Below are 72,089 nucleotides of genomic sequence, written 5' to 3'. Positions count from 1 at the left end.
CGCGATAAACATTCTCGGTGGCTGAGCGGCTGCATTGGTGCAGACCTGCATTTCGTTTGTGGTTGGGATCAGGCCGGGGTCTCCGGCGCTGCAGGCGCTGTTGAGTTGCTGCTGGGCCGTCCCCGTCGCTGTCCGGGGTGGCCCTGGGCTGGTGGGGCGCCAGCCCATTGCAGTGGCTGCCCGGGCTTGAATGCCGGCGCTGGATCTGGCTCGGCTCTGCCTGTCCCGCCGGGTTGACCGGCGGCCCTGGGCTGGCAGGGCAATGGCCAGTTGTGATTACGCCCGGCGCGGAGAGGAAGCACTGCTCCGGGCCAGTGTTCCGTCGGTCCAGGGCTGTCGGTTGGCCTGACAGGATGGGTGGAGTTGGGCTGGAGTTGGCGCTTCTTCTTCGCTGCGGCGGGCCGGTGTCCCATCGGTCCGGGGTCACCCCGGGCATCTCTGGCCGCCCCCGGACGGGGATGGGGAGCTCGGGGGGTGGGGACTACGGTCCTGTGGCGGATCAGTCGCGCTTCCAGCGTCGGAGGCTCGGGTCCGACCCTGGCTGCGGATGAGGCGCGGGTCTGTGCGCAGGCGGCGGCACGGTTGCCGGGGGTGTTTATCGTGAGTGATCTTTAACAAATCCCATGATTCATTGCGTTTATCGGAATACCAAACTCGCTTAGTCACTGTAAGGATAGTTCACCACCTCTGAGCAGCAATTAGGGATGGCTGGTAAACGCTGACCTGGCTAGTAACTCCCAACTACTGTGGGTGAATAAAAAAAGGGGGTCATTGTAAAAGTGTCGATGCCACTGTATCTGTAGGTGGCATTGCAATGAGAGTATTCAATGACACATAATGTTATGTGTAAAAACAGCAGCTGCAATATTGCATGCTGAGAGTTAATTCCAAAACAAGACACAATTGTGCCTGCATGTAGTTGCATGCTCTTGACATTTCTATTATGGTGATGTAGCCTCATTTTTTTTCAACCTTGGTTTCTTTAGCTGGAAGCTACGTTGAAATAGATAAGGAAGGAAGCTCTATATTAAGTTATACAAACAAATTAAAAATCCTTTGTAAGGTTTTAATCTACGATATCCGGTTGCCGGACTTCCTCCTACCTCCTTCCAAGTAGTCTAATCCAGATGATTTTTTAAAATTCATTGGCACTCCAATTTAGCACCCCAGAGATTGCCCTTCAGAATCTCCCCAGTCAATCTCCCTCATACTTTTCTGGTCCTCATTCATGAGCCTCAGCATTTCTGCTTCTGAGGGCCCTCACGCCTCATCTGCTCTTGCAGCCTAACTGTCGAGGCTCGTTCTCAGCAGCAGAACATTTCCCCAACAGGTGGCTCATTGTACGTGTGTGTGTGTGTACCTGGTATTTTTCACTGAGATGTGCAACCTGAACTGCATTGGTGTTCCTCTCATCCACAGCCCAGCCTCTTCTCCAAACCAAGCAGCAGCTTTTCCACCATTACAATAAGCAAACTAGGTGCACCAGCTTTAATTCCTTCCCACTTGCCTTGCCTTCTGACCCACGCCATCCCCAGCATCTTTGCTCTTGCCCCTCACCACTGTGGTCACATTTTGTATGCACCTCTACTACATTAACATCTCCCCAACTAACCATTCAACCCCACCTTTCTGCTCTTTCACTATGGAGCCATGCTCCAGTCTGAAGAAGGGTCTCGACCCGAAACGTCACCTATTCCTATTCTCCAGAGATGCTGTCTGACCCGCTGAGTAACTCCAGCTTTTTGTGCCATGCTCCAAGTAATTTTCGTTCCCATTTTCAGATCTTCACTGCAGCATTCATATAAAAGGCCTGTCCCACTGCGGCGACCTAATCCACGAGTTCTGGCGAGTTTGCCCTCGACTCGTACTCGCAGCATGGTCGACACGAGGTCCTAGGAGGTCTTTCTAACTCTCATTCATGTTCTAGGGTAGTCCCCGCGTACTCGAGGCCTCAGCTAGGTCGCGGCATATTTTTCAACATGTTGAAAAATGCCCGTGAATAAAAAAAGGTCGCCATGGACTGTGGATGTTGGTTTGTAGTTTTAGTCAAAGTAGGTCAGCATGTTATTCGTAGGTAATCGAGGATAGTCAAAAGTAATCGAAAGTAGTCGTAGATAGTCTTCAACATAATCGAAGGAGGTTGAAGGAGGTCTTCTACATAGTCGAAGGAGGTCTTCAACATGACATTTTTTTCAAACTCTCCTAAACTCTTCTAAACTTGCGAATTAGGTCGCCGCAGTGGGACAGCCCCTTAGCTCACTGAGCAGTTCTTTCTACCTTTTTGGCTTTTGCATTCTCAGAATTGTCATCATTGTTAACATTGTTGGCTCAGTATAGAATAATCCAATATTTGCCAGACTCTTCACCTGATCTGATTGTGAGCTGTAATATCCCATTTCGCACTAAAGAAAAATAGAAGATCCATCACTTCATAACCAGTGCAAAATAAAAACAAATCAGCGGTAGAATAGTAAGATTAAACGAGAACTTACCAGTTTGAAGTTTGATCTGTATTTTATGAGGAGGAACGTTGAGGGAATACATGAAGAAGCCCGCCCACAGCGCATGCGTGTCATCCTTCAAAGCAGTGGTGTGAGGTCACAGATACCCAATATTGACCTAAAATAGCAAGATTACAAAGAGATACCAGCTCCAGATTTGACCCAACGAGGGTGGGAGCGGAGGGCATGTATTCCCTCAACGTTCCTCCTCATAAAATACAGATCAAACTTCAAACTGGTAAGTTCTCGTTTAATCTTACTATTTTACTTCGGAGTCACGTGAGGGACTCCATGAAGATTTCAAAGCTCTGTGACCTCACGCCCTGGAAATCCGAGTCCATGCTTCACAACTGCCTTGGTAGTTTGGGAGAAATTGTTAATGATTTCAAAAACCAGAAACTTAATGCAAATTGTATAACGTAACAATAAATCATATTTATTAAATCAAATCATAACCCTTATTCCTCAGGGATAAATTATAACACGGAACTTAAAAGTTTCCCCGAAAACGACTCTATACCACTAAGTGGTTTATTATAGAATCTTTCAAATGTCCTCTCCGACGACCATCCTGCCGTCCTGAGGATTTGGTCCATGGAGACCTCAAGGCGTTTTGCTGCGGATGTAGCTGCCGCCCTGGTGGAGTGAGATTTAAAAACATTAGTGTCCACTCCTGCCTTGTGTAAACCATATTTTATCCATCTAGAAATAGTCTGAGTAGACACTCTTTTATAAGGTTTCCTATAGCTGATTAACAGCCCCATTTCTTTGCCTCTAACGGCCTTAGTCCGTTCAATATACAATAAAATATGTGTCATTACACAGAGACGTTCGTCCTGAGGGTAAGCCAGAAATTCAAGGACTTGTCCTGCTGATCCTGGTCTGTTCTGTTTAACCAACTCCTGTATAACAAAGACCAACCGTCCTGCCATCTTAGAGAAACTATCCAGTCTCAACTTTTGCAGTGACTGGACCCTCTGTGCCGTAACCAACGCCATCAGCATAACCATTTTCCGAGTTAACATGTCCAGCGTCAATGCTGTGGCCGGCGACCAAGTTCTAAGCAAGTTGAGGACCACTCCTGCATCCCAGATCTGGGTATACCTAGGTTTCGGAGGTCTGGTGTTAAAGATTCCTCTCAACAATTTTATTACCAGTGGATGAGACCCCACTGACAGGTGATCTGATCCTTGCCACAAAAAGGTAGATAAAGCACTTCTCGCGCTATTAATGGTGCTATACCCAAGTCCTTCGTAGTGCAGACTAGTGAGGAACTCTAGCACTGCTGGCACATTCTTATCCCTGTGGTCCAGATGATTATAACAACAGTAATTAATCCATTTTTTAATGTGAGATAAGTATTGTTTCTGAGTTGACTTTCTTTGGGATGCAGTAATCATATCCACCGTTCTACTGGATAGCCCCATGTCTCGTAGAGGTTCCTTCAAAGTCTACAAGCCAACAAATTAATATATTTATAACACGGATGGCTATCGTAGGTTACTGGATGCACCAGCAACTTATTACTATGTTTCAAGTGCATACATGGTTCCAAAACCATATCCTGTATCACCGAGAACCATGGTTGAGTAGGCCAATCAGGTACTATGAGAATCCCAGATGCCGAATCCTGTTGAATTTTCCTTAGTACCCGATTGATGAGGCAGAAAGGAGGAAATGCATATATGAACCATTTCCCCCAGTGCAGAGAAAAAGCGTCTGTAGCTTCTGCCCCAGGATCTGGTTCCCATGATACATACCTTGATAACTGGTGGTTTAACCTGGATGCAAAAAGATCAATATCCGGTCTTCCATACTTTTCTATGATTACCCCGAAGACCTTTTTATTCAACATCCATTCTGTATTTTCATTAAACTTTCGTGACCTGGCGTCCGCCACTGAATTTAGTACCCCTGGTAGGTACGTAGCCGATAACCAAATATCTCTTTGGATACACCATTGCCAAATTAAATTAGCCAACTTGTCACAAGATATTGATATATTTCCACCCATATGATTTATATATGCCACCACCGTGGTATTGTCTATCTGCAACCTAACATGCTGCTGGCTCATTCGTGAGCAAAAAGACTTAAGCCCATGAAATGCACTCAGCATTTCCAAATAATTTATACCCATGGTGTTTAGTAAGTTAGCTTCTTGAATATTCCATCTCCCTCCACAGCTGGAGATGGTATCCGTAGCACCCCAACCAATTGCACTGGCATCTGTTTGTAATACCATAGACGGGTTATCAATAACTATTGGTTTGGAGCCAGACTTAACATTGTGTTCCCACCATTGTAGTTCTTTTATAGCGTCAATTGTTAGCTCCATTGGCCTATCAAAATGGCCTCTATTCTTTTTAAGTGCTCTAATCTTGTCTCTCTGTAAGTTTTGGTAATGTAATGGTCCAAATTGTATGGCAGGAAAAGTAGCCACAATCTTCCCAATCATCCTGGCTACCCGTCTAATGGATGGCTTAACAGTATTAATAAGCTCTAAACAATCACTTTGTATTTCTGTGGCTTTCCCTAGAGGTAAAGTCACTAGCATATCAATTGAGTTAATGGTGAACCCCAGGTAATCCATATTAGTTGATGGTGTTAAATTGGACTTAATTGGATGGATAATGAACCCCAGGTGTTGAAACAATTGCTTGGTGGCCTCCACTGCCTGACATGCCAATTCATAAGTTTTACCCACTATAAGGATATCATCCAAATATGCCATTACTCTATGATTTTGTTGTCGCAGCAGTGCCAAGGCTGGTTTTAGAATTGTTGTAAACAACCTGGGCGCAGACGTAAGTCCATTTGGCAAAGCCTTATACTGCCAAAGCTGTCCCATCCAATTAAATTTCAAAAACCTCCTGTGTCTATATCTAATGGGTATTGTATAATAAGCATCCTTAAGGTCAATACTTGCCATAAAATAGCCTTTAGACACTAATTCTATAGCAGTGCTAAACGTATCCATTTTAAAATGAACATATTGCACAAAATCATTAAGTGTTGACAAATCAATAATAACTCGACAACCCCCATCTTTCTTATTCCTAATGAATATGTTGGATACAAACTCCTGTTTTTCAGGTTTGGTTTGTTCAATGACTCCTTGATTAAATAACCTTATTATTTCTATGTGAGCTTTCGCTTGTTCTAATTTAGTAAGTATATATTTCCTGACCGGTGTATGTTGTACTGGAGGGTTATGTTCATGTATAAACTCTATGAGATATCCCTTAATACTGCTAAGGATAAATCTGTCCTGAGTTATACTGCACCAATGCTTGCAAATGAAATTGCAATACCCCTCCAACCTCTGTGCTCCCTACAACGTTCGGAGCCGCAGATTCACCTACCTCCATGGTTATCGGTGATAATTTATTTATTTTCTTGGTTTGGTGCGCTGATGTGGAGGCCCTTGCTGTTGGGTATACGATGGCTGCTGATGTACTGGCTTCCTCATTTTCCACTGCGGACGTCCCGGGCCAAACCCTAAAAAAGGACGCTGTTGCCGCTGTGGGCTCCTCTCTTTCCAATTCCTGGTGGTATTAAATTGGCCACCCTTTCTAGGACGCCCATAGGGTTGATACCTTCTACCTAGGTACCCCTTCGCTGCCCTTATCAGCCCCAAAGTCCTGGCCTCCTCATCCAACTCTTTGACCTGCTTAGATAAGTCTCCACCAAACAGAAGCGTTTGAGGTTTAATATCCCTCTCCTTGCACAAGACCGCAAATTTAGGGTCAAGTACGGGCTGAATAGCTTCCTTCCTTAAGTTATTCAATACAAACTGCACATTACACAGTAATGCTAATGCATCCTTTTGGTCGCTATTCATTTCTACATTCTCAAAGGAACGGGCCAGAGCTGTGAGCCCCGCCGTGAGACTCTTGAGGGCGCTTTGGACCTTAAGATCCTGATTTCTGATGCCGCCCCCCACATGCTTCCAAATACACTTGTTAACACTGGCTACATGCAGTGCATTACAATTCTTAGGTGGTAAATGCCTTGCCAATACTTCTGCCATGGTATTAGCCTGCAACTGGTGTGTGGACATGTATTCGATACTTGCAGCCATTCTTTCCTCGAGCTCCTTTCCGGTCTGCTGCTGCTGAAAATAGTGTCCCACCATATCCAGTAAATTATGCTCCCTCCCTTCAATGGGAGAAGCCGAATCCACCTCTTGCTCCGATTGTGAGCTCATCAGACTTTCAATATCCCCCTCAGAGGAGTCTGAGATATCTGGCAGCCCTTTAAGGGAACCTGCTGTGGGGCTTACATAGTGCCCACTGTGGCTATCGTGCCTCTCACGGAGCCTGCCACTCAGGACTATTTCGTCCAGCAGCCGCTCCAGCCGACTTTCGCGCTCTCGGGTGCTGGTTGATCGCGGGTGCTTCCCGGGCCGCTCCAACCGACTTCCGTGCTCTCGGGCACTAGTCGCTCGCGGTACCCGTTGCCGGTCCCCATGCCTTCCTGCACTGCCGCGCTTCCCGACCCCGGTACTCACGAGCACCTGTCTCCGGCGGCTGGCCATCAATCCACTGATAGCAGCTTTCCAGCTCCGCAGGGCTGGCCGCTCCCGGCTGCTCCATATCCCGCAGCTGGTCCTCAGTTCTCCTGAACTGGTAAGGACTGTCTCCACCACCCGAATTAAGGTGGTGGGACTTTCGTTTTGCCTTCCCGCCCGGTCTAGCAATCGATGTAGCCGGCGCGGGGCTCAAGTCGGGCATCACAGGTTCCTCCATGGAACACACCTGTGGCAACGGCTGCTGCTGCTGCTGCCGGTCCCCGGCTCCTTCCCGACTCATTTGCTTCCTCACCGACTTTCTTGTAGGCACTCTGTCCATTCCTAAAACAAGTTAGAAATGCAGAGTCACTTACCTGCCGTTCGTCGGCTTTTATTCTCCCATTCACGGGGACGTCCTCCCCAGGTGCGACTCGTTCATGCGTTGTTTGCGATATGACACGCATGCGCTGTGGGCGGGCTTCTTCATGGAGTCCCTCACGTGACTCCGAAGTAAAATTTAGCTCGATGCCTCACTCACTTTTCAGAATCGATGTCAAGGTCTTGGAGACAGTGTAGTAAAGATGACCTTGAGTGGTACCAGGAGCAAGAAGGAAGATTGTTCCCGATGTTAGGGAAGTCCAGGACAAGGGGTCACAGCTTAAGGATAAGGGGGAAATCCTTTAAAACCGAGATGAGAAGAACTTTTTTCACACAGAGAGTGGTGAATCTCTGGAACTCTCTGCCACAGAGGGTAGTTGAGGCCAGTTCATTGGCTATATTTAAGAGAGAGTTAGATGTGGCCCTTGTGGCTAAGGGGATCAGGGGGTATGGAGAGAAGGCAGGTACGGGATACTGAGTTGGATGATCAGCCATGATCATATTGAATGGCGGTGCAGGCTCGAAGGGCCGAATGGCCTACTCCTGCACCTAATTTCTATGTTTCTATGTTTCTAAGCTGGCAGAGGTGACAGAAGCAGGAAGATATAGTGTCATAGAGTCGTATAGCACGAACAAAGGCTCTTCAGCCCGACGTGTCTATGCCAACTAAGATGTCCAATCCAAGCTAGTCCCATTTGTCCATGCCTGGCCGACATCTCTCTAAACCGTTTTTATCCATGTACCTATACACAAGTCTTTTAAATGTTGTTATTGTACCTCCCTGAACTACCACATCTGACAGCTCATTCCACATACCCACCACTGCGAATAAATTACCCTTCAGGTTCCCACTAATTATTTTCCCTCTTGGCTTAATCCTTTGGCCTCTAGTTCTTGACTCTCATCTCCTGGTAAAAAGACTGTGTGCATTCACCATATATATATTCCCCTCGTGATTTTAAACACCGCTATAAGATCATCCTCAGCATCCTGCACTCTAAGGAATAAAGCCCTAGCCTGTGCAACCTTTCCCTATAGCTCAGGCCCTTGAGTCCTGGCTACATCCTCTTAAATCTTCTCTGTACACTTTCCAGATAAATGGCATCTTTCCTATAGCAAGGCGACCAAAACTGAACACAACACACCAAGTACAATCTAACCAATGTCTTGCACAGCTGTTACAAAAGTCCCAACTTCTATACTCTTCCCTGACGGATGAAGGCAATCACGCCAAAAGTCTTCTTCATCCCCTTATCTAACTTAATCCACTTTCAGGGAACAATTTACTAATACTTCTAGATCCTTCTGCTCTACAACACACGCCTGGGTCCTACCATTCATAGGAAGGTCCTGACCTGGTTTGACATCCCAAAATACAACGCCGCATACTTATCCAAATTAAACTCCATTATCTGTTCCATTAACTCAGCTCATTAAGATCCGCCTGCAATTTTGAATAATTGTGAGTAATCTTCACTGTCTACCATGCCATTGGTTTTAGTTTTATCTGCAAACTGATAATACCTTGTACGTTTCCATCAAAACCATTGCTATAGATGATGAATAGCACCGATCCCTAAGGCACACCGCAAGTCACAGGTCTACACTGGAAAACAACCTGCCACAACTACCCTCTGGTTCCTACCATTCAGCCAATTCCGTAACCACTTAGCAAGCTATCACTAGATCACATGCAATCTAACTTTCCAGATATGCCTAACATGCAAAAATTAATCAAATGCCTAGCCGAAGTCCATATATACTATATCTACGAATCTGTCTTCTTCAACCTTCGGGTTCAAAAAATGTAATCAAATTCATGAGATACAATCTCCCAGGCACAAGACCATGCTGACTGTCCCCAATCAACCCCCATCTTTTCAAATGCATGTGAATTTTATCCCTCACCGTCCACTCCAGTAACTTTCCTATCACAAAGGTTAGGCTAACTGGTCTTTAAAGTTTCACTGATCTAAAGTTGCACTGATCTTTGCAGTCGTTCTTAAATAGAGGAACAACATTAGCCATCCTCCAGTGCTCTGGCACCTCATCCATGTCTAGCAATGATTCATATTTCTCAGCCAGCGCATCTGTAGTTTCAACTCTAGTTTCACACAGTATTCTTATTAGTATTGTTACTGGTTTACTATTGGCATGTTTACTGAGGTTGCAGTGAAAATATTTTCTTTGTATGCTATCCAATCAAATCAGATAATACTGTTGGGGGTAGAGTGTTGACATGGATAGAAAATTGGTTGGCAGACAGGAAACAAAGAGTAGGGATTAACGGGTCCCTTTCAGAATGGCAGGCAGCGACTAGTGGGGTACCGCAAGGCTCGGTGCTGGGACCGCAGCTATTTACAATATACATCAATGATTTATATGAAGGGATTCAAAGTAACATTAGCAAATTTGCAGATGACACAAAGCTGGGTGGCAGTGTGAACTGTGAGGAGGATGCTATGAGGATGCAGGGTGACTTGGATAGGTTGGGTGAGTGGGCAGATACATGGCAGATGCAATTTAATGTGGATAAATGTGAGGTTATCCACTTCGGTGGCAAACTCAGGAAGGCAGATTATTATCTGAATGGTGTCAGGTTGGGAAAAGAGGAATAAAATGAGATCTGGGAGTCCTGTTCATCACTCATTGAAAGTAAGCATGCAGGTACAGCAGGCAGTGACGAAAGTGAATGGCATGTTGGCCTTCATAACAAGAGGAGTTGAGTATAGGAGCAAAGAGGTCCTTCTGCAGTTGTACAAAGCTCTGGTGAGACCACACCTAGAGTATTGTGTGCACTTTTGGTCTCCAAATTTGAGGAAGGACATTCTTGCTGTTGAGGGAGTGCAGCGTAGGTTTCCAATGTTGGGGGAGTCCAGAACCAGGGACCACAGTTTAAGAATAAGGGGTAGGCCATTTTGAATGCAGACGAGGAAAAATATTTTCACCCAAAGAGTTGTGAATCTGTGGAATTTGTTGCCTCAGAAGGCAGTGGAGGCCAATTCTCTGGATGCTTTCAAGAGAGAGTTAGATAGAGCTCTTAAAGATAGCTGAGTCAAGGGATATGGGGAGAAGGCAGGAACGGGGACTGATGGTGGATGATCAGTCATGATCACAGTGAATGCGGTGCTGGCTCGAATGGCCGAATGGCCTACTCCTGTACCTATCGTCTATTGTCTATTGAATACAATCAAGGTATATATGATCAGGTCCAGTAGAATTATATTGTATATTTTTACATGCAAACCAACCCAAAGTGATTTGTATATGATCAAAACACGATGCTAAGTTTCATTGAGGCCAAAAGAGAGATCACCAAAGATTTGGCAAAAGAGATTTTAAGTAAAGAAAAAGAGAATAAGGAAGAAACAAATGATTAGGGTCTTGATAGTTGATGGCAGGAACCGGCAATAATGAGACAATTACGGTTCGGGTTGATCCAGAGAAGAGAATTTGAGTTACTTAGATTAGAGTAAGTTCCCAGAGTTTACAGAGATAGTGTGGGATGGATAATTTTGAAAATGAAATTTAAGTTTTAAAAATGTAACAGTATTTAATGAGGGGTCCTTAAGGTCAGAAAGAATAGACAATGGGTAAATCGGGTAAGTCGGGTTAGGAGCATGTTCGGATAAGGCAGTGGAGTTTTGGAATATATAATTTGCAAAGAGTAAACAAAGCTTAGCCAATAGTGGATACAAGGAACTGTAGATGCTGGTATACAAAAAAAAGATGCAAAGTGCTGGAGTAACTCAGCGGGTCAGGCAACATCTCCGGAGAACATGGATAGGTGACATTTTGGGTTGGGATCCTTCTTCAGACTGATTGTAAGGGGAGGTGGGAGCAGAGAAAGATGGCAGAACCAGAGATGTCCCGTAGTTCCGCTCTCACTCTCCCTCCCACCAGACGCAACAATTATAGAGTTCCATTGGTCCTCAACATTCACCCCACCAGCCTCCGCATCCAACACAGCATCCTCATCTCCAATGTGATCCCACCATCAGGCACATCTTCCCATCCCTATGCCTTTCCACCTTTCACAGAAACCATTCTCTCCACAACTCCTTGGTTCACTCACCCCCTCCCCAAGTACTTCCCCTGTAACCGCAGGAGATGCAACACCTGTCCCCCATATCTCTTCCCTCAACTCCATCCAGCCATCTTAGCAGTCTTTCGAGATGAGCCAGAAGTTTGCATGCACTTTCTCTAACCTCACCTACTGCATCCGATGTTCCCGATACGGCCTCCTTTGCATCAACGAGGCCAAATGTAGACTCAGTGAAGGTTTTGCCAAGCATGTGTGCTTGGTCTGCGAAGGCCTACTGGATCTCCCAGTTGCTAACCATTTAACTTCCCATCCCTACACTGACCCTTCTGTCCTGGGCCTCCTCCATTGCCAGAGTAAAGGGCCTGTACCAATTGGGCGTCATTTGCGCATGATGCCGGTGAGAGCAGAGAAAGATGGCAGAACCAGAGATGTCCCATAGGAATCCCAAAATCCCGGGGTGCCGCGCGTGACCGTGTGTCACTGCCTACGCCACCACGTCTCACCACGCGCCATGCGCGAGTAATGCACGCCATGCGCGTGTGACGTGTAAATGATGTCGCGTCATGTGTCGTGACGTGTAAATGATGTCGCATAATGACATGCATATAACGCCCATGTGGGGCAGGCCCTTAAGGTCACATGCAAACTGGAGGAACAGCACCTCATATTCTGCTATCTTCCAACCTAACAGTATGAATATGAATATTTTAGGTAGCTAAATTACAAACAATTCCCCTTTCTGCATTTCCCTGTCCCCCATTTGGATATGCCCATATCTCCCATTGTCCTTCCCCTCATCTCCGTCCACTTCCACCGGATCAACATCTTGCACCTCTTCTATCCTTTGTCTCACGCCTTCTATTTTTTCACCTCTGGCCTTTGTCCATCATCTGCACGCCCATATCCACCTATTACCTGCTGGGCTTTGTCCTGCTCCTCCTTTCTTCCAGCTTTCTCCTCCACCCCACTACAACCTATCTGAAGAAAGGTCCCGACCGCAAACATCAACGATCCATGTTCTCCAGAGGAACTACCCGAGCCACTGTGCTACTCCAGCAATTTGTGACTTTTGTTGGCCAGTAGTGTACTGGAATAATCAAGTCTAGTGGCGCTGAGGTCAAGGTGAGGGTTTCAAGAGGTTGGGGTCGAGCGGGGATCGAGAGGTGATAACAGTTTTCGTGCAGATATGCATTAGAAACATAGAAACTTAGAAAATAGGTGCAGCAGGAGGCCATTCGGCCCTCCGAGCCAGCACCGCCATTCATTGTGATCATGGCTGATCGTCCCCAATTAATAACCCATTGTATGAAGTTCATCTTGATATGATAGTAAAGTTGTGAAGCTTATGAATTGAAATTATTGAGAAAAAAACAAAGTGCTTGAACAATCCAGAGGCTCAGGCAGCATCTGCGGAGGGATAGCGATTGATTGAATTAGTGATTAAATTGTATGACTGACCTGGCCTGTGAAAATTGTTGTATGTGACAATAAATGAACCTGATGAACCTTAGATTGGGTTGAGATCATCGTCTGGACTCAAGTCACTTGATGGAAATCATTTGCAACTCCATTGGACTTGATTGGATTGCTCTGGCAATAAAGCAATGCAGATGTCGGGGGTTATGGGGAGAAGGCAGGAGAATGGGGTTAGGAGGGAGAAATAGATCAGCCGTGATTGAATGGCAGTGTAGACTTGATGGGCCGAATGGCCTAATTCTGGTCCAATGACTTATGACCTTATGCAATGGCCCGAGTGGCTGCATTCTGTGCAGTAGCATCCTGTGAATCATTCTTGGGGCTGTGAATTACACTACCTTGTACAAAGACATCAAAACAGCATAAACTTTTGAACTTGTTCTGGAGAAACACTAGAAAGGCAAAATAGTAATTATATTCAATAGATTGTTTATTATGCAACTATAGCAGCTATTTTAACCACGGGATTGGATGGGAATACGTGTATTTCTTTATTTGCCAACCAACAGTGAATAGAAGAAATGCCATTAACTTTGCAGAATCTAATCATGTAACACATACCCCTTACTTACAACCTTATATCTGTGACTCACCAAGAGACGCACAATGGAGGAAGTGCTCGAAATGGTTTGCATACTAAGTCAATTGGAATTATCATCACTGTTTTTAGGTGAAGATAGTAGCTTTCATAGTTTTAGGAAGGATTTGCACTGAGTGGAATCTAGTCAACAGGTAACTATGGTTTCAAAAGCAAAAATGGGTGAGAGGTGTAAGGAATTATGCTTCTGGTCTGAAGAAGGGTCTCAACCTGAAATGTCAACCATTCCTTCTCTCCGGAGATGCTACCTGTCCCAGTGAGTTACTCCAGCATTTTGAGTATCTTCAGCGTAAACTAGCATCTACAGTTCCCTCCTAAACCTTTCTCTACCTCTGGCTATGCAGAATTTTCTGAGTATAGTGCTGGGATATCAGTCCACATCCGAACGTTCCAAACTGCTGTATGCATATTCCAAGGGGTATGCTAGACTGCTTTTTGGGACACAGGAGAGATGGTGCCATTACAAAGGCTGCAAATCCTTGCCCTGTTTTGATACTAGCCTATACTGACCTGCTTTCAGTCTTGGATGTGAGAGGGCGGCACAGTGGATTATTGGTAGAACTACTCCCTTACAGCGCCAGAGACCTGGGATCCATCCTGACCACGGCTTGCCTGGAAGGAGTTTGCATGTTCTCCCTGTGTCCTGCATGGCTTTTCTCCAAGATCTCCGGTTTCCTCCCACACTCGATAGACGTACTATTGGTTTGGTATAAATGTAATTTGTCCCTAGTGGGTGTAGGATAGTGTTAGTGTGTGGGGAACGCTGGTCGGTGTGGACTCGGTGGGCCGAAGAGTCTGTTCCCATGCTGTATCTCTAAACTAAACTAAAAACAAGCTGCTGGAGTAAGTTGAATTAGACAACTTCATCTAGGTAATGAACTCAAACTTGTGACAGTGCCTCATCCTTACTGGTCCCGGCATGTGATGTGAAGCAGATGAGCAGTTTTAGAAAAAGTTTCCATTGAGTGCAATCGAGTCAGCAGGAAATATGCTTTCCAAAAGCTAGGCCAAAAATGGGCGAGTGTTTCAAGGAATGATGTTTCTGGTCAGTTAGGTCGATGTTTGGGGCTGAGGTTCGTAAGCCAGTGCAGCCTGCACATGCAGCAAAGGCAGGGACTAACTATATACATTTGTGTTATTAGATGATAGTGAGCCAGTATGGGAGTGTTGGATGGGGAAGACTATAAGCGGTAGGGTGTTGGATGAATTAAAGTTCATGAATAGTCCATCTTAGTAATTCTCCCAAAGACTCAGCCCTTGTTATATCTGTAGGCATCATTGGCTAACATTGTTCAACATCAAATAAAGCAAAGCAAACAAATAATATTCTTCCTTGTCACCCACCCACCCCCCGGCTAACAATGGACCATTCTACATTTCCTTGTCACCGTTTACTTGGATCTGTCATTTTCACACCTTACCCTTCCATATCACAAGTCTCCCGCTCCCCTGACTCTCAGTCTGAAGAAGGGTCGCGACCCGAAACATCACCCATTCCTTCCCTCCAGAGATGCTGCCTGTCCTGCTGAGTTACTCCAGCATTTTGTATCTATCCAAATAATAAATTAGGTATGAAATGTAAAGTAATGAAAGAAGTAATGAGACGTTGCTTTTATTGAATATAGTTTTTATTTTGCAATGCTATTTGATTTAAATGAATGATAATAATAATATAATATGGGGGGGAGCGGGGGGGGGGGGCGATTTATCGGGGGGGGGGGGGGGGGGGTGGGGGCAGGGGGGGTGGGGGGGGGTGGGGGGAGCACACAAAGGCATAGAAAAAATATTGTCATCTAAGCTGTGAGGGTTAAGACATCTAAACCCAGATTGTTTGTAACAGTTTAATAAAAAGATTCCGTTAAAAAGTACTTTTTACTTATTTATTTTTTTATATTTTTATTTTATTAGAAGCGATTGTACAAGAATAAAGCAATCGGCATAACAATTATACAATTTTCGTACAGCTTCTTTTGTAACATTTCATAAATTGATAAGTGAATCGGGGGGAAAAAAAAAAGTAAAAAGGAAAGAATGAAGAGAAAGAAAAAAAAAAAAAAAAAAAAAAAAAAAGAAGAAAAAGACCCCTGAACTGCCGAAGAAGTGAGAGACAAAAAATAATGCTCCATTACTCCCCCCCCCCCCCCCCCCCCCCCCCCCCCCCCCCCCCCCCCCCCCACTCACCCATCCCAAGCATCGGTTTAAAAATACTTTTATAGAAGAAATGAATCATTGAAAATCACAAACTTCTCACATTTAAAATTTCACAAGGCATGAACATTCTATTTTGTGGTGTACTCTCATCATCTGGATGTACTCATGTAATTAAACAGTGATTTCAGGTTTCTTGAAATCAGTTGGCTACCCCTGCTCATTCCCCCCTCTCCCACTATGATTCATCTTACCTTTACGCCACACCATGCTTACAACCCAGCGGTATTGATTTCTCTAACTTCAAGTAACCCTTGCTTTCCCTCTCTCTGTCACTCCCCCACCCTAGTTCTCTAAGTAGTTTCACTGTCCTCCTGATAAATCTAACTGATTGCATGCCTTGTTGTCACCTTCCCCTCAGCTACCAATAAACCATTGGTATTCCTTGATCACTGTCTGCTTTGATCAGTCATTTTCACGCCTTACCCTTCCATACCTCTAGTCTCCCTCTCCCTTGACTCTCTGTCTGAAGAAGGGTCTCGACCCAAAACGTCACCCATTCCTTCTCTCCTAAGATGCTGCCTGTTCTGCTGAGTTGCTCCCAGAATTTTGTGATTACCTTTGAGGCAGCCAGGTCCTTCCTTATCAGTGAAGTCTTTCTTAGATCGTCAGGAACGAAAACCATATCATGAGGCGGTCCTCAATACTGCTGAGGTAGATCGACATCTGAGTAAGCCACAACTCCATGCATATCTGGCAGTCCAAACTCTCAAATATTACGACTGTTTTCAAATGTCACCCTTCATCAAAAAAAACATTTCCAAACATCTACAGTCTATTAAAACAATATTCAAATTATAGACATTTATACATTTTTTAAAATGTACAAAAAGATGAAAATGTGCAATAGCACAATTGTTATTTTATTGGACTAATAACCACAGACTTGGATGCATTTTCTAAAACTCTGAGTTTGAAATCAGCCACAAGTTGATATAATTAAATAAATCATGAATGGTACCAGAAATAAGCTCTATGAAGGGCTTGGCTTGTTCTGAGAACCCTATCTGGTTCACTACTATACTCTGGTTCAATAGACATAGATATAGAACAGTACAGCACAGGAACGAGCCCTTCAGCCACAATGTTTGTGTCAAACACGATGCCGTTAAACTGGTCTCATCTGCCTGTACATGATCCATACCCTTCTATTCCCTGCATTTCCATGGGCCTATCGAAAAGCTGACTGTCCACATTATCTGTGCTTCCCATCATTGTATCTACTTCTATCAAGTCTCCCCTCAACCTCTGATGTTCCTAACTAAAGATGGACACCAAATGCTGGAGTAACTCAATGGGTCAGGCAGCATCTCTGGAGAAGATGGATAGGTGACGTTTCAGGTCGGGACCTATCTTCAGACTGATTGTAAGGGGGAAGGGGGCTTTCAGGGCCAGCATCAGATGACCTCGGGCAAGGAGCTTCCCTGATGGGCCAATTGTTGGTTAGAGACAGTGTGAGCCCAAGGGGGATAAATAGTTGCAAACTGTGAAACTGGTTCATGGACTTTTAGTGCAAGAAGATGGGGAAAGTGGGGGAAGAGTGAGGGGGAGGTAGAAGGGGCAGGGAGCCACCCTGTAGCTGAACCTCTCCAATCCAGGCAGCTTTCTGGTAAACCAGAAGTCCTATTGAACTGCATCATAACTTTCTCTTATATTCTATGCCCCTAGCAATGAAGGGAAGCGGAATGCAGTGGAGGCCAATTCACTGGATGTTTTCAAGGGAGAGTTACATATAGCTCTTAGGGCTAAAGGAATCAAGGGATATGGGAGGAAAGTGGGAAAGTGGTGCGGATTTTGGATAAGCAAGAAGAAGAAGAAGTTTTAAGCTCTGAACTTTTTGACACTCACACGGAGAAATCTCAGCATTACAGAATGGTGATTACAGAAATGTACATTGGTGAAAATGCCTGATTCTGCGTGTGTCAGAGTCTGTATGGCTCAGAGCCATGTGCAAGGTGCAGAGAGGAAGGGATAGTTATTGTTACATTGTGCTGCTCTTGATTTAGCCTGTAATGTACAGCCACAGTCTTGCCACTATCTGTTATCAATTGATCCTTGTAAATGAGTTTCTCCAGCGCTTATGTCCTCGCCCCGCCTTACCTCTCTGAGCTGCTCCACCCATACGCTCCTGCCCGGTCCCTCGGGTCAGCTGGTCAGCTGCTCCTGGAGGTACCGAGGTCTAGTCGGAGGCTCAGAGGGGATAGAGCCTTCTCTGTTGCTGCTCCGGCACACTGGAACACCCTGCCGTTGCACATCAGACAGGCCCCCTCACTGTCCATCTTCAAATCCAGTGTTAAAACACATTTGTACTCCCTGGCTTTTGACCATGCCTGAGACTTTGCTTCTGTTTTTATTGTTTTTAATGTTTCTTTATTTTACATGTCTTTTCCTACTATTTCTTTTGATTGTTATTATTGGTGTGTATTAACTTTTTTGTCAATGATTAGTGATGTACAGCATTTTGTTGCAACTATGATTGTTTTTAAAGTACTCTGTAAATAAAATTATTATTATTATTATTATTACATGTGAGTTAATTTATTAACTGGCCAAGAGTGCTCCTAACCATGTATTTTGGGCAAGAAGGAACTGCAGATGCTGGAAAATCGAAGGTAGACAAAATTGCTGGAGAAACTCAGCGGGTGCAGCAGCATCTATGGGGCGAAGGAAATAGGCAACGTTTCGGGCCGAAACGTTGCCTATTTCCTTCGCTCCATAGATGCTGCCGCACCCGTAGAGTTTCTCCAGCAATTTTGTCTACCATGTATTTTGGGCATCTATATTCCTCTCCTTTCTACAAAAAATTGAAGGGAAAATACATCTTCGGTTGGCCCAAAACATCACCTATCCATGTTCCCCACAGATGCTGCCTGGCCCACTGAGTTACTCCGACATTCTGTGTCTTTTTCTTTGTAAACCAGCATCTGCAGTTCCTCGTTTCGAAGTAGAATTCCAACTATCCGATTAAAATGATTCCTGGCAAGCAAGTGGGGACCGTTTCATCATGTAATTAAAGATGAAAGGAGGGGGATGATTTAAAAACGAGGAAGTGGTCACTGTCACCTGTTATGCTAAATGTATTGGTGAGCGATGGACATAGGGCATTTAATGCCCCAATGTTTTCCCTGTGATGTTAAGTCCCAGTTAATAGCGTGCCAAAATAAATCCCTATTGTAATCTGATCATGTCAGTTATTTTATAGTTATGAAATTCATGACCACATTTCTAACCCTTCATGTAAGACGGATTAAGCCAATGACCCGAACAAGTGCCATTTGGTGAACCACTGAATATTTAATAAGTCTCTTCTCAGCCTGGCAATTGCTGAACGTTTCAGTATAATTGGACCTCCAGGATTAGTGTAGACGACTGAAAAGGATGCTGATACGTGTTCAACAAAGCAAGAGGGAACTTGGGCAGATGTACTGCAAGCTGTAACATAAAGGTCTCTATTTCAACTGTCATTGAGGCTTCCAACTGCCGGGCCCGCAACTCTTTAAACCAGGTTAATTCCCGGGATGGCGGGACTGACATATGATGAAAGAATGGGTCGACTGGGCTTGTATTCACTGCAAGTTAGGAGGGTGAGAGGGGATCTTATAGAAACATATAAAATTCTTAAGGGATTGGACACGCTAGATGCAGGAAAAATGTTCGCAATGTTGGGGGAGTCCAGAACCAGGGTGCAAGGGGTAGACCATTTAGGACTGAGATGAGGAGACACTTTTTCACCCAGAGAGTTGTGAATCTGTGGAAGTACAGGAGAAGGAGAAGGCCATTCGGTCCTTCGAGCCAGCACCCGCCATTCAATATGATCATGGCTGATCATCCACAATCAGTACCCAATTCCTGCTTTTTCCCCCATATCCCTTGATTCCTTTGGCCCTGAGAACTAAATCTAACTCTCTCTTGAAAACATCCAGTGAATTGGCCTCCACTGCCTTCCGTGGCAGAGAATTCCACAGATTCACAACTCTCTGGGTGAAAAAATGTTTCCTCATCTCAATCCTAAATGGCCTACCCCTTAGCCTTAAACTGTGACCCCTGGTCCCAGACTCCCCCAACATCAGGAACATTCTGCATCTAACCTGTTCAATCCTTTAAGAATTTTATATGTTTCGATAAGATACCCTCTCATCCTTCTAAATTCCAGTGACTACAAGCCCAGTCAACCCATTCTTTCATCACATGTCAGTCCTGCCATCCTGGGAATTAACTTGGTGAACATACACTGCACTCCCTTAATAGCAATAAGGTCCTTCCTCAAATTAGGAGACCAAAATCATACCGAATATTTCAGGTGTGGTCTCACCAGGGCCCTGTACAATTGCAGTAGGACCTCCTTGCTCCTAAACTAAAACCCTCTCACCATGAAGGCCAACATGCCATTAGTTTTCTTCACTGCCTGCTGTACCTGCATGCTTACTTTCAGTGACTGATGTACAAGCACACCCAGGTCTTGTTGCACCTACCCTTTTCCTAATCTGATTCCATTTAGATAATAATCTGCCTTCCTGTTCTTGCCGCCAGTGGATAACCTCATATTTATCCACATTATACTGCATCTGCCCACTCACCCAACCTATCCAAGTTACCCTGCAGCCTCATAGCATCCTCCTCGCAGCTTACACTGCCACCCAGCTTTGTGTCAGCCGCAAACTTGGGGATGTTACATTTAGTTCCCTCGTCTAAATTGTTAATTTATATTGTAAATAACTAGGGTCCCGGCACTAAGCCTTGTGGCACCCCACTAGTCACTGCCTAGTTTTAAAATAAGGGGTAAGCCATTGAGAATGGAGATGAGGAAACACTTTTTCACACAGAGAGTTGTGAGTCTGTGGAATTCTCTGCTTCAGAGGGCAGTGGAGGCTGGGAATATGGGGAGAAGGCAGGAACGAGTTACTGACTGTGGATGATCAGCCATGAACGCATTGAATGGCGGTGCTGGCTTGAAGGGCCTACTCCTGCAACTATTGCCTATTGCCTGCCATTCTAAAAAGGACCTGTTAATTCCTACTCTTTGCTTCCTGTCTGCTAACCAGTTCCCTATCCATGTCAATACCCTACCCCCAATACATTGTGCCCTAATTTTGACAACTAATCTCTTGTGTGAGATCTTGTCAAAGGCTTTTTGAAAGTCCTGATACATAATGCCTTCAGTAACTCCAGCGGCTGAGTGTGTGGGTTCAGCAGAGTGAACGACCCTGTGTTTATTGAAATAGTTGATCATCTACGTGCAGGTTAGTTGCTGGTGGCTTTCTACTGGCCATTGGTTTGATTCTACAAGAGGCGGTTGTTTCTGGAGAAGATCCTAACGGCTAACGTTTGCTGCAACTCAGCCATACAACATGTACCACTTAGCCCTGGGCAGCAGGTACGCAATGAGAACCATGTTGAAGTAACATGTTTGCCACTGGGACTGCTCTGCATTCTTGCACAGTTATCAGTCCATCTCTTCCATGTGGATAAGATAGGTGAGGTATATTCGTGAGGAGGGTGAGAAGGAACTGAAGGTGCTGGTTTATACCGAAGGTAGATACAAAATGCTGGAGTAATTCAACGGGTCAGGAAGCATCTCTGGGGAAAAATAATGAGTGACATTTCGGGTTGGAACCCTTCTTCAGACTGAAAGTAGAGGTGGGTGGAGGGGAGGGAGGGGAGGGAGGGGGGGGGAATAAACTGTAGGTGAGAAAAGCCCAGAACAAATCAGGGCCAGCAACAGATGATCTCTGGATGGGTGGAGCCCACAGTGGTCCATTGTTGGCAGGGGAAGGCATGATAACAAGGGGGATATAAGGATATGAAGCGTGTGAGAAGGAACTGCAGATGCTGGTTTAAACCCAAGATAAACACAAATATCTGGAGTAACTCAGCGGAACAGGCAGCATCTCTGGAGGGAAGGAATGGGTGACGTTTCGGGTTGAGACCTTTCTTCAGACTGGTTAGGGAAAAGGAAATTGGAGATATAAACAGTTATGAGGAGAGATAAAGAACAATGAATGAAAGATATGCAAAAAGGTAACGGTGATAAAGGAAACAGGCCATTGTCAGCTGTTTGTTGGGTGAAAATGAGAGTCTAGTGCGACTTGGGTGTGGGATGGATAGATATGAACACGTGTAGGGCATCGAGGGTCGGGGACCAGGAAGAGATGGGAAGGGAGTGAATGCAGGAGTTCCTTGCAACTCGTCAATATATGCCATTTCAGATGAAGCTGAAGTCTACTTGCACCTTCTCCAACCTCACCCACTGTATCCAATGTACCCGGTGCAGGCTCCTATATATCGGCGGGACTAAACGTAGACTTAGCAATTGCTTTGCTGAACACTTACACTCAGTTCACCTTGGCCTACATCTTAGCTCCCCCCCCTTCCCATTTCCATACTAACCTTTCTGTCCTGGACCTTCTCCATTGTCATAGTGAGCTTGCACACAAATTGGAGGGACTGTACCTCATATTTCCCTTGGGCAGCTTACAACCCAGCAGTATGAACATTGATTTCCAATTTCAATAATGCATGCACTCTCTCCCCTATCCTCTCCCACTCCTCCTCCACCTTAGACATCCTACCCGGATGGATGTGGATTATGTGCAGATAAGACTTGGTCATGTTTAGCACAAACCAAGGGCCAGTTCCTACGCTGTACTATGATACGATATGATACAATAGAACTTTATCTATCCCAGGAAGAAATTGGTCTGCCAGCAGTCATAAAACTCAACAAGATATATGCAATATGAAATTAAAGTGACGTGTGAAAGGGATTGGGCAAGTGCAAAGATTTGGGAGGGGAGGGGAAGGGGAGTCAGTCTACCCCACGATAGAAGGGGGAGGAGTTGTACAGTTTGATAGCCACAGGGAAGAAGGATGTGGCGTTCTGTGTTGCATCTTGGTGGAACCAGTCTGTTGCTGAAGGTGCTCCTCAGGCTGACCAGTGTGTCGTGGAAAGGGTGAGCTGTATTGTCCAAGATGCTCCACAATTTGAGGAGCATCCTCCCCTCCAAGACCACTTCCAATTAATCCAACTCCGCACCCAGGATTACTTCCATGCTTCGAATTGTACATTAGGAGCCAGCCTTCCTGATGAGCTGTTCCTAATGTACAGTTCGATGTTTTATGTGCTATGTTCATGATATTTTCAATTTTTCATTTTGTCTTTTTGCATTTGAAATATATCTTGGTTATTGTCTGGGATTAGTGAACACCAAACGTGGAGATTGTGATGGTCTGAAGAAGGATCTCGACTAAAAATGTCACCCATTCTTTCTCTCCAGAGATGCTCCCTGTCCCGCTGAGTTGCTCCAGCATTTTGTGTCTATCTTCATAACAATGTGAAAGGTGAACAAGTTGTTGTGTGGACACATTTCAAATTGCTGACGAGGCTCCTGGGCTTGTTTAGGTGAATGGGAGCTTCAGCAGGTTGCTGGTATCTCTGGGTCCATCACTTTAAAGGAGAGGAGAGAGCAGGAAGGAAATTGAGGAAAGGAAAGATAAAGTAATCCCCTATAATGCCTTGTTCTTTTAAGTGATGATTGCCCAATTTGTTTCACTGCACGCTGTTGTTTTAGGCGTATAATTTCCTTATTAATAACAGAGCTATCTTTACTTTACTAAAGCACTGCTTCAGATGCATCATGAATGCCTGTATCAATTAAATAATTTCAAAAGTCTTGCAATTAACTATATTACGTACAAAGGATAAAATATATGGGACAACGTTAACATAAGTGCCAAGTTGATATTTTAAAAGTGAGATTCAAAGATGACCTCCTTAATAAGAGTAATGGTGTTCTGCCACCTCATTACCTTTCCACATCAGACAGCCTGGGGGATGATAAAGTGATCATGGTCGCTAGGCAGTTGAGTGTTGTAATCCCATATCAGTGGCTGTGGTGTAAATGTTTTAAATATTAATAACACCCAAGGGATTAAGCTAACATTGATCAGCAAGCTGCTCACAAAACAGAAAGTGAACTGAATGTTTTGATACTGTGATATATGTAAAATGGTAAATAACCTGCTCCTCGATGTTAAAAGACCCTCATCAGCATTGTGTGTAGGAAGGAACTGCAGGTGCTGGTTTAAAACGTAGACTAAAAAACTAGAGTGACTCAACGGGACAGACAGCATCTCTGGAGAAACGGAATAGGGTATCGACCTGCTGAGTTACTCCAGCTTTATGCGTCTATTTCCTTGTATATTAGGTTGACTTGTCCATACTATGTTTGCAGTGCGTACTATATTTGCACACTTTGGTACTTTCCTGCAACAGAAGGATCTAACGAAACCCAACATCATGAAGTCTTTGACGATAATTACTGAATTAAACACTGAATTTGAATTCAGAGCCAAGAGGTAGGGTTAGGTTGCCCAATCATGAATGGTCATTTATGGGCCGTCCCACTTGGCGATTTTTTAGGCAACTGCCGGCAACTGCCAGAGTCGTAGCAGATCGCCGACAAACCGGCGACCAGCTATGACAGCACCTACGTCAGAAGAAGTCAAGTTATGCTCATTGGCGTCAAGCCCATGTTGAACATTTAGCGGGCGACCAGGAAGACGCTACGACTTTTTGCGCGACTGATGAAACTACTCGCGGCGGCCACCGGCGAACATGTGGCGACAAACTAGTCGCATTTAGTTGCCTAAAAAATTGCCTAAGTGGGACAGGCCCATAAGACTCCTAAATTAAATAACTTTTGGTATTTGTGACATTGCTGCTGAACTCACTGCATGCACTGCCAGTAATTAAGCACAAATGTGATAGGTTTGCTCGGAAAGACCAGTGAGATTACTAAAGAGACATTTTGCAGCAAGACCTTTAAAGGTTAATCCGACTTAGGGCTAATGGTACATTAGCCTTGTTTCATCACTACTCAGAACATTCATGATACCATTTCTCCCATTATCCTTTTCCCATTCCCATGTCTCCATCCACCTATATCCCTTCCTCTGCCTTCATGTTCCACACCACCTCGCTCCTTTTATCTTTTCATTTCTGGCATTTGTCCACCTAAGTGGGAATCAAACCCTGAAGAAGGGTCTCGACCCGAAACGTCACCCATTCCTTCTCTCCTGAGGTACTCCAGCATTTTGTGTCTATCCTTGGTGTAAACCAGCATCTGCAGTTCCTTCCTACACATTTCGTCTCCTCACCTGTATTAGTTATGTGGAAACAAAGAACTGCAGATGCTGCTTTATACCAAAGAAAGACACAAGGAGCTGGCACAACTCAATGGGCCAGGAAACCCCATACATTCAGTCTGAAGAAGGGTCCTGACTGTCCACATTTTCTCCAGAGACGCTGCCTGACCTGCTGAGTTACTCCAGCATTTTGTGTCTATTATCTATCACTTGCCTGGCTTTGTTCCGTCCCCTCCTCTCTTCAAGTGACCCCCACCCCCCCACAATCAGTCTGAAGGGTCACAATCCATTTGCTTCACAGATGCTGCCTGACCCGTTGAGTAACTCCTGCACTTTTTTTAAATTTTTGTTACCATTTCGCAGTGAGCATGCAAGCAAATTCAAGTTCAAGTCCAAGTTCAAGTTCAAGTTCAAGTTCACAGTTATTGTCACATTCACCAATAGCTTTTACAAAAAATACAATCCTCAATAATTGGACGTTTCTCTTGGTTTCTGGAGGAAGAGAAATTGTCAATATAAAGATGTGTTATTAATAATTGCAATGTGTTGCCAACAATAATACCATTTATGCTTTTACATAAAATAACAAGTATATATACTATTCATTACCGTAACAAATGTTTAACATTTATGACTATAATGCCAATGCCTCTTAATAGCACATTGCCGCTTAACCTTGAAAATTAGCCAAGTTGCGATGATATTTAACACATTATATATCCTTTTAACCAAAGTATAATTTTCGAATTTAATAAACAGACCAGACTGGAAGCTTTATCAAAGCTTGAATAGACTAATAGGTCGTATGTATCCACCAAAATTATGCCTGCTTGTCTGTATTACTGAAACATTGATTTTCCTGCCAGCAATTAACACTATTTTTTGAGAAAAACAACTTCAAACATTGCATAACAAAACTATTACCACAAATGCCACATTTCAATTCCCAGCCGCAGATTCAATTTGGTTTAGCCAAGAGATACAGCACAGAAACAGGCCCTTCGGCCCATTGAACCCATACTGACCAGCAATCCCCGCCCATTAACACCATCCTACTTTTACACCAAGATAATTAACCTACAAACCTGTACGTCTTTGGAGTGTGGGAGGAAACCAAAGTAAACAGAGAACCACGGTCACTAGGAGAACGTACAAACTCCGTACAGACAGCACCCGTAGCCAGGATCGAGCCCAGGTCTCTGGCACTGTAAGCGCTGTGAGGCTGCAATTCTGCCTCTGCGCCACCATGCCTCCCAGCTCTGGTTATTATGATTATATATAAAGATTTTCACACCATTCATAAAACTCTACCAGTACATCAATTTAAATCGATCTTTCAGCAACTTTATGATAACAAAAGGATTTATGTTTCTACATTATACAAGGCGGGTATATCTCGAAATGTTCTTAAGCATTAATCAGTGACCAATTGAATGAATCTTCTGCTGTCTAACATTTACCATGCCCTGAAACAGAAAACACATGAATGGAATTTTTTGTATCCTGGATATTTATGAACAGAGTTTGTGGAAAATAAATACTAATATTAAAATGTCAGTGATGATAGTATTATCAGTTTTGTTTCACAAGGCAATATCCTGTGGTTTCCTTTCTTGTCAAAGAAGAAAGACATTTCCAACAGAAACCTTGGTCCGTGATGGCTAAAAAGGAAATGTTCACACAATGTATAGTCATCTCTGTGACACAGCTTAAAAAAAATTATGGTCCTTTATGCTGCAAGAATATAATTTGAAAGGCTTAGGTTCTTTGTTTGTTGGGTGGGAGGTTCTATTGCAGACTGTTTGTGTTGGCTTGGATAACAGCAGAACGCAGCCAACTGCCAATACTGATATCCAGTTAAGACTTTCTAAAGATTATTAAAAAGGTACTAATTCACTTCCCTCTTGTGCTCTTTCGGTGACCTTTAAAACAAACAACAATTTGTTCTGAGACACACGCAAAGAATAAAATGTCATACTTAAAATCCGATCTCTCACCCACTTAATATATTTTTTTGCAGTTGACCCTGTCTTTACCTCTCCAGTGGATGAGGTCATGCTTCCGTAGAGTTTAATAGGATTCACCTGCTACCAATTCATTGAAATATATGGCATTTGTGTTGGCTGTAAACACCCATCCTGTTCTTGTTATTATAGTATTTGCAAAGGAAAGCAAAACGGGGCAAAATAGATCAAAGTATCCATTATGTGAAGTGTGCATTTTTCTATCATATTGCCACACAATGATCATTTTGATAGAAGTGGTTTTTGTTCCAATAGTTATTGTTATAATTTAATCCTCAATGAGAAAATATGAAGAATTGATGAGACATGTGGTGGCATAGATTTAAAATTACATTCTGGATCGAATGTGATCTAGCAACCTCCAGGGCTGTTTGTGGGCAAGACACCATTTTAATCTCTGAACCCCACATCACAAGATTCAAAATTTGTCCGCCAGGGCTGAACACCGTTCTCGCCGTCTGCATACAATGGCGTCTTGCGCTTCTTGTGCTTCTTGTGCGTGGTGGTGGAAAGATTGGTGGAAACAGGGCCGTGACGTGAACGCTCTTTCCTTGACCCCTGAACCATACTAACGTGCCGCTAGATAACTTATTTACCAAAATGGCTGGGGAAATATTCATTCTGTAAATGATGCATTGGGGAGACCCACAATGACATTTCCAGCTTACCACCCTCCTCCCAACCCAACCACCAAAGCTTCCAGCTTTGAAAATCAAATGGCCAATGGTTTGCTACTTTGCTACCCCATTGCAGATCTCAGATTTGCTAGTGAGAAGGAAGGAGGAGGGGCGAGGGTGTGAGGGTGGTTTAGCCACATAAACTGAGAATGCAGGTCTGATATAGACTTACAATGGTCACGGACATATGGGCTGATCAAATGTGCCACAAACCAGTCTGAAATGCCACAGATCTTGAAACAACTTAAGGACTCCCTGACACCCATCTCTACAAGGTGTCTTTGTGTCCTTTAGATTCTTGTGGGGCCCCATCTAAATTTCCCCATTGACAATCCAGCCATCTTTGCCTCTTCCACACATAGTATTTGCTCCTCTGAACCCCAATCGGCCAACAATCTAAACTTGCTAGTCACCAGTGTGAAGTTACTGACTAATTTTTCTTCTTAACAGAATATTGGGCAGAATAGTACTTCCTTGACTCACTGCTGCTCATTGTAAAATGGTTCATTAGCCTCTAATTGATAGCACTGTCAAGTTGGGCAGGAGGTAGCACTTACATAACATATATCAATACATATCCAGTTTGTCCAGTTAGAGATTCTGTCCCCATGAGGCGTGCAGGAATTTCTGTAATTTTAAAATTCAATAGTCATGGTACTGTTGTACTTTGTGGCACAGTTTGAATGGCAATTATATCGTGAACTTGTGAAACAACCTCCGCAGCCACTACTTAATCTTTGATAAAATCATCTGGTGACAGATCATGTGTCAGCAAGTGTACACGTGGGTATGTGATAATCGTTTCATAAGTTTTAAATTAACAATTGAATGGAAAGTACATTCTAACGTCGAACTGCTAAAATGGGGGAGGCCTAAATAGATCTCCATGAAGCAAGAACCATGTGGTAAGAAGCAAAGATGGACACAAAAAGCTGGAGTAACTGAGCGGGACAGGCAGCATCTCTGGAGAGGAATGGGTGACGTGTCGGGTTGAGACACTCCTTCAGTCCGAAGAAGGGTCTTGACCCGAAACACCTTCCATTCCTTTTCTTCCGAGATGTTGCCTGTCCCGCTGAGTTACTCCAGCATTTTGTGTCCATCTTCGGTGTAAACCAACATCTGCAGTTTCTTGTTCAAGAAGGAACTGCAGATGCTGGAAGATTGAAGGTACACAAAAATGCTGGAGAAACTCAGCGGGTGCACTTTCTTCCTACACAACTAGCAAGAGGCAAAGATTGAATGGGAGAATTATAACAGGACAATGGAAGATTTTTAATGAGGTGCAACCCGGGTTCAATTCGATGAGAGGGTAAAGTGGATTAACCACACAGAGTGCTCCTCGGATAAAATGAGAGACAGAGAACACTTGAATAAAGGGAATGTAGACACAAACACCTGCAGTAGCTCAGCGGGTCAGACCGCATCACTGAAGAAAAGGAGTAGGTGGGTATATTTTAGACGTCAAATAAACTTTTCAAGCTAGAACCAAATAAAATATGGTATGATGCAAGGAGATGTGAAAATTAAAATGAAAGTGGTGAAGAGAGAATATGAGAATGGCAATTAATTTAAAGAGACCCTTAAAATATTGGGGGTAACGATAAATGGAGAATTGAGGATGGACAGCACATCTCAGGGCCTGGAGGTGAGATGTACTTATAGGTACAAATCACTTCACACTATGAAGTATCCTAGCCCTGTATTGTGTCTATAAGAGTGTTTACTAAGGAACACTATTCTCACAGAATATCAACAGTAGCAGAGATGGTAGGGGTATAGGATAGTGTGGAAGTTGATAAGAATGGGGTGGAGGGGGTTGTTAGAGGCTACCTAAAGTTGGAGAATTCAATGTTTATACTGTTGGGTTGTAAGGGTCCCAAGTGGAACATGAGATGCTGTTCCTCCAATTTACATGTGGCCTCACCCTGGCAATGAAGGAGGGCCAGGACAGAAAGGACAGCAAGGGAATGGGATGGGGAGTTTAATAAGGTTAGCATCTGGGAGATCCAGTGGTCCAAGCTGAATTAAGTCTGGATGGCTTGCTTCCCATGTTACTAGGAGAATTTGGATGGCATTAGAAGAAAGCCTTCCCATAATCTTCCAACCTTCCTCAGGTAAAGAGGAGGTGACATCCTTGTTCGAGAAGGTGGTGCAAGGACATTCCTTGGAACTACAGCTGGTTGGAGCCAAAACAGATTTATAAAGGTTTCTGGCCGAAACGTTGCCTATTCCTTCGCTCCATAGATGCTGCCGCACCCGCTGAGTTTCTCCAGCACTTTTGTCTACCTTTATAAAGGCTGATTGTTTTTGACAAATATCATCGACATTTTTGATGAGCACAAAAAGTTGGCAATGGATATTAACTGTGTAGATTTATAGTGTGAAAAAAATAACAAATTAAAAAATGGCCAAAATGATCAGAGAGTTTGTCTCAGCACAGATTTTTTTTTAAGTGTCTCAAAGACATAAAGCAGTGAGTCATGGCCTAACAGAATGGGCATAGAAATAGAGAAAGTCTACATGGACTTATGAGAGTCAAGAGTGTTTTATTGTCACATGCACTATAACAGCGCAATGAGATTCCTACTTGCAGCAACACAACAGGCCTGTAAACACAGCATTCAATAGATAATATAATAAACATAAAACACATTCAATAATTAAAAAACCCCAAGACAGTGCAACCAATGCAATTGATAGTTCAGGGTTATTTGGAATTCGTAGGGTTGATGAAGACAGGTTTGTGGATCTTTGGCCTTCTTCTAAAGTCAACAATCGGTTTATTGGTTGTTGGTCTGGCATTATTCACTCTAATGAGCGATCTCCCTCCTATACACCCACTCATTTTTATCGGCAATTGGTCCACCAATGGTGGTGCCATCAGCAAATTTAATGATGGAGTTGGAACTGTGACCGGCTATACAGTCATGGGTCTAGAGTGAGTACAGCAGGGGGCTGAGCACGTAGCTTTGAGGTGCCCCTGTGCTGATGGTTATCGAGATCGAAGTGTTGCTGCCCATTCATACTGACTGTGTTCTGCTGATGAGGAAGTCGAGGATCCATTTGCAAAGGGATGCACAGAGACCCAGTGCCCTGAGTTTGGTAACCAGTTTGGAGGGGATGATTGTATTGAACGCTAAGCTGTAGCCTGTGAACAACAACCTGATGTACGTGTTTTTATTGTCCAAGTGGTCCAGTGCAGAGTGGTGAGCCAGTGAGATCGCATCCTCCGTTAGACAAACTGTAGTGCATCCTGGTTCTTGCTCAGGTAGATTTTCACAACCACCATAACTAACGTCATAGACCCAATTCTAAAGGATATTCAGGAACAGAAGGATTTGTGTTCATTTATATTCATCTGTGCAGGTGTCAGTTTGTACAGAGAATTGAAAGGCATGGAAGACATTGGGATTCATAAATAGATCTGCAAGTACATAAGGATGAAACCTTGAAAAAACTTTGAATAGGCCACAGCTGGTGTATTGTGGTTGGTTCTGAATGCCTCTAAGATGGTGCAAAAGAAGACAAACAAGAATGATTTATCGATGAGAGCTTTTGCTTACAAGGTTAGCCAGCAGTAGATGTGAACACAGGAGATTGAGGGAGGTTTGATATAGGTTTAGATGAGGTCAACTATAAAAGTGATAGTGATAGATTCCCCACTGAGAGTAGGGAAGATTCAAACAAGGGGACATGACATGAGAATTAAGGGACTGAAGTTTAGGGGTAACATGAGGGGGAACTTCTTTACTCAGAGAGTGGTAGCTGTGTGGAATGAGCTTCCAGTGAAGGTGGTGGAGGCAGGTTCGTTTTTATCATTTAAAAATAAATTGGATAGTTATATGGACGGGAAGGGAATGGAGGGTTATGGTCTGAGCGCAGGTTTATGGGACTAGGGGAGATTATGTGTTCGGCACGGACTAGAAGGGTCGAGATGGCCTGTTTTCCGTGCTGTAATTGTTATATGGTTATAAGTGCTGCTCCTTTTATTTCATGGTGCAAGGATGAGCTGATACAGGTTTAGGTTTTGGGCAAGATGTAAAGACAAGTGGTCTTTGAACAAGTGGTGAAGACCTTGTATTCTTGTCCATCTGTATGATTGGTTGGGTCTTGAAGTAAATAAGCTTGCAGGGCTGTGAAGATAGAGTGAGGGGAGATAAATAATCGGTATGCTCTGCAAAGTTGGAGGGAATGTGCTGGCCTAGAATTGTTGGGCTGATTGTGTGATGTTGACTCTATTGAATTGATTGATCGATTGAAAGGCACAGCATGGACACAGGCACCTGGAGCCAGCATGCCCACGCCGACCATTGATCACTCATTCACAATATGATCTGTGTTATCCCACTTTCACATCCATTGCCGATACACAAGGAGCAATTTACAGAGGCCCATTAACCCACAAACCCACATGTCTTTGGGATTTGGGAAGAAACCGGAGCACTTGGAGGGAACTCATGTGGTCACAGGGAGAACATGTAAGCTGCGCAGAGATACCATCTGAGGTCAGGATCGAACCGGGATTCTGGCGCTGTGAGGCAGCAGTTTTACCATATGTGTAAAATCATGTCGAACTGTGTCCCGTAGAAAATCTCATGCAACCTTACTGATTCCATCCTGGACTTACTACAATTGCTTCAACGAATCACCTATTATCTGTTTAATGAACTTCTTTGGACTTTATGGTGCACTCAAAACACTATAAAGTAAAAATTGATGTATCTATAAACTTCCTACCTATGTGCGTTGTAATATGTAGCCACGCCATCTGTAGGCTACAACGCGTTTTACTTGGTACATGTCACAATAACAAACCAAAACACATAAAGCACAAAACTATTCAAAGATCTTTGTCATTTCCTCATTTGGGCGACAAAATGTATTTTTATATTGTTGTCTTTATTGTAGCGATTTCTCCAATTGAGTGACATTAGTGTAATGTGGAACTACTCCCTCTACAAGTTATTGCCACTGCATTCCTTAAACAGCTTGGGAAACTCGGAAGATTATTCTTTGCCTTGTTCACATAATTATTCCCTGCGTCCATTTTAATAGCAGCGTTTCACCCAGGTCCAGGAAATAAAAGGACTGGGAGATTAAGCTTTGTTGGTCTTTGCCAGAACGAATTACCTGCAAGCTAAAAACAGAATTGAAATGTGAGTGACAGGCAAGCTGTGTCTTGTGCGGCGAAACTATTTGCAAAATCTCTAGACCTACAGGTTTATCTAAGGTGTGGTCTCACTTAAAAGCCTGGAGTGATTATCCAGTATAGCTTGGGTAGTACTGCAAGTTACTCATTAGTGACACAGTGTGCTGAAGAAGTTCCATGCCTAGTCTATTTTCCCCACAACATGTGTGTCATTCAATGATAATGTAATACTTATATGTACTTATATTTATTACGGTGATAAATTATTACCATTTAATAGAATTCATTTGTGATAGATGGGTAGTCACTCCTACACATTTTACTTCTCGGATAAACTGTTGTTGATGTGACTCCAGTGAGCGGTAAGCCACGTACATCACCCTGAGATCATGTCCCTTTCTAATGGTAAGGTTGAGGCATATTGACTTGCTTTATTTCAATTAAAGTGACATCCTCCTACAAAAAGCAGCGTTAACATGTGGGGCGGCACGGTGGTGCAGCGGTAGAGTCACTGCCGTACAGCGTTACATAACCAAGTTTGATTCTGACCACAGTTGCTGTCTGTACAGAATTTGCATGTTCTCCCCATGACCACGTGGGTTTTCTCCGGGTGCTCCAGTTTCCTCCCACACTCCAAAGACGTACACGTTCAGTAAAAATCAAAATACTGGTTGACAAAAGTGCTGGAGAAACTCAGCGGGTGCGGCAGCATCTATGGACCGAAGGAAATAGGCAACGTTTCATTCCTTCTCCCCATATCCCCTGACTCCGCTATTTTTAAGAGCCCTATCTAGCTCTCTCTTGAAAGCATCCAGAGAACCTGCCTCCACCACCCTCTGAGGCAGAGAATTCCACAAACTCACAACTCTCTGTGAGAAAAAGTGTTTCCTCGTCTCCGTTCTAAATGGCTTACTCCTTATTCTTATACAATCAAATCAAACTCAATTTCAACAGATAGAGCAAAGGGGAATATACAGAGCACAGAATATAGTTCTCTACATGATGAAGGTGCTAGTTGTTGACTTCAGACAGCACGGGTTTTCAAGTTCAAGTTCCCAGATATAAATGTTCAAAATTCTGGCCTGGACCAACCACATTGGAGCTGTTACCAAAAAAGCACAACAATGGCTCTACTTCCTCAGCAACTACGGCATGTCCCCAGTGACATTCCTCAACTTCTACACACGCACCACGGAAAGCTTACAGTCGGGCTGCATCACAGCTTGCTTTGGGAACAGCTTTTGCCCAAGACCGCAGGAAATTGCAAAGATGTGGATGTGGCCCAGTCCATCGCACAGACAGACTCCCCACCATATACACTTCACACTGCACTGGGAAAGCAGCCAACATCATCAAATAACTTGTTCACCCTGGCCATTCACTCTTCTCCACACTCCCATCTGGCATAAGACACAAAAGCTTGAAAGCACGTTCCACCTGACTCAGGAATAGCTTCTTCTCCTCTGTTATCAGACTTCCTGCCATATACTAGGGTATAATCCCAACCTTCTAACTTATCTCATCATGGACATTAGACATTTTCTCTGGAACTAAAGAGCTTGTCCCACAGGCTATTTTCTAGGCGACTACAGGTGACGAGACTGTCACCACATGGTCGCCGGGTTATCGACTGTACGGCCGTGAGTCGTCTCCTCAGTTGCGTAAAGAGTCGCAGCGTCTTTCTGGTCGCCGCTGGATTTTCAACATGTTCAAACATTTTCAGGAACAGTCGGTGACAGTGGGTTTGACGCCAATGAGCGTAGCTTGACTTCTCCTGACGTAGGTGCTGTCGTAGTTGCCGCCAGGTTAACGTAGGTTGTCGCCGGTGCTGACTTCGTTTTTTTATGGTTGTTAAAGTAATTGTAGATTAGTGTATCTATTTCAAATTATATGTCGAAGGGGGGCCCAGCCGACGTTTTTTCGGAAACCTGCTACGACTATGACAGTCGCCGGCAGTTGCCTAAACATAGCTTAAGTGGGACAGGCCCTTAATATTACAATGCTGAAAATTATATTCTGCATTATGATATTTCTTTCTGCGCTCTACCTGTTGTACCTATTGTACTTCTGTATGGCTAAATTATATTAATGTACAATACAATACAATACAATACAATACAATTTATTTGTCATTTGGACCCCTTGAGGTCCAAACGAAATGTCGTTTCTGCAGCCATACATTACAAAACAAAAAAGACCCGAGACACAACATAATTACACAAACATCCATCACATCGCTGTGATGGAAGGCAAAAAAACGTATCTCTCCACTGCACTCCCCCTCCCGATGTCAGAGTCAGAGTCAAAGTCAAAGCCCCCGGCTGGCAATGGCGATTGTCCCGCGGCCATTAAAGCCACGCCGGGTGATGCAAGGTCGCACACCGGGTCTAGTTTTTAGAGCCCCCGGCGTGCGTTCGCAAAGTCCCGCGGCCATTCCAAGCCGCGCGGGGCAGGGATGTAAGGCCCCGCTCAGGTGCTCTTCAACCCCGCAACTCGGGCGGGAGAAGTCTCCGTTGCGGAAGCCCTGAAAAGCGGTCTCCCTCCAGGGACCCGCGGGCTCCCGGAGCCGCCGTCCGCCAGACCCGCAGTTGCAGCCTCCGAATCTCCGAAGGTCGGGTGGCAGCAGCAGCAGCGCTCCACCACCGCTCCACCCGCTCTGGACTCGGCCAGCCCCGTGATGGTTAGTAGTCGGCAGCTCCGCAACTGGAACCCCTGGTCCTTCCTGTTGGAGGCCACTCCACGTTGCAGCCCCAACGACACGGAGACCCGACAAAGAAAAGGTCGGGTCTCCCGTGCAGGGGAAAGATTTTAAAGTTATCCCCTCCCCCCCCCCCCCCCCCCCCCCCCCCCCCACACACATACCCAGACAACAAAAAATAACAAAAAACTACATAAAAACGATACAAAAAATAATAAAAACACAGACGGACTGCAGAGGCCGCTGCTGACGAGAGTCGCGCCGCCCACCGAATGTAAGGTATTATCTAAATTGGATAGCACACAAATGAAAGCTTTTGACATGAGACAATAATGAGCCAATAGCAATACCAAAGTTGCTTCCACCAGGCTGGTGTGTTTCATCATTTAGTTTTGTTTTGTTTTCAGTAGATATTTCCCTGGATGCTACTGGCATTCCTTATATTGATCATCAGTTCAGTTTAGTTTATTGTCACGTGTACCGAGGTACAGTGAAAAGCTTTTGTTGCGTGCGGAAAGACTCTGGGGAAGGGTCTTGACCCGAAATGTCACCCATTCCATCTCTCCAGAGATGCTGCCTGTCCCGCTGAGTCACTCCAGCTTTTTCAGTCCATCTTCACTTTAAACCAGCATCTGCAGTTCCTTCCCACACAGCAGAAAGACAACAAATGATTACACTCGATCCATTTAGAGTGTATAGATACATGATAAGGGAATCACGTCTAGTGCAAGGTAAAGCCAGCAAAGTCCGATCAAGGATAGTCTGAGGGTCACCAATGAGGTAGATCATAGTAGGAATTATGGATTACTTACAACTTCCAGTGCAACATCGACCATCTTGACATCTTCATTCCCCTTACCAACTACAATCTCACCCCCTCTGAAAACACAGATCTCCACTCGCTCATCAGCAATGCAACTGTTGTTATCAAACATGCCAACAAGCGAGGTGCCATTGTAGTCTGGTAGTCTAGCCTCTACTACAGATACCATCTCTCGGGCGCCTCCTCATACCTATCACTTGACCAGGACTTCAAAGACGAACTCCAGGCCACCATATCCCATATCGTTACTGACTCATCACCCCTGTTGATGTCCCCTCTCTTGCCTCTGACCTTATAGATCCCTGGCCTTGTACTGGCCGCTCCTATCTCCTCCCCAAAATCCACAGACAGGACAGCCCTAGAGAGCCATTGTTTCTGCCCCACAGAACATCTCCAAACACCTCGATTCCATCTTAATACCCTTTGTCCAGTCCCTTCCAACCTACACCAGAGATACCTCACTTGCCTTTCAACTCTTCAATAGGTTTCAATTTCTAGGCTCCCATTGCCTCATCTTTACCATGTTGTTCAGTCTCTTGACACCTCCATTCCCCAGGAGTAAGATCTCAAGGACCTCTAGTTCTTCCTTGAACAGCGACCTCATTAGTTCCCCTCTTCTGTAGGTAACTCTCTCCTCCATCTGCCACAATGCTTCATCCCTAGCAACTTCCATTTTGAAACCATTGATTTCATTAACTTTACCACCAGCCTCAATGCTGCCATCAGATTCACTTGGACTAGCTCTGACACCTCTCTCCCCTTTTTGGATCTCACAAAAGTTCCCCTGGTCCTTGCCTCTCATCCCACCAGCCTCTGCAACCAGCACATCATTTTCCATCCTCAATGTGATCCCATCACCAGCCATATCTTCCTGTCCCCACCAGTCTTCTGCTTTCCCCAGCAACCACTTCCCCTGCAACTCCTCGGTTCACTCATCCCCTTTCCACCTTCCCACCTGGAATTTGCAGGGGAAAGCATGCTATCCCCATGTTCCTCCTCCCGCAACTGCAGGAGATGTAACACTGTCCCTGTACCTCCTCCCTCACACCCACCCAACGGGTTGGATCCATTTCAATACGTTTCGAGTATTTCTCCGAGGAAAAGAGCGATTGAAGGTTAAGAACACAAACCTGGGGCAAACCCTGCCCTTTTTTGAGATGTGGACTTCCTACAGCAGGCAGCTCAAAGCAATGAAAAGGTGCCACAAATGTTGCATCTGAAATACAGTGTCTTCCAAATTCACTGAAAGGATATGTGAACATTGAGTCTGTCCAAAGCAAGCGCTGTCTGCGGAGGGCGCTCAGCATCGCCAAGGACTGCTCTCACCCCAACCATGGACTGTTTACCCTCCTACCATCCGGGAGGCGCTACAGGTCTCTCCGTTGCCGAACCAGCAGGTCGAGGAACAGCTTCTTTCCGGCGGCTGTCACTCTACTCAACAACGTACCTCGGTGACTGCCAATCACCACCCCCCCCCCCCAGACACTTCTTATTATTTATTCAAATCGTTTGCTATGTCGCTCTTCAAGGGAGATGCTAAATGCATTTTGTTGTCTCTGTACTGTACACTGACAATGACAATTAAAATTGAATCTGAATCTGAATCTGAATCTGAATCTGAACCAACGTTAGTGTCCTTTTTACACATCTTCTTACACATCTTCAGTTTAACCAACATCTGCAGTTCCTTCTTACACATTAGGGTCCTTTCGCAGGTTGCCATCCACAGAGGCCAAGGCAGTAATTACACTCGGTCCGCACCGCAAAGCAGTCCATATCATTCATTTGCTCAACATCATACCCCACAAACAGATTCTTTAATCCAAGTGTGACGGTTCTTAAATTCAAGGCAGTGTACAAGGAACATCAAGAAACCTCAGTAAAATTGAATGCAATAGATATGTACCACTGGTTGGAGTCAACCCAGTACCAGGCACACACTTCTCACAAACCCTTCAATAATAAACCAGTTTGTGCCCACAAACAACAAGGCCTTTGACAACAGGCAAACATGGCCTGATTGGTGGCATGGAACATTACTGACCCCGAAGACACAAGCAATGACCATGGGTAGGAAGGAACTGCAGATGCTGGTTTACACCAAAGATAGACCCAAAACGCTGGTGTAACTCAGTGAGACAGGTAGCATCTCTGGAGAGAAGTGGTCTGAAGAAGGGCCTCGACCCGAAACATCACCCATTCCTTCTCTCCAGAGATGCGGCCTACCCCGCTGAGTTACTGCAGCATTGTGTGTCGCTCCTCTTTAATCCAAGTCATGTCAAGAGGTTGCCCCGCGGAAAGAGGAAACGTTTCTGTGATGTTTCCAAAAGCTCCTTGCAAAAGTGTAACTTTCTCAGAATAAAAGGACGTTCCTTTAGGAAGGTGAGGAGGAATGTCTTTAGTGTGAATCTATGGAATTTATTGCCACGGAAGGTTATTTATTTAAGGCAGAGAACGATAGATTCTTGATTAGTACGAGTGTCGGGGTTATGGGAAGAAGGCAGGAGAATGGGGGTGAGAAGGAGAGATAGATCAGCCATGATAAAAAGGCAGAGTTGACTTGAAGGGCCGAATGGCCTAATTCTGTTCCTATCACTTATGGCCTTATGAACATGAACAACAATAGACTCTTGGAAATATCTGAACAACCCAAAAAAGTCAAAGAGCCATTTGGATGGCATTGAAAACCTCGAGTCCATGTGTTGGGAGCAGACAGGGGTCCCGTGTGGCAGAGCACCACGTCCCCACCTAAACACCCACCCACCCAGACAACCACTTTCTGCCGCACTTGTGGCAGAGACTGCCAGTCCCACAATCGTTCCATTGGTCACCTCAGAGGCCACTGAATTGACCAGAGAGCACATTATTTTTCTTCCCTTGAAAGAAGATTAGTGTAGGAAGGAACTGCAGATGCTGGTTTAAACCAAAGATACACACAAAAGGGCTGGAGTAACTCAGCGGGACAGGCAGCATCTCTGGAGAAAAGGGGAACGTAGATTGTTGTCTAGAATGGTGAAAAGAAATGATTGTTTAACATTGTGTAGCATCTGCTTACTTCCTTCTCATAACATAAAACTAGAGGTTGTACATAGAATGGATTACGGTATTGCATAGTTGGCACCTAAAATTAGGTTGCACTGTACTGTTTTGTACTGTATTAACTTCTAATAAAAATTAAAAAAAAACAAAAAAAAACATTGTGTAGCATCAATAGGTTTTAAATTTCATAATAATTTTCTGTACGTTACTTATTTTGGCCATGTGCTACATTGTGGACATATAGTGAAGTTAACGTGGAACAGAAAGCAGACTAGAAAAGATCAACAATTGTTTTATAATGTTAATAGTTATTATTTACTCCATTTCTAAAAAAAGTCCTCTTTCATTTTGACCTTTTATCCACAGATACAAGAATCTATCTTCCAATCACGCTTTTTATGCAGGTGTCTGGAGAGTAAATTTTAAGTAGCATCACTTTGCAGCTAAAGTGGGCCATACCGAAGAAATCACCGGACAAGAGCCAGGAGCATAAAAAATGGCAACATTTCTACCCGTCAGAGGCTGAAAGAGTACTTGTAGCGTACCAGCTGGTACAGGCTGAAATCAGATACTCACAGAGCATGGATGGGGAACCTGCGGCCTTCTAGGCCATTAAGTGCGGCCTTTTGAATGAATCCAAATTTTGTAGAACAAATCCTTTTATTTCTATTAATATGTTTTTGTTTGTCAATTATCATTTTTATTTTAATCTTAAAATGAACGTATTTAAAATACCAAAGAGTAAAAGAAGACTCAACAAAATAATCCTCCCCGACTGACGGCCACAATTAAAACATTAGTAAGTCATGAGGGCTATTTTAATAAAATAATGTACATTTTGAAGTATATCTAATTGAAGTTTCTTGGATGAGGCCTTATTTGAATACAGCTAACTTAATGCGGCCTTCCACCTTGAAAGGGTTCCCCACACCTGTCATTGTGATAGATTCTCATGTCATAGTTGTCTACTCTACGGAAGTGAGATTGGAGCACAGCAGCCTCGTAATACAGCTCGGCCTCATATACGGCACTGACCCACAAAGATGGTTTCTTAAAAAAACATTTATTGTTATTGTTAGTGTGCATCCCATTTTCATTCTCCCTCTGGTTCTTTCCGAGGAACGGCCTTTCTTCACATAACCGAAGATGCCCCAAATAAGATGGAACAAGCTAAAGAAGCTGAAAACAACTGCCAGAGTTTTGGACAACTGCCAGGAAAAGTTGGAGCCACCCAGAGGAGTGGAGGAGCTCCTGACCTGATGGAACTGCAGAGGAGCATAACAAGCTGCCAGAGGAGCTTGGAACAAGCTGCCAGAGGAGCAAGCAAGCTGCCAGAGGAGCTTAGGAGGAGCTGAACAACTGCCAGCTGCTGAACAAGCTGCCAGAGGAGCTGCTGATGGAACAAGCTGCCAGAGGAGCTGATGGAGGAAGAAGCTTGAGGCAGGTAACATGGAAACATAGAAAACATAGCTGGAAAACAAGGTGCCAGAGGAGCTGGAGGAACAAGCATTTGGCCCTTCGAGGAGCTGGCTGCAACCGCCATTCAATATGATCATGGAGGAGAGAATTGAGGCAGGTAACATAGAAACATAGAAACATAGAAACATAGAAATTAGGTGCAGGAGTAGGCCATTTGGCCCTTCGAGCCTGCACCGCCATTCAATATGATCATGGCTGATCATCCAACTCAGTATCCCGTACCTGCCTTCTCTCCATACCCCCTGATCCCCTTAGCCACAAGGGCCACATCTAACTCCCTCTTAAATATAGCCAATGAACTGGCCTCAACTACCCTCTGTGGCAGAGAGTTCCAGAGATTCACCACTCTCTGTGTGAAAAATGTTCGTCTCATCTCGGTTTTAAAGGATTTCCCCCTTATCCTTAAGCTGTGACCCCTTGTCCTGGACTTCCCCAACATCGGGAACAATCTTTCTGCATCTAGCCTGTCCAACCCCTTAAGAATTTTGTATGTTTCTATAAGATCCCCTCTCAATCTCCTAAATTCTAGAGAGTATAAACCAAGTCTATCCAATCTTTCTTCATAAGACAGTCCTGACATCCCAGGAATCAGTCTCGTACTATAACGGCAATTAAAAAACACTTGGACAGGTACATGGATAGGAAAGGTTTAGAGGGATATGGGCCAAATGCAGGCAAATGGGACTAGCTAAGATTGGTCGACATGGACAAGTTGGGCTGAAGTGCCTGTTTCTGTGCTGTGTGACTATGCAGTTCAGTACAGTTTAGTTTTTTGTCACACGTATCAAGGTACAATGAAAAGCGTTTGTTGCGTGCAAACCGGCCAGCAGAAAGACAATACATGATTGCAATCGATCCATTTACAGTGTATAGATACATGATATGGGAATAACGTTTAGTGCAAGTAATGCCAGCAAAGTACGATCAAGGATAGCCTGAGGGTCATCAAAGAGGTAGATAGTTGTTCAGCACTGCTCTCTGGTTGTGGTTGGATGATTCAGTTGCCTGATAGTAGCTGGGAAGAAACTGTCCCCGAATCTGGTGGTGTGCGTTTTCACACCAGTACCTTCTGCCTAATGGGAGAGACCTCTATGAAACACATTTGTACTTTGAAGCCAACAGAAAGAAAGATCAGGTATTGTGTAGTCTACAATAGGTAAATGATTTATTGTCCTCTACTGTGAGATACTGTCAAAATCAAAGTTTACCCCAATAATATTCTTGAGTGTGATTAGAAAGGACACTGTCCTCAGCACCTATATGGTGCGGGCAAGTGTGAGTCACTCAGGCTGTTTTAATCTGTACTGTTGTCATAGTTCCTTTAAAGAGATCTGTCAAACCAACATTCAATGAGACAATGAAGACAATAATTTAACTGGAGCTGCAGAAATCCTTCAGTATGATATAGGTTGAAGATGAACAGTCACTTTGTAAAGGTGCCTTAATTTCAGTTATTTAAACTCAAGGAAAATAATTATATCAGCTATTATCATGAAACGTAGAATATAACAATTTACATGTAATTTTACAATGCTAAATGTCCTGAAATCTCTTTTAATGGTTGGATTTTTTTTATCTTAAATGTATTTATCAGAATTGTTAACTAAATGGGCTGTGATAAAAATCAAATACAAATTGGCTGTGTTAAAAATCAAATCAATATTTCAATTATACTGTGATATATATATATATTTTTCATTTATGCTTATGTGATGTGGTAATAATGTGCATTCGTGGTGTTAAACAGGAATAAAAAGTGTGATATTTGGTGGCAAGTAATTTGGATTTAAGATTGAAAGAAGGCACTCTGACCGGGAATTGGACAAAGTCAGCATGGATTTACGAAAGGTAAGTCATGTCTGACGAATCTTGTGGAGTTTTTCGAGGATGTAACTAGTAGCGTGGCATAGGGGAGAACCAGTGGATGTGGTGTATCTGGACTTCCAGAAGGCTTTCGAATATGTCAGAGGTCCCACATGTGAGATAGTATACAAACTTAAAGCACATGGCATTGGGGGTTCAGTATTGATGTGGATAGAGAACTGGCTGGCAAACAGGAAGCAAAGAGTAGGAGTAAACGGGTCCTTTTCACAATGGCAGGCAATGACTAGTGGGGTACCGCAAGGCTCAGTACTGGGACCCCAGCTATTTACAATATAAATTAATGATCTGGATGAGGGAATTGAAGGCAATATCTCCAAATTTGCAGATGACACTAAGCTGGGGGGCAGTGTTAGCTGTGAGGAGGATGCTAGGAGACTGCAAGGATGACTTGGATATTTGCTGGGTGATTGAGTACAAATGTTTGGCTAGATGAACATTAATGTGGATAAATGTGAGGTTACTCCATTTTGGTGGCAAAAACGGGAAAGCAGACAATTATCTAAATGGTGGCCGATCGGGAAAGGGGGAGATGCAGCGAGACCTGGCTGTCATGGTACACCAGTCATTGAAGGTAGGCATGCAGGCAGTAAAGAAAGCGAATGGTATGTTGGCTTTCATAGCAAGAGGATTTGAGTATAGGAGCAGGGAGGTTCTACTGCAGTTGTACAGAGTCTTGGTGAGACCACACCTGGAGTATTGCGTGCAGTTTTGGTCTCCAAATCTGAGGAAGGACATTATTTCCATAGAGGGAGTACAGAGAAGGTTCACCAGACTGATTCCTGGGATGTCAGGACTGTCTTATGAAGAAAAACTGGATAGACTTGGTTTATACTCTCTAGAATTTAGAAGATTGAGAGGGGATCTTATAGAAACTTACAAAATTCTTAAGGGGTTGGACAGGCTAAATGCAGGAAGATTGTTCCCGATGTTGGGGAAGTCCAGGACAAGGGGTCACAGCTTAAGGATAAGGGGGAAATCCTTTAAAAAAACGAGATAGAGGAGAACTTTTTTGGTGGGTGGAGAGTGGGGAATCTCATGAACTCTCTGGTCACAGAGGGTAGTTGAGGCCAGTCCCTCATTGGCTATATTTAAGAGGGAGTTAGATGTGGTCCTTGTGGCCAAGGGGGATCAGAGGGTATGGAGAGAAGGCAGGTACGGGATACTGAGTTGGATGATCAGCCATGATCATATTAAATGACGGTGCAGGCTCGAAGGGCCGAATGGCCTACTCCTGCACCTAATTTCTATGTTTCTATGTTTCTATGTTTCTATGTTTCTATGACCGAGATCAAGAGAGCCGAGTGGGGCAAGTATCATCAGTGTAAAATTCAGATCAAATAGAGTTGGCACAGAGGAGAGGATGATATTCCGTGGACCAATGAATCTGGGGAATGAATGGTTCATCAGCAACTTTTTCTAGTCTGGTAAACCTGAAAGTCTTCCTTAAAAAAAAGCATTCTACTCCACTACTGACATCAAACATTCATTCCAATATGTCAGATATCACGTGTGTTTCTTGATAGGATTCTAACATATTGATTACAAAGTTTAGTTTAGTTTATTTAAGTTTTGAAATGCAGTGTGGAAACAGGCCGTCCGGCCCACCGGCCAGTGATCCCCGCTCATTAATACTACCCTACACACACTAGGGACAATTTTACATTTATACCAAACCAATTAACCTACAATACTGTACGTCTTTGGAGTGTGGGTGGAAATCAAAGATTTTTGAGAAAACCCACGCAGTCACGGGGAGAATGTGCAAACGCCGTACAGACAAGCACCTGTAGACAGGATCGAACCCGGGTCTCTGGTGCCATGAATAACATTTTAGTATTGGCTGCTCTGCCTGCAGTCTGCCCTTTCACCCTTTTGTATTCAATTTTTAGTCCTGTTAAAAAACAAATGTTAGTTGGAGGTCTTTTATGTGGTGGGCGGGGGGAGGGGAAGGGGGAAACTTTATTTCTTAGTCCCTACCTGGTCGGAGAGGCAGCTTCCCTCTGAGCTGCTTCTTCGCCCCTTCCTCACGGCCTACCATCGAGACTGGAGCGGCCTTTCCTGTCGGGATCAGCCGGGACTACAGCTTCGGCGGCGGCACAGCGCTGGGACACCATCACAGAGCGGGCGATGCCTTACTGCGTCGCCATGCGGTAAGCTCCGGAGAGCTGTGGCCGCTGACTCCAACATCCGAGGTGCTGTGGCTGCGGAGCGTCCAACCGCGGGCGGGCGGCGCTGGATTTAAAACACCGCGGATCCTGGGATCCGAGATCGCCAGAGTCGGAGCTCCGATCAGCGCGGCCTGAGAACTACGGGTGCCGCGGTCTCCGGGGAGGGAGCGGCCGCTCCAGACATTTCCAAAGCCGCCGAGGAGTGTTCACCCGACGCCGGAGTTCCAGCTTCCCGGTAAGAGGGCCTGAAAACATCGGACTGGCTGCGGAGGCCACAAATAGGCCCCGACCTCAGGTGATCACAGAGGAAGAGGACTTAACTTTCTGATGCCTTTCCCCCCAGTGGAAAATTTGATTCTGTTGTGGGGGGACGTTCATGTTGAATTCTATAATGTGTTGTGTCATTTTTATTTTAGAAAAAAAAAAATTCTATGGATGTACGGAAACTTAATTATTTATTTTATGTAAAGCACTTTGGTTTCAACGCAAGTTGATTTAAACGTGCTATATAAATATAATTGACTTACTTACTTGATAAAAAAGAACTGACATTCAGTTCTTCACATTTCCAACATTGGAGTATCTTTTTCTTTTGGATAATAGGTCCAACACGTATTTCTTTGGACGATTGCTTTCTCCAAGTCCTTCAGGAGGGGAGTCACCACTGCTTGGTATTTTCAGGTGTGACTTTGACCCATCATTGGTTAACATTATTGGTTTAAATTCCTGTGGATTGTTATTATTCCCAGTTCTCTGCCACTTTTGATCATCCCAGGCTGGTTGACAGCACACCACTCCCCTCATCTCCAAGTGTCCGTAACATTTTCACGCATTTACTGGTTTCAAAAGGCTTAAAATGAGATTATCTTCATTCTCAAAACTGACTCGACACCACCACCACCTGACTGGCAAATGGGCCAGCGGGTAGAGGTGCAGGCTTTGACTGAGTGGACCTCACACATCTGCAGAGTCACTGCTTATTTGATATTGCAGGGTCAGTGGAGTTAGAGAGGACAATTATATGTCAGATCTCACATCCAAGCCATTAACTTATTTTTCTGATTGGAACCTCAGTGATAGACTTGCTGCCTTACAGCGCCAGAGTCCCGGGTTAGATCCTGTACGCTGACTGCATGGAGTTTGTACATTCTCCCCGTGATCTGTGTGGGTTTTCTACGAGATCTTTTGTTTCTTTCCACACTCCAAAGACATAGAGGTTTGTAGGTTAATTGCTTGGTGTAAATGTTTAAAAAAATGATCCCTAGTGTGATATTAATGTGCGGGGATCGCTGGTTGGTGCTGACTCGGTGGGCTGAAGGGTCTGTTTCCGCGCTGTATCTCTAAACCAAACTAAACAAAATGAAACCATTTGATATCACAAAAAGCTGGAGTAACCCAGCAGGTCAGGCAGCATCTCTGGAGAAAAGGAATAGGTGACATTTCAGGTTGGGTTTGGAGAAAGGTTTAGACCCGAAACGTCACCTATTCCTTCTCTCCAGAGATATTGCCAGACCCGCTGAGTTACTCCAGCACTTTGCAATATCTTCAGCATAAACCAGCATTTACAGTTCCTTCCCACACATTATATTCATTTGATAATGTGCAACAGATATTCTGTATCTTCCAAATAACATGAATGCTCAATTTTTTGGTTGAACCAGATTTTAATTTTTTTACACTCTTGACAAAACTGAACCTGAAATGATTAGTCATTTACTTTGGTGTTGGGGCAATTCCCCTGATCTGTGTGCACCAATTTCAAGGAAAGTTATGTTTAGCCCAAATTAAATTTCCTCAATGTTTAACCTGTAATCCTCAGACATGCGGATGGGTTAGGTAAATGAGCAAGAGCGGGTGAGGGCAGAGCATGGCGCTAATGCCTGATTCAGCTTTGGCACCTTCAACACCCAGAGGCTTGGGTATAACTGACCAAGAACTATGTGCTGCTGCCTTCACAACTGTGCCACCCATGCCTGGTGCGGAGCTGGAAAACTCAGTGGGCAGGGACCGGAAAGGCCTTTACTGTGGCCAAGTGTAGTTGGGAAGGGAAGGCAATAGAACTTGGTTTAAGTTTAGGTTTATTATCAACATGTGCATCAAGGTACAGTGAAGAGCTTTCCTTGCCATGCCATTTAATCAGATTAAATAACATATTAATAAAAGGTAGACAAAAATGCTGGAGAAACTCAGTGGGTGAGGCAGCATCTGTGCAGTGAAGGAATAGGTGACATTTCTGGTCGAGACCCTTCTTCAGACTGATGTGGGGGGGGGGGGGGGGCTAGGGAGAGTGCAGCCAGTGGGAGAGCTGGGAAGGGGAGGGGAAGGAGGGAGAATGCAAGGACTACCTGAAATTGGAGAAGTCAGTGTTCAACAGTGGGCTGTGACATTATTAATAAAAAAAACTCAAGTACAGTTGTTTGGTTCAGTTTAGTGTATTGTCACATATACCAAGGTACTGTGAAAAGCTTTTGTTGCGGGCTATCCAGTCAGCAGAAAGACAATGCATGATTACACCTGAGCCATTTACAGTGTATAGTTACATGATAAAGGAACATCGTTTAGTGCAAGGTAAAGCCAGTAAAGTCCGATCAAGGATAGACTGTGGGTACAAAAGGTGGAATGAAGGGAAGTTTACAGAATGCAGAATATAGTTCTCAACATTGTAACAATTCGAGAGCCAAGTTTCTGTATCTTCTGCTTGACAGGAGCGGGGAGAAGAAGGAATGATCGGGTGGGTAAGGTCATTGGATTGTGTTGGCTGACTTCCTGATCTAGGGTGGCATGGAAATGGAATTAATGGTGGGAGGTCTGGGCGGTGTGATGGACTGGACCACACCCGCGATGATCTGCAATTTCTTGTGGTCTTGGCTTTAATAACTGGAATCAGAGGAACGTACCATTGATAGAATGATGGATGGAAAGGGGAGGTAACTGTGTCAGCAATGAAGAGTGAATGGAGAGGGTGAGAATGGTGGCAGTGGCCACTCACGTCGCAGCGGCCTCTGCAGTCAGTGGCGTAGCGTGGGGGGGGGGGGGGGCACCCCGGGCGCTCGCAAAAAAAAAAATTGTTGCTCCGAGACCTGCGCTGCTGCTGCAGCTGCCCCCCCCGTCCCAGCCCCCGCCCCCCGCGCCCCGCCCCCCCCCCCCCCCCGCCCCCGCCCCCCGCGCCTGCCCCTGCCCCGGCCACGGCCCCGCCCCCGGCCCGTCCCGCCCCCGCCCCGCCCCCCCCCGCCCCCCCGCTAATGAGGAGGCGCAAAACTTTAAACTGCCCCGGGTGCTCAAAACCCACCCTGCGCCACTGTCTGCAGTCCGTCTGCCTTTTTGTCCCGTTTTAATGTAGTTTTTATTTATTTTTGATGGTGTGTGTGTGTGTGTGTGTGTGTGTGTGTGTGTGTGTGTGTGTGTGTGTGTGTGTGTGTGTGTGTGTGTGTGTGTGTGTGTGTGTGTGTGTGTGTGTGTGTGTGTGTGTGTGTGTGTGTGTGTGTCGGGGGGAACTTTTTAAATCTTTCCCCTGCACGGAGAACCTGACCTTTTCCCTGTCGGGTCTCCGTTGTCGTTGGGGCTGCAACGTGGAGCGGCCTCCAGCAGGAACGACCTGGGGCTCCAGTCGCGGAGCTGCGGACCTACTCACCATCATGGAGCTGGCCGAGTCCGGAGCGGGTGGAGCTGTGGTGGCGCGCTGCTGCGACCCGACCCCCGGAGATTCGGAGGCTTACTGCAGGTCTGGCAGACAGTAATATCGGGAGCCCGCGGGTCCTTGCTGGGAGACCGCTTTTCGAGGCTTCCACAACGGCGACTTCTCCTGCCCGAGTCGCGGGGTTGAAGAGTACCTGGAGCGGGGCCTGACATCCTCGCCCGGTGTGGCTTCAACGGCTGCGGGACTTTGCTAGCGCCCGCAGGAGGCTCCAACAACAAGACCCAGAGCGCGGTATTGCATAATCCGGTGCGGCGTTAATGATGGCCGCGGGATAATTGGCATCGCCCGCCGGGGGCTTTGACTCTGACATCGGGAGGGGAATGGGGAGTGCAGGGGAGAGATGAGTTTTTTTGCCTTCCATCGCAGCAAGGAGGAGATGCGCTGTGATGGATGTCTGTGTAAATTGTGTTGTGTCTTGGGTCTTTTTTTCTTGTGTGTATGACTGTAGAAACAACATTTCATTTGAGCCTCTATGAGGTTCAAGTGACAAATACATTGTATTGTGTATTGTGTGTAGTGCAATGGAGATTGGGAGGGGTTATTGTTGATAGAGATGGCCAGCATTTGGTGGGCTGAAGATGCATGATGCTGTGATTCCCTGGTTTAGTGGTGGCAGCTCGCAAGTTCTTCTTGGAACACTGAGATGTTTTCAGAGTGACTCATGATCATTGTTCCCAGGCCCATGTATTGTAGCTCAAATCCCCCGCAGAGCTCTGAAAGGAGCATTGTACAGCGAATAATGTTGTCCCAGGCTGATTCATGGACATTGAATATTTGGAGTGAAGTGAATCAGAAATAGATGTTATAACATTACACTAAAGTCAATAAAAAACAGAGATTTACAACTGCATTTTTTAATTCTGCTAACAACAGGCTCCACTCACAAAACTAGCCAGGCTGTTGAAGTGAGTTAATCACTACTGGGTAGTTCTGTTAACTTCATTTATTTACAAGCCTTACTGGTGGCTATAAAAGTTAAATTGGGATTTCCGGGAACAAGTACTCTTAGAAATATCTTATTATTTTTCAAAAATCCGTATCCTCAATTTAACTATAAAACGGTCTTTCAGGCATCACACAACAATTTTAAATAAACTAAATCAGTAATTACAATGGCACTCAATTTTATTTTTATTTGGCAGCACGGTGGCGCAGTGGTAGAGTTACTGCCTTACAGCACCAGAGGCCCGGGTTTGATCCTGCCTGTATGGAGTTTGTACGTTCTCCCCATGACCAGAGTGCGTTTTCTGCCGGTGCTCCGATTTCCTCCCACACTCCAAAAACATCCAGGTTTGATGTTTTGGCTGATTGGCTTGGTGTAGATGTAAATTGTCCCTAGTGTGTGTAGGATAGTGTTACTGTGCTGGAATCACTGGTCAGCGCCGACACGGAGGGCTGTAACTCTAAACTAAACTAAATCAAGACGTGCTTTTTAAAATGTATTTGGAAGTAGGGCACGTTAGACTGTTTCTTAAATGAGTGCCAATGTATATTTAATATATAAGTGAGCAGAAGCTGGGAACTGTGGGACTGGTGCGTTAGGGAAAAGAAGGTAGTGAATTGAATTGAATTGAATAAATTTTATTAGGCAAGTATGTACACATACAAGGAATTTGCCTTGGTGCTTTGCTTGCAAGTAACAACACGATATACAGTAGACAATTAAAAATAAAACCTAATTTAAACATGTAAAGAATGAAATGAAATACCAGAGCAAAAGGAGGCTACAGACTTTTGGTTGTTGAGTAGAGCTATTGCTCGTGGAAAAAAGTTGATTTTATGTCTGGCTGTGGCGGCTTTGACAGTCCGGAGTCGCCCTCCAGAGGGAAGTGATTCAAAGAGTCTGTGGCCAGGGTGAGAGGGGTCAGAGATGATCTTACCCACTTGCTTCCTGGCCCTTGCAGTGTACAGTTCGTCAATGGGGGGAAGATTCAAGTTCAAGTTCAAGTGAGTTCATTGTCATGTGTCCCTGTATAGGACAATTAAATTCTTGCTTTGCTTCAGCACAACAGAACATAGTAGGCATTTACTACAAAACAGATAAGTGTGTCCAAATACCATAATATAAATATGTACACACATGAATAAATAAACTGATAAAGTGCAAATAACAGAAAATGGGTTATTAATAATCAGAATTTTGTCCGAGCCAGGTTTAGTAGCCTAATGGCTGTGGGGAAGTAGCTATTCCTGAACCTGGTTGTTGCAGTCTTCAGGCTCCTGTACCTTCTACCTGAAGGTAGCAGAGAGATGAGTGTGTGGCCAGGATGGTGTGGGTCTTTTGATGATACTGCCAGCCTTTTTGAGGCAGTGACTGCGATAAATCCCCTCGATGGAAGGAAGGTCAGAGCCGATGATGGACTGGGCAGTGTTTACTACTTTTTGTAGTCTTTTCCTCACCAGGGTGCTCAAATTGCCGAACCAAGCCATGATGCAACCGGTCAGCATGCTCTCTACTGTGCACCTGTAGAAGTTAGAGAGAGTCTTCCTTGACAAACCGACTCTCCGTAATCTTCTCAGGAAGTAGAGGCGCTGATGAGCTTTCTTGATAATTGCATTAGTGTTCTCGGACCAGGAAAGATCTTCAGAGATGTGCACGCCCAGGAATTTGAAGCTCTTGACCCTTTCAACTATCGACCCGTTGATATAAATGGGGCTGTGGGTCCCCCTCCTACTCCTTCCAAAGTCCACAATCAGTTCCTTGGTTTTGCTGGTGTTGAGAGCCAGGTTATTGCGCTGGCACCATATGGACAGTTGCTCGATCTCTCTTCTATACTCTGACTCATCCCCATCAGTGATACGCCCCACAACAGTGGTGTCGTCAGCGAACTTGATGATGGAGTTCGCACTGTGACTGGCTACGCAGTCATGAGTATAGAGTGAGTACAGCAGGGGGCTGAGCATGCAGCCTTGAGGTGCTCCCATGCTGATTGTTATCGAGGCTGACACATTTCCACCAATACGAACAGACTGTGGTCTGTGGATGAGGAAGTCGAGGATCCAATTGCAGAGGGATGCGCAGAGACCCAGTTCTGCGAGTTTGGTAACCAGCTTGGAGGGGATGATTGTGTTAAATGCCGAGCTGTAATCGATGAATAACAGCCTGACATATGAGATTTTGTTGTCCAAGTGGTCCAGAGCGGAGTGGAGGGCCAGCGAGATCGCATCCACCATTGATCTGTTGTGGCGGTAAGCGAACTGCAGTGGGTCCAGGTTTTTGTCGAGGTAGGAGTTGATTTGCTCCATGATCAGCCTCTCAAAGCACTTCATCACCACCGGCGTTAGTGCCACTGGTCGATAGTCATTGAGGCACGTCACCTTACTCTTCTTGGGCACTGGTATAATTGATGCCCTTTTAAAGCAGGTGGGGACCTCAGACCTCAGAAGTGAGAGGTTGAAAATGTCCGTAAAAACTCCCGCCAGTTGGTCCGCACAGGTTTTTAGAACACGACCGGGTATACCATCAGGACCAGGCGCTTTTCGGGGGTTCATCCCTCTGAAGGATTTCCTGACGTCGGCCTCTGTGACTGAGACTGAAATGCCATCACAGCGAATGGGGGATCGGGAAGGCACATCAGTATTCTCCCTGTCAAAGCGTGCGTAAAACGCATTGAGCTCGTCAGGGAGTGATGTTACACCGACATTCGAGCTGCCTCCTGGTTTTGCCTTGTAGGAGATGATTGCATTCAGGCCCCGCCACAGCTGCCGAACATCTGTCTCATCCTCCAGTTTGGAGCAAAGTCCCTTTTGGCCTTTTTGATGGCCTTACCAAGGTCATATCTGGTCTTCATGTAGGTCACTGTATCATCAGAAGTGAATGCCCTGTGTCTGGACTTCAGAAGAGTGCAGATCTCAAAGTTCATCCAAGGTTTCTGATTGGGAAACACTCGGAAGGTTTTTGTAGGGATGCAGTCCTCCACACATTTCTTTATGAAGTCTGTAACGACTGTGGCGTATTCGTTCAAGTCCGTTGCCGAGCCCTTGAACATTGCCTTGCCCAGTCTACAGACTCCAAACAGTCCTGGAGTTGTTCCTTTGCCCCCCCCCCCCCCCCCCCCCCTCTGTGACTGAGACATCAAAGAGGACAAAGTTTATGGAAAATGTGGAATAGATCATTGTTAGCTAAGGGAAATTTACAATGAAGCATACAAAGATAAAATGTAATTAGGAGGACAGTCACACTGGTCTGAGAACTAGGATGGGGGATTGATGGAGAGAGCGGGAAAGCAAGGATTACTTTAAGTTAGAGAAGTCAATATTCATACTGCTGGAGTGTAAGCTGCCCCAAACAAAATATGAGGTGCTGTTCCTCCAATTTGCATTGGGCCACACTCTGACAATGGAGGAGACCCAGCTCAGATAGGTCAGTGTGGGAACGGGAGGGGGAGTTCAAGTGTTTAGCAAGTGTTTAGGTCACGTGGGTTTAGGCCGACTGAGCAGAGGTGTTCAGCGAAACGATCGCCAAGCCTGCGCTTGGTCTCGTTGACATATGCAACAATTGGCAATAACACCTTGACTGAAAAAAATTGCCTGCAATATTTGTGAATTGGAACATTTGAAGTATTTTTCTTTGAAGAAATCCCCAACTGTTTTTTTGTCTGTGTTTTCTGAATTAGATTAAAACACATTCATTAGATATTCTACCACACTACAATTTTAAGTGCAATATATAGTATTTTTTTATTACAGTTTGCATCCAAAACAGAGATAATTTCAACAGATTTCATGTAGTTGTCATTCTGAATACAGTAAGGGTTTAGTATGATGCCATTCTGCAGGCCATATTCAGCTGGACCCCATTTTAAGATCTTATTACCTGGCTATTCAAGGCAAGTACAGAATATTAATTATTTAAGATTTCACTGCAATATTAAAACTAATCCACATCTAGTTTAAACTACGGCTACCTTTCGCAAAAAAGAGCAACTTGTCATTCTATTCTTAATTAGCATTTGATAAATGGTCAAAGAGTCCCGATAGGAGGCAATAAATCTCCTTCCTAATGAGTTTGGAGTCCTCTGTGGATTGAGTTTGACATGCTCTAGTCATAGAATTTCACAGTATCAGAGGAAACCATTCAGTTCATTGGTGGAAGCTGTCTAATAGATCCATACTCCTTCTTAAAATTGAGCCTTAAGCTTTAATAACACCCCTTATGTTTTCACGGGTGCAGGAATACTCGGGCAAGGGAAGCAAGGAATAGCATTGTGAGGCAAACATTCGAAAGCAGGAATAGACACAGAATGCTGGAGGAGCTCATCGGGACAGGCAGCGTCTCTGGAGAGAAGGAATAGGTGATGTCTCGGGCCGAGGCCCTTCTTCAGACTAGTCAGGGGAGAGGGAAATGAGAGATATAGATATAAATCAGTCTGAAGAAGGGTTTCGGCCCGAAACGTCGCCTATTTCCTTCTCTCCATAGATGCTGCTGCACCCGCTGAGTTTCTCCAGCATTTTTGTGTAACCTTAGATATAGATAGTGTTGGAGCAGCGAGAGAGAAAGTTGCAGAACTCTCTTTGGAGTGAGGAGGTGAACTTCTTTTAAGTAGGAGAATTTGCAGTGGAGCAGACCTGAAACGTCACCCATTCCTTCTCTCCAGAGATGCTGCCTGTCTCGCTGAGTTACTCCAGCATTGTGTGTCTATCTTCAGTTTAAACCAGCAAGTGCAGTTCCTTCCTACTCAAAACGGGGGAGTACACCTGCTCCATTAAAAATGTGTAGGAAGGAACCGTAGATGCTGGTTTAAATCGAAGATGGACGCAAAAAGCTGGAGTAACTCAGCGGGACGGACAGCATCTCTGGAGAAAAGGAATGGGTCGGGTCGGAAAAAGGGATTCGACCTGAAGCGTCAACTATTCCTTTTCTCCAGAGATGCTGTCAGACCCGCTGAGTAACTCCAGCTTTTTGTGTTTGTCTTCCATAAAATGTTTTCTACTTTCTCAAATTATACAAATTAACTCTGAATATCTTATATTACTCTGGACACTATTTTTTAAATCATTTGAACAATGATTCCAATAGTAACAATCCAAAGGCACTTATTAACACATATTTGTCACTTCAACATAAATACTAGTTTTTGATTTCCAGGTAAAACATCCCACTGGACTCCAGAGAATGAGTTCAATGGAACAAATTAAAAAAAAAAACAAGAGTTGAGTTTGGCAAAAAAAAAAAATTTTGAATGCAGTACCACATGCACATAGTCGGAACATTTCTACTACTGCTGGTTCGATCCTGACCACGGATGTTGTCTGTGTGGAGTTTGCACGTTCTCCCTGTGTCTGCTTGGGTTTCCTCTGGGTACTTCGGTTTTCTTCTACATCCAAAAGACATGCAGGTCTGTCGGTTAATTGGCCTCTGTAAAATTTGTAGGGAATGTGTAGGGAATGGATAAAACATAGAAACATAGAAAATAGGTGCAGGAGGAGGACATTTGGCCCTTCGAGCCAGCACCGTCATTCATTGTGATCATGGCTGATCATCCCCAATCAATAACCCGTGCCTGCCTTCTCCCCATATCCCTTGATTCCACTAGTCCCTGGAGCTCTATCTAACTCTCTTTAATCCATCCAGTGATTTGGCCTCCACTGCCCTCTGTGGCAGGGAATTCCACAAATCCACATCTCTCTGGGTGAAAACGTTTTTTCTCACCTCAGTCATAAATGGCCTCCCCTTTATTCTAAGACTGTGGCCCCTGGTTCTGGACTCGCCCAACATTGGGAACATTTTTCCTGCATCTAGCTTGTCCAGTCCTTTTATAATTTTATGTTTCTATAAGATACCTCCTCATCCTTCTAAACTCCAGTGAATACAAACCTAGTCTTTTCAATCTTTCCTCATATGACAGTCCCGCCATCCCAGGGATCAATCTCGTGAACCTACGCTGCACTGCCTCAATCACAAGGATGTCCTTCCTCAAAAATGAGAAAGCAGGATAATATAGAACTAGTGTGAACGGGCGATCAAGGGTCGACATGAACAAAGGCCCTCTTTCCATGTTGGGTTTCTAAATTCAACTATTTTTGGGTGCTGGAATAACACAGCATCTCTGGGGGACATGGATGGGCGACGTGTGAGGTCAAGATTCTTCTTCACAGTCTTGAGATTGGACCTAGCCCAAAATGTTGCCTGCCCATGTCCTCCAAAGATGCTGCCTGACCCATATAGTTACTCCAACACATTGTACTCTACACAAGATCTGTAGTTCCTTGTGTCTACATGCAATTTACATTAGAACTTGGGTTCCCAAATCTTGTTGGACATTTTCCTGGAAGTTTCATCACATGACCAAATATTAGTTTATCCTGCCATGTTAATTTCCAAAAATAATACTTCAGGTGTAGATATGATAGTGGTATTTGGGAGGCTTTTGAATAGACACCATGGATGTGTAGAGAGTGGCGGGTTGTAGATCATGTCATGTCATAAATGGGAGTAGAATTAGGCCATTCGGCTTAACAAGTCTACTCCACCATTCAATCATGGCTGATCCATCTCTCCCTCCTAACCCCATTCTCCTGTCACCTGTACCAATCAAGAATCTATCTCTGCCTTAAAAATATCCGCTGACTTGGCCTCCACAGCCTACCGTGGCAAAGAATTCCATAGATTCACCACTCTCTGACTAAAGAAATTTCCCCTCATCTCCTTCATAAAAGAACATCCTTTAATTCTGAGGCTATGACCTTTACTCCTAGACTCTCCTGCTAGTGGAAACATCCTCTCCACATCAACTCTATCCAAGCCTTTCACTATTCTTTAAGTTTCAATGAGGTCCCCCCTCATTCTTCTAAACTCCAGCGAGTCCAGGCCCAGTGTCGACAAACGCTCATGTGCAGGCAGATAAGATGTTCCTGTTCCTGTACTGTACAGTCCGAAGAAGAGTTTTGACCCATAATGTGGCCTTTGGGTTATTCCAGAATCTAGTCCTTGTGACAATTCTGTCCTGTTCTATATTCTATTTATTTTTAGAGCTACCAAATACAATTTTACCCTCGTTACATGCCCCTATGACTTGGGTTGCATGCAACAGTGTCCTTCAGATTTGTTGCATTAAAAAAGCTACAGGTCATTCCAGAAGGTTTGGCAACATATGCTGGAGTTCTTGCCTATTTAATCAAAAGTCTGACATAGAAAAAGAAAGTGCCTGAAACACTTCAGCATTCAGCCAGATGTGATGAGAAAACTAGAGTTGATGTTTCAAGCTGATGATATGTCATTAGAATAGGGAAGTGTTAAAAATCAAACATGCTTTATGTTGCTGAGAAAGGCATGGGCTGTTGGAAACTGGGGGAATGTACAATCGGGTGCAGTCCGAGACAGAGAATGGTGAGAGAGGCAAGACTTCATATGAACTTGAGGGAATAAGCTGACAGAGGAGATAGTTAAGGCAGGTGCTATCACAGCATTTAAAAGACATTTAAACGGGTGCATGCATAGGAAATATTTAAGGGCCTGTCCCACTGTCATGACCTAATTCACGACCTCTGCCGAGTTTGCCCTTGACTCGTACTCGCAGCATAGTCCATAGGAGGTCGTAGGTAGGTCGTAGGTAGGTCGTAGGTAGGTCGTGATGCTAGTCGTAGGGACTCGTGGTATCAAATAGGTCGGGGCGTTTTTCTAGCCTGATGAAAAATGTCCACGAGTAAAAATGGTTGCGAATTAGGTCGTCAAAGTGGGACAGGCCCTTGAGAGGGACTAACGCGGGTAGGTGGGACAAGCCTAGGTGGGACATTTTGGGTGGCGTGGAAAGGTTTGGCCAAAGAGTCTGTATCCGTGCTCTATGATTCCATGACTATTAATGAGACAGTGTTGAATTATTGCAATAAGATCACTGCTTAGTATAATTTACCGTTAATACACCATTCAGGCATGTTAACATTAAGGTATAGATGCAGCCAGACAGTAGGGAAATCTGCAAGAGTTCTTTCCTATTTTTGTAACATAATCTCCTCTGATAACTCTCCAAGATTTCCCTGCTCCCCATTTCTGACACCTTGTGCAAGCCCTATCTTCATCACTCCACCATCCGCAGTGGTTCTTCTCTAAACCTCTCTGCCTCTGTCTCTCTCATAATTTATGACACGCAAGAGACAAGAGTCAAGAGTGTTTTATTGTCATGTGGCCCAGATAGAACAATGACATTCTTACTTGCAGCAGCACAACAGCATATGTAAACATAGTGCACTGTAAACAATATAATAAACAAGGAAAACAAGTTCAGTGTATGTGTATAACCATATAACCATATAACAATTACAGCACGGAAACAGGCCATCTCAACCCTTCTAGTCCGTGCCGAACACATAATCTCCCCTAGTCCCATATACCTGCGCTCATACCATAACCCTCCATTCCCTTCCCATCCATATAACTATCCAATTTATTTTTAAATGATAAAAACGAACCTGCCTCCACCACCTTCACTGGAAGCTCATTCCACACAGCTACCACTCTCTGAGTAAAGAAGTTCCCCCTCATGTTACCCCTAAACTTCAGTCCCTTAATTCTCATGTCATGTCCCCTTGTTTGAATCTTCCCTACTCTCAGTGGGAAAAGCTTTTCCACGTCAACTCTGTCTATCCCTCTCATCATTTTAAAATCCTCTATCAAGTCCCCCCTTAACCTTCTGCGCTCCAAAGAATAAAGCCCTAACTTGTTCAACCTTTCTCTGTAATATATACAGAAACACACATATTCATACATACATACGCAAACATACATTCTTAGAAGCCTAGGTAGACAAAAATGCTGGAGAAACTCAGCGGGTGCAGCAGCATCTATGGAGCAAAGGGAATAGGCAACGCTTCGGGCCGAAACCCTTCTTCAGACTGATTAAAAGCCTAATTCTTTAACCAAGTTTGTAATTTTGGTCCTGAAATTACCCATATCTCTATGTACAATTTTCACTGCTAATGTCTTGCAAAGGACCTTAGAATATTATGGGAACTAAAAAATATATAATGTGATGTTCTTGATCTTCCCGTAGTTACATTGGGTGACAACATACTTGTGTGGATATCAGGTGAGGATGAGATTCAATGCATTCACAATTGGCCTGCACTCACTTGCTACAAAGTATGGCCACTTGAGCAGGTTGCCAGAGGATGCCAGCATCTAAAGAGCTGTTTGTTCATGCCATAATTTAAGGTGCAGGGGAAAAGATTTAGGCTCGTCCATCGAGAGCCTGCTGACATACTGCATTACAGCATGGTATGGCAGCTGCACCATGGCAGACAGGGAGAGGCTTCAGAGGGTAACCAGGACAGCGCAGAGGATCATTTGCTGACCTCTCCCCTCCCTGATGGACATCTACACCTCCCGCTGCCTTAGCAGGGCAAAGAAGATCATCAAAGACAGCTCCCATCCTGCGTTTGGACTGTTCGACCTGCTGCCCTCTGGAAGGCGCTATAGGTGCATCAAATCCAGGACCAACAGACTCAGGAATAGTTGCTTTCCGAGAATTATATCTACTATAAATTCAAATTCACACATGCACTGACTACACCGCCCAACACGGACTTCCATCTGTATATATGTATATATGTATGTAGCGCCGCAGAATGTGTGCACCTATTCCCCCCCCCCCCCATCTCCCTTCTGTTTTTTGTTTTTTCTGTTTCTTGTTTTTTGTGCTAAATTGTATGTATGCACTGAGTACGAGCAGCTTTCAGTTTCACTGTACATGTATAGTGACAATAAATGGCATATCTATATCTATCTATATCTATTTAGTAGTTTCATACAAAGGGTGGTGGGGCTATGGAACAAGCTGCCAGAGGAGGTAGTTGAGGCTGGGACCATCCCGGCGTTTAAAAAACAGTTAGACAGGTACATGGATAGGACAGGTTTGAAGGGATATGGACCAAATGCAGTCAGGTGGGACTAGTGTAGCTGGGATTTTGGCCGGTGTGAGCAAGTTGGGCCGAAGGGCCTGTTTCCAAGCTGTATCACTCTATGACTGTATCAGAAGAAACCTGGCCAAGGTGAAGTGTGAAATGATTGTCAGAGCTTTGTATAAAACAACTCCACTGAAAAGCAAATGCTGGAAAATTAAATGAATTTCCATTAATTACTGATCCTTTCCAGTGTTTCATTGATCCAGTGCTGCCTGACTCCTGCTTGCATCCCAGTCTCCAGCATGGATTATTCATTCTTCCACAATGCAAGTTGGTTGAAGGCAGGAGGTGAAAGTAAAATAATCAAACTAGCCTTTCCTACCTTGTTATTTCTCATTGTACTTGTGACTTTGACCACTTCCTCTCCACAGTTAACAACCAGAATAAGAAAGGCCTAGGCCACATGCCCCAGAGGGAAAAGTACCCTGCTGGGTCTCCAACAACCTGTTATTAAAACCTTTCTAAATAACTGCAGTTAGGTCATTCGTACTTGGCAGCAGCAGCTTGTAATTAAAACGTGTGATCCCACACACATACTGTTGTTATTCTTTATCAACTGATAAGTTTGTCAGTATCAAAAGAGAGAGAGAGAGAAAAAAAGCTGGAATGGTTAAAAGTCTGTACCATTTGACAAAATAATGCCCGACAACACCATCTCGGGCTTCAAATCCAGAAGTTGAGACAATAGGAAAGGGAATATTTTGTGTTGAAATGCCCTTACTTCCGGGAGGTGTTGAGGCAGAGAAGGGCGGACTTCTGGAGAAAAGGAGCAGGTGACGTTTCGGGTCAAGACCCTTCTTCAGACTGTTGAGATGCTGTCTGATCCACTGAGTCGCCCCAGCTCTTTGTGCCTATCTTCGTTTTAAAGCAGCATCTGCTGTTCCTTCCTACACAAGTGTGTACCTCTGTCTTGTTCAGGCGTTGTATTCTGACTTCTACACACCCTTCAAATATGATTTGATCCCATGACTGAGACTAAAACCCCACAGCTAGAAATCACCCAGAGCTATAATAAAAAAACAAAATATGTTTACAATTTTAAACATTAACTAGACCAAATGGGACCCGTTGGGTCCCGCTCCCTCAACGAGCTTTTGTGGGGGGAGCGTGGGCGGCCTGTGGCGTCACACACACACTAACCACCTCCCCCGCCACACACACACACTAACCGCCCCCACCCACACACACACTAACCACCCCCACCCACACACACACACACACACTAACCACCCCTCTTGATATTACATAATATTATTAATTCGCTCCTTTTCCCCCACCCCCCGCCCTATCCACTCACGCATAGCCCCCAATTGCACAGGCGCCGCTAGAGAGGAAGAAGGGGGGGGGGTGGGGGGGGAGTGTAGAGAGAAAGTGCAGAGAGCGAGAGAGGGCAGAGAGAGAGAGGGCAGAGAGAGGGCAGAGGCAGGGGACAGGGGAAGAGTCAGGGAGAGGGCAGAGGCAGAAAGTCTGGCTGCGGGCGATCGTAGACTAGAAGGAGGCCACAGGCAAGCAGGCGGTCATGGACCCGAGGATCTCGAGTGAGTGGGGAGTGGTCACTGCGAGTGGGCAGTGGCTTCTGCGAGTGGAGCAGCGGGTAGCAGCGGGGGAACAGGCATCAACCAAAGGACTGTGAGTTTGGCGGAGGGGGGTGACGTCACTCGCAGGGCGTGAAACACAGCACAGTCCACGCGCAGCAAACCCATTGTGACATCATCAGCGAGACCATCTCGTTTATTTTCAAAGTTTTACCGGATTTTCATAAATAACTCGAGAAACGACGCACACATTTTTCAGATGTCATTTTCCGACTCAAGAAGGAAAATCTCAAGCAGAATATGTAAAAATGTTACCGTTACCGCGTCGTGTTTTAGAGAAGATGTGAAAACACACACACACACACACACACACACACACACACACACACACACACACACACACACACACACACACCACACACACACACACACACACACACACACACACACACACACACACACACACACACACACACACACACACACACACACACACACACACACACACACACACACACACACACACACACACACACACACACACACACACACACACACACACACACACACACACACACACACACACACACACACACACACACACACACACACACACACACACACACACACACACACACACACACACACACACACACACACACACACACACACACACACACACACACACACACACACACACACACACACACACACACACACACACACACACCCACACACACACACACACACACACACACACACACACACACACACACACACACACACACACACACACACACACACACACACACACACACACACACACACACACACACACACACACACACACACACACACACACACACACACACACACACACACACACACACACACACACACACACACACACACACACACACACACACACACACACACACACACACACACACACACACACACACACACACACACACACACACACACACACACACACACACACACACACACACACACACACACACACACACACACATCCAAGATCAAAGTTCTATAAGTTGTTAGTATTATAAGATATTAGTTTCTAGAAACTTGACACATGGCAATACATAACTTGTATTCTGACCAGAAAGAAAATCATAATGCAAATAAACAATTAAATAAACACAATTAATATACTGGGATGAAACAATTCTGAAATATATTTTTGATTCTCAGCTACAAATGACTTTCACATACCCAGTGGTATGAATATTGATTTATCTAACTTCAAGTAACCCCTGCATTCCCTCTCTCTCTCCATCCCTCCCCCACTCATCATACCAGCTTCAAAGTCATCTTGTTTTATCTCATTGTCTATACTCATTCTCACCTAACACACAGCGAACAATAGTTTGTTTCCTTTATCATCGTTACTATTTTGCATATCTTTCATTCATTTGTTCTATATCTTTCTACATCACTATCCATATTTCTCGTTTGCCCTTCCCTTGATTCTCAGTGTGAAGAAGGGTCTCAACCCAAAACGTCATCTATTCCTTTTGTCCAGAGGTGCTGTCTGACCCGCTGAGTTACTCCAACTTTTAGTGTCTAACTTCGGTTTAAACCAGCATCTACAGTTCTTTCCCACGCCTTCTAAATGTATGGCTATTTGGAGACTTTGTCAGCGGGCTCCTTTGATTTCTTGAGGCAGGGACTTGGAAAATTTGAGCAACATTGTTAACTTCTGATTTTGTCTCTCTGGGATTGAGCAAGAATGATGCTGGGGAATGCAGCAATCCATAGTTTAGTACACTGGGCAATGGACAAGACTTGTATTTGTCAGTGACACAATAACCAAATAGTAAAGGGCCTGTCCCACTTTCCCGAGTTATTCACGAATTCTCCCGAGTTTTCAAACAGAATGTTCGTAACAAGGGCGTAGGAGTCCGTGGATATATCGTAGCGGCTCGTTATGCCAGCCGTAGGTACTCGGGGCATGAGGTAAGTTGGGACGTTTTTTCCAGCCTGATGAAAAATGTCCACGAGTAACAAAATAGCCCCGAGTACCTGCGGTATTTGAAAACTCGGGAGAATTTGTGGACAACTCGGGAAAGTGGGACAGGCCTTTAAGTGTCCATGTTATTCAGATCATTGAACATTGCCAGCAATTAGAAAAAAATCATTCAGATAGTCTCATTCAATTTATATAATGTTTTGATACTGTCTGATATTAGTGTATACTTTGCACCATTTGCAGTTTGGTTAACATAGAGTGTGGGATGAAGAAGAAAAAGGATTATGCAAGAAGATACCATTTTCTTCTGATTAACCGAAGATAGCCAGAAAATGCTGGAGTAACTCAGCGGGACAGGCAGCATCTCTGGAGAGAAGGAACGGGTGACGTTTTGGGTCGAGACCCTTCTTCAGACTTCTTCAGGTCTGAAGAAGGGTCCCGACCCGAAACGTCACCCATTCCTTTTCACCAGAGATTCTGAGTTACTCCAGCATTTTGTGCCTATCTTTGGTGTATAACTAGTCTCTGCAGTTATACACATTTCTTCTGATTCAATCCTGGTGCTTGACACGGCACCAACCAACCTATAAACAGCCTGTGTTGCAGGATGAGACCACGTTGATCCACCCGGCTCTTACTGATAGCTCCCTTTGCTCCTTAACAGTATTGACATTTGGCTTGTGAACTAATGGATAGATTAGCGAAAAGTCTATACTAGATGAATTATGTAGCTGAGGTCAATTAAGGAATGGGTAAGGCTTGTGCTGTAATGGATAAGTTGTCATAATTGATCCAGTCACATTCACCACATATGAGGTTTAGTTCAATTCGAAGATAGACACAAAAAGCAGGAGCATCTCAACGGGACAGGCAGCATCTCTAGGTGTGAAGGAATGGGTGACGTTTCGGGTCAAGACCCTTCTTCAGACTGGTTAGCGATAAGGGAAACGAGAGATATAGACGATGATGTAGTGAGATAAAGAGCAATGAATGAAAGATATGCAAGAAACTAAAGGATAAAGGAAACAGGCCATTGTTAGCTGTGTGAAAACGAGAAGCTAGTGCGACTTGGGTGGGGGAGGGATAGAAAGAGAGGCTGCCTGAAGTTAGAGAAATCAATATTCAGACCACTGGGCGGTAAGCTGCCCAAGCGAAATATAAGATGCTGTTCCTCCAATTTGCGTTTAGCCTCACTCTGACAATGGAGGAGACCTTGGACAGAAAAGCCTGTGTGGGAATGGGCAGGAGAATTAAAGTGTTTAGCAACCATGAGGTCAGGTAGTTTCAGGCAGACTGAGTGACGATATTCAGCGAAACGATCGCCCAGTCTGCATTTGGTCTCGCCGATACACATCTTGTACAATGGATACAGTAGATGAAGTTGGAGGACGTGCAAGTGTACCTCTGCCTAACCTGAAAGAACTGTCGAGGTCCCTGGACAGAGTCGAGGGAGGAGGCATAGGGACAGGTGTTGCATCTTCTGTGGTACCTGGGGAAGGGGTGGTTTGGTTGGGAAGGGATGAGTTCACAAGGGAGTTGTGGAGGGACGGGTCTCTGCAAAAGGCGGAAAGGGGTGGAGCTGGGAAGATGTGACTAGTGTTGGGATCATGTTGGAGGTGACAAAAATGTTGGATGATTATGTGTTGTATGCAACGTCTGATGGGGTGGAAGATAAAGACTAGGGGCTCTGTCTCTGTTGCGACTAGGGTGAGGGGGAGCAAGGGCGGAGCTGCGGGATAGCAAGTAGACACGAGTTAGGGCCTCATCTATGATGGGAGAGGGGAACCCCCGTTCCCTAAAGAATGAGGACATCTCAGATATCATGGTCTGGAACACCTCATCTTGGGCGCAGATATGGCATAAGAGGAATTGGGAGTAGGAGATAAAGGCTTAGCAGGATACAGGATGGGAAGAAGTGTAGTCGAGATAGGTGTGGGAGTCAGTGGGTTTGTAATATATGTCAGTTGATAGTCGATAGTCTATTTCCTGTGAGTTCAAGAAAGGGGAGGGAGGTGTCTGAGATAATGTAGGATGGAGATAGGTTGGGGAAGTTCTGCATTCTGCATGGATGCAGGAGGTAGCACCAATGCAGTTGTCAATATAATGCAGATAGAGTTTGGGGATGGGGCCTGTGTATGCCTGGAACAGGGATTGTTCAAAGTACCCTACAAAGAGGCAGAGATAGCTGGGGCCCATGCGGGTGCCCGGAGCTACACCTTGGATTTGGAGGAAGTGGGAGGAGTACAAGGAGAAGTCATTAAGGGTGAGGATCAGCTCCGCTAGGCGGAGTAGAGTGTTAGCAGACAGATATTGGCTGGTTCAGCAGTCGAGGAAGAAATGGAGGGCTTTAAGGCCTTCCTGGAGGGGGATGGAGGTGTCGAGTGCCTGAACATCCATAGTAAAGATGAGGGAGTGGGGGCTAGGAAAGCGGAAGTCTTTAAAGAGACGAAGGTCATGTGAGGTATCTTGGAAGTCGGTCGGGAGGAATTGGACCAGACCAGGATAGGATGGATTTGAGGTACGCAGAAATGATTTCAGTGGGACAGGAGCAGGCAGAAACAATGGGGCTGCCAGGGCAGTTGTGTCTATGGATTTTGGGGAGAAGGTAAAACGGGTTGTGCAGGGCTGGGAAACGATAAGGTTGTAGGCTGTAGAGGGCAGCCAGCCAGAGTGATTAAATCAGAAATGGTCTATGGGGATTAGTTTAGTTTATTTTAGAGATACAGTATGGAAACAGGCCCTTCGGCACACCGAGTCTGGGCCAACCAGCGATCCCCGCATATTAACACTATCCTACACACACAAGCGACAAATTTAACTTTTACCAAACCAAACCTACAAACCTGTATGTCTTTGGTGTGTGGGAGGAAATCCACGCAGGTCACGGGGAGAACATACAAACGTCGTAGAGACAGCACTTGTAGCCGGGATCGAACCCGGGTCTCCAGCGCTGCCCTATTGCGCCCAGGTGATTGAGCTTCTTGTGGCAATGCACCTGGAGCCTCGGGACTGTCATGGCATTGGCCTCCATCTTATGAATGCTGGTGAAGCGGACTTACTTCCCATCTCCTAACACTGAGCTCTCCGGTCTAATGTCTGAAACCAAATATACAGTGTTTGATGATGTTCCAGTCGTTCCGATTTCTCATCGGCCAATGTGTACTTCAGGCACAACAACCCTCATTTTCAGGAAGCATTTGTTTTAAACATTGCATGATAGCTTTAACTGATGACTACAATACATCAAATTCCAGCTGATGGCCATAGGAATTACTCATATAAGTGGACAGCATGTACCTGGTGTGGGCATGGTTCACTGACATATAATATAATCTGTGCCTGTTGACAGGGTTTGGGGATTTTATGGATATACGGGCATACATATTGGTATCAGGTGAAGACCACTCAACCCTGATCACTCAGTTAATAAAATCATTGCTAATTCTAACATTTTTGCATTCCTATCGACCCGTGGCAGCTTATTATCCTCATGCTAATCAAATTTGAAGTATCTACGCACATTTGCCTTAAAAGTATCAGTTCAGTTCAGTTTAGTTTATTGTCACATGTGCCGAGGTACAGTGAAAAGCTTTTGCTGCATGCTATCCAGTCAACGGAAAATAATACATGATTACAATCGAGCCATTTACAGTGTATAGATACATAGAAACATAGAAATTAGGTGCAGGAGTAGGCCATTCGGCCCTTCGAGCCTGCACCGCCATTCAATATGATCATGGCTGATCATCCAACTCAGTATCCCGTACCTGCCTTCTCTCCATACCCCCCGATCCCCTTAGCCACAAGGGCCACATCTAACTCCCTCTTAAATATAGCCAATGAACTGGCCTCAACTACCCTCTGTGGCAGAGAGTTCCAGAGATTCACCACTCTCTGTGTGAAAAAGGTTCTTCTCATCTTGGTCTTAAAGGATTTTGCCCTTATCCTTAAGCTGTGACCCCTTGTCCTGGACTTCCCCAACATCGGGAACAATCTTCCTGCATCTAGCCTGTCCAACCCCTTAAGAATTTTGTAAGTTTCTATATGATCCCCTCTCAATCTCCTAAATTCTAGAGAGTATAAACCAAGTCTATCCAGTCTTTCTTCATAAGACAGTCCTGACATCCCAGGAATCAGTCTGATGAACCTTCTCTGCACTCCCTCTATGGCAATAATGTCCTTCCTCAGATTTGGAGACCAAAACTGTACGCAATACTCCAGGTGTGGTCTCACCATGTTAAGGGAATGACGTTTAGAGCCAGGTAAAGCCAGCAAAGTCTGATCTAAGATAGTCCGAGGATCTCCAATGAAGTAGATAGTAGTTCAGCACTGCTCTCTGGTTGTGGCATCATGGATGAGTTGCCTGATAACAGCTGGGAAGAAACTGTCCCTGAATCTGGAGGTGTACGATTTCACACTTCTATTTGCCCGATGGTAAAGGGGAGAAGATGCCGGTGGCCAGAGCACGGCTTGTCCTTGATTATACTGCTGGCCTTGCCGAGGCAGCGTGGGGTATAAATGTAGTCAATGGAAAGGAGGTTGGTTTGTGTGATGGTCTGGGCTACAATTCGCTGCAGTTTCTCGTGGTATTCAAAGTATTTAATGACCATTACCACCCTTTGCCTTAACATCACTATCAGTGAGGAATTAAAGATGACCTCTTATGCCAATACCAATACTGTCCAGTGCCTTAACATCCATCTTATGAAATGCCAATACTGTACTCCAGATGTCTCTATTCAATATATTGAAACATAACCTTCCTATTATGTATTCAATTCCTCTGGTGATACTTGATAACATTTTGTTAGCTTTTTTATTTTAATTGCTTACAGTATTTGTACGGTATCTAATATTAGTCTTTTGTCAATCAGGCACCACGACACCCATATCTTTTTGCATCTCACAGCTCTTCATCATTGAAGTAGTACGCCTCTTATATTCCCCGCCAAAGCTCCACATTGCCCTGCATTATATACCATTAGTTTGGTCATTGTCCACTCACTAGCCCTTCCTTATGTCATCTTCACAGGGTATTTTACCACCTTTCATTGTGTCATATATAAATATAAATATAAATATATATATAAAAACACACACACACGCACACGCACACACACACACACACACACACATGCACACACACACACACGCACACACGCACACACATGCACACACACACACACACACACACACACACACACACACACACACACACACATACACACACACACACAAACACGCACACACGCACACACACACACACGCACACACGCACACAGGCACACACACGCACACACACACACACACACACACACACACACACACACACACACACACACACACACACACACACACACACAGCTATAAAAACACACACACACACACACACACACACACACACACATACACACACACACACACACACACACATACACACGCACACACACACACACACACACACACACACACACACACACACACACACACACACACACACACACACACACACACACACACACACACACACACACACACACACACACACACACAATTGTTGACTGTTATAACAAATGTATTTTAATGTGCTAAACGGCATTGAGCCAACTTGCACGGAGCAATTTGACCTGCATTAACTTCTCCTGTACCAGAGCATACAATATTAATGATTTTTACAGGATATTAGAGCAGCCTTATTGGCAGGCAGAAATGAAAAGGGTAACTTTTGCTCCTGTTCTATCTACTTTTGGGCTAAGTGCTGAACATGCATGTACTAATGATAAAATGATATTCATCACAAACATGAAAAGTGCTGTAATTTGGTGCTAAAATCATACTGGTTGAGTCGTTATGCAGTTCACATCACAACAGTAGACAACTGCCGTTAGAAGGCATGTACAATGTAGTTTACAATTGAGTGACACAAGTGATGATGTCATGGAGAAAACCATGGCTATTTCATCTATCCACTTATTGAAATAAAGCCCGTGGATTCTAAGAGCCATGGAAGGAGAGAGAGTGGAGGAATCAGCAAATGTAAATAAAAACATTGTCACTGGATTTGCTGACATATCATGTCGTGGCTTTAAACAATTAAATTAGTTTGTGGCTTTGATACTGACAACTTGGCTTACGCTTGTTTATTAAGGTAGTGTGATCTGCGTGTGATACTTGTCCTCCACAATGGCAGGCAGATGGTTGGGATCTTGTAATCATCTACAGAAGCCTTCCATTGACTGCCTTCACAAATCATCGCGAGCAGCACACAACTAACCGTCTTTTGTCTACCCTGTCCTTCATAAATGATTACAAGATTCCACCCATCTGTCAGCTTCTGGAGTGGGATGTATGTAAAGTGGCAGTGAATACGAACAGCTGCCTGGAGATCGGTCAGACACGACAAGACCAATTGCTGTACGGAACAGTGACAGGCACATGCCTGTTTGACCACCAATAGTGCTACATAATCCTGATGAGCAGACCGGTTTAGAATCGTAAAATTATTGGTCTTTTTAGATGTTGGGTCAGATTAAGGAACTCAATGTAACCAATTGGACATATTTGGACCTCACACTTAAAGCCCTGTCCCACGCTACGAGTTCATTCCAAGAGCTCTCCCGAGTTTAAAATAAATCAAACCCGTAGTAAGCACGGAGAATGAACGTAGCGGGTACGTCGGAGCCCGGGGACGACACTTAGCAGCTCGTAACGCTAACGGCAGGTACCCAGGAAGACTCGCTAACTTTCACATGTTGAAAAATGTCCACGAGAGCCCCGAGTACCGACGAGTGGCCATTACCGTAAATCTCCGAGTTCGAATCAAGTTAAAAACTCGGGAGATCTCTTGGAATGAACTCGTACCGTGGGACAGGGCTATTACCATTTGATCTCCGTCATCTCTCCTGGATTAAGCAAGTTGCATTGTTAAAATGGACACAAAAAGCTGCAGTAACAAATTTGTTAAATTTGATGCAACGTTTGTTGAATGCTAATAGTTACGTTACTAGATATCACCAAATACATTTACGTTTGTTCTCAAATAGGAAGACGATTACTATTTTATGACCAACAGTTACTCAGCTGTGAGGTCTGACCTCCTGATCTGTGCTTGTAGTGATTCAGCTGCTTCCCTAAACTGAGTTTTCATAGAATGGACGAGTTTAGTCTTGCATCCGAACCCACCCAGTTTCTCGTCAATTACTTCAGCAACCATAAGGGGAGTTCAAACCGAACAGCCGACTGAGTGACAGCTCATCTCCCACACCACACTAACGCAATTATCAAAAAAGCTCATCAGCGCCTCTACTTCCTGAGAAGATTACGGAGAGTCAGATTGTCAAGGAAGGCTCTCTCTAACTTCTACAGTAGAGAGCATACTGACCGGTTGCATCGTGGCTTGGTTCGGCAATTTGAGCGCCCTGGAGATGAAAAGACCACAAAAAAGTAGTAAACACTGCCCAGTCCATCATCGGCTCTGACCTTCCTTCCATCGAGGGGATTTATCGCAGTCACTGCCTCAAAAAGGCTGGCAGTATCATCAAAGACCCACACCAACCTGGCCATACATTCATCTCCCTGCTACCTTCAGGTAGAAGGTACAGGAGCCTGAAGACTGCAACAACCAGGTTCAGGAATAGCTACTTCCCCACAGCCATCAGTCTATTAAACCTGGCTCGGACAAAACTCTGATTATTAATAACCACATTCTGTTATTTGCACTTTACCAGTTTATTTATTCATGTGTGTATATATTTATATCATGGTATATGGACACATTTATCTGTTTTGTAGTAAATGTCTACTATTTTCTGTGTGCTTAAGCAAAGTAAGAATTTCATTGTCCTATACACAGACACATGACAATAAACTCACTTGAACTTGAACAATGCACAGAGCAAGAAGTAAATGCCCATCTCCCATCAAGTTGCAATGGATCACCTTGTCTGAGTGCCACAAGTTTTTTACCTGATTCTGTTTCTTTTTTTTATACGAATAAACTGAGAGAAAATGCTTCAAGTACTGAAATGGATGAAGTTGTCATCACACTTACAAGAGTCTGTGGCTATCACTAAAAATTGTCTATCTTCGGTTTAAACCAGCATCTGCAGTTCCTTCTGACAAAAGACATTCAATTGTCACTTAAAATGTTTAGTGGTTTGATGAATTATAGACAATAGACAATAGGTGCAGGAGTAGGTCATTCGGCCCTTCGAGCCAGCACCGCCATTCAATGTGATCATGCCTGATCATCTACAATCAGTATCCCGTTCCTGCCTTCTCCCCATATCCCCCGACTCCGCTATTTTAAGAGCCCTATTTAGCTCTTTCTTGAAAGCATCCAGAGAACCTGCCTCCACCGCCCTCTGAGGCAGAGAATTCCACAGACTCACCACTTTCTGTGTGAAAAAGTGTTTCCTCATCTCCGTTCTAAATGGCTTACTCCTTATTCTTACACTGTGGCCCCTGGTTCTGCAGAAAATTCTTTTCTGCAATTTTCTATATTGCTACATGAAAATTCTGTCTTTGTCCCTGATTACTGGTTAGTTTTACACATGGAAAATCTACTAATAAGCGATCAGGACATTGTTGCCCTTGAAAAAAAGACTGAGTTCCAAAGCAAAAAAATATTGCGGAAGAATCACTTATTTCTTTTATCATACAAAAACGCTCTTCTAATTGTTCATTTTTACACAATGAAGAGATATTAGAGGAAGAAACTGTTAGTATCATAAATTATCAGCATATCACTTCAAAAAATATTGAAGGGTTGATTCTATAATTTTCTCAGAATGGAAGAAAGATAATTTTGTATACAGTGTTATCTTTCCCTCCAGCACAAGAGAGATTATCAGATAGATTATTAAATCCCCTGGAGTTTGGAAAGAACACAGAAAATTGTCAGGTAGCGCAGTAGTAAATGTCTGTCTCAGCTGGAGACCTATCTGTTATGAATAAGTTAAGAGTTTCAGTACAATTTAGAGCAGTAGGAAAGCGTGCTTCCCTATTGTGTGTGTCTGTTATAAGCCTCGAGCAAAAAGAAATAATCAGTTGAATTGCTACTGTCAGCGTTGAACAATTACTGATGGCTTCTGTAACAGTGCAAAATATATGATGCCAACTTTTATCTGTGTGTTTTGCAGCAAGTGCTCTTCGAGCGCTCC

The sequence above is a fragment of the Leucoraja erinacea genome, chromosome 14 (genome assembly GCF_028641065.1).
Source record: "Leucoraja erinacea ecotype New England chromosome 14, Leri_hhj_1, whole genome shotgun sequence".
NCBI lineage: Eukaryota > Metazoa > Chordata > Chondrichthyes > Rajiformes > Rajidae > Leucoraja > Leucoraja erinaceus.
Note: the sequence above shows the minus strand (reverse complement) of the source record.